Raw genomic sequence first — 72,089 nt, 5'->3', positions numbered from 1 at the left:
CAAACGCGAAACTTTCATAAATGACTATATTCATAGAAGTACTAGGGGTGCCTATGTTCTTGATTCCCCATGTGTCCTATTATTATATCTTCTGTTCATGGGTATCAGAAAAATACGTAAGTTGCTAAAGTTTATCCGAAGGCATATTGATCTTATGACATTCCGAGAAATTTTACTGACTTACTTCATTATGCATTGCATTCATTTATACGTTTACATTGACCCATGACCAGATGGCATTATATACGTGTATATTATATGTATATGGGATATGAGAAAAGGTTATAGCATTATATATGCACCGCCACCTGATCAGTTGGTATACGTTGATGATTTCGCCCACAGTGGCTGAGATGATATGATGGGATGCCCTCAGAGGCTTGATGATGTTATGTACGCATATACCTATGCATGGTATGGTATTTATATGCACATACATGACATTATAAATTTTTCATGATTCACAGAGCTATTCAGAATTACAGGTTGAGTTCTTTACTCCATGTTTTTTTCATGTCTTTTATATACTACTGTCATGCCTTACATACTCGGTACTTTATTTGTACTGACGTCCCTTTTGCCTGAGGACACTGCATTTCATACCCGTAGGTCCCGATAGACAGGTTGAGAGTCCTCCTAGTAGGCTATCAGCTCAGCGGAAGGTGTTAGTGCACTCTACTTGCTCCGGAGTTGCCTATCTGGTCAGTATGATTTGGACATGTATTGATTGATATGGCGGGGCCATATCTCGAACTTTATGACATTTATGTACTTGTAAAGGCTTGTAGACAGATGTCATGTATATGTATACTTGTGGCGCCTTGTCGGCCTATGTTTTGAGTATACAAATGATCATGTTGGCCTTATAGGCCCGTATGTCGCATGCATAAGCTTCTATATCATGTTGGGTCATCCCATGTCGAGTATTCTCTTATGTTTAATTCTAGTTATCTCATGACGGCCTTTCCGGTTCATTTACCCATGATAGTATGATAAGAAGGATACGTTACGTTGGTACTCGATTGAGTTAGGTACCGGGTGCCCGTCGCGGACCTACGGTTTGGGTGGTGACACTTACAGAGCATTACAGTGCTATATTGCAAAATAAAATCCCACAAAAGTGGAGAGATCCAGGGAGTTTTACTATACCTTGCTCTGTAGGGACTATTCATTTTAATAAGTCTTCATTTTAAACACTTATGTGTTTCATAGACTATTCATAGGCTTCCGTAGACAATACACCTATGCGTCTCATAGACCGTTCATAGGATTCACATATACCATACAATACACCCGTGCGTTTCATAGGCCGTTCACAGTGTTTACTTATATAATACACCTGTGCGTTTCACAGACCATTCACAGTGTTTACTTACACAATACACCTAAGCGTTTCATAGACCGTTCACAGAGTTTACTTACACAATACACATGTGCGTTTCATAGACCGTTCACAGTGTTTACTTACACAATACACATGTGCATTTCATAGACCGTTCACAGTGTTTACTTACACAATATACATGTGCGTTTCATAGACTGTTCACAGTGTTTACTTACACAATACACTTGTGCGTTTCATAGACCGTTTACAATATTTACTTACACAATACACTTGTGCGTTTCATAGACCGTTCACAAAGTTTACTTACACAATACACCTGTGCGTTTTATAGACCGTTCACAATGTTTACTTACACAATACACTTATACGTTGTTTCATAGACCGTTCACAGTGTTTACTTACACAATACACATGTGCATTTCATAGACCGTTCACAATATTTACTTACACAATACACCTGTGCATTTCATAGACCGTTCACAGTGTTTACTTACACAATATACTTGTGCGTTTCATAGACCGTTCATAAAATTTCATACACAATACACCTATGTGTTACATAGACTGTTCATAGGATTTCATATACAATACATCTATGTGTTTCATAGACCGTTCATAGGATTTCATACATAATACACCTATGCGTTTCATAGACCGTTCATATAATTCACATATTATACACCTATGCGTTTCATAGCCCGTCCATAAAGTTCATAACACATCATCATGCATATAACCATATATAAACTCAAAGCGACATGATTAACATTACATTAAGGTCATATATTCCCGGATCATTGGAACACTTCATGTTCATGCTCATCATGTTCATAGCACATTACATTAGCACATGCATGGTGAATCAATAAGTCAATTTCAATGGCACATGAGCCCAATTTCTTTTCTTAAGGTTCATCATCATATAGCATAGGACATCTCCGTTTCATCTTGTTATTCACTCACTTGACATATTGAGGTCATTAGCTAAGTTCATGATTCTTGAGGACTTATCATCAAAGTCATTTACATACATTATTTCAGAAGCATACAACTATAGTTGAAACCATTAGGACATACAACACCTCATAATTCTCATTTAGGCAAACAACCACATCTCATATTCGTACTATCACTTCATTAGTACTTTCAATTGTTTACAACATCATTATTTCATTGGATCCTTTTTGCCATACATATTATTCTTCATTCATGGCACGGTGGCCGTATCTCATATTCCATTTTTTCATTTCATTTCATTGGCGCTATTGGCCACCATCATAACTTTCATCATTGGCACGATGTCTAAACTTTATATCCCCAACTCACTACTTTCACTTTCAAGTATCTTTATAGATTATCGACAACAAAGAATCTCTAATCATGACTTTTAGTACACCTATGAGCAATTAAGAGTCTTAGGCATATTGAGACTTCTTACATAATTTAGCATAATAACCTTCACTTGAAACACTACTTGGAGTCATAAATTATTTATATCCAACTCATGCTTTGAACACATTCCCGAAGGATAACATCATATGATAAGATCATCCGGAATAGATTTTGAACATATACCTTTCAACACAAAGTTTATTCGGAATAGTTGATTTATAAAGAATAACTCGGGACTTACAAGAACATCATGGAATTCAATTCTAGTTAAGATGTTTAGCCAACATACCTCGCTTTGAGCTTTCCTTAAATTACTACAACGTTCCGGAAATTCTAGCAATCCCAATCTATTTTGAGACATAAAAAATTGAACCATAATTAAGAAGATATTCATGATTTCAGTTCATTTGAGCATTTTATCAAACACTATGTGTGCAAATTTGGCTACAAGGTTCTTCTACAAGATTTCCTTCATTCTACAATCCAATCTTTACTTATTTGAGCTCAACAATCTTTCCACAAACCTTATTGGTACATGCATGTATAAATAATACTCTTTAACCCAAGAATCATACTCCTAATCACCCATCTTTTACCCCAAACTCGAAATTGAAGACTAGGGGTTTGAATCTTACCTCTTAGATGAAGATCTTGTGAGATTTCCTTGTTGGATTTCAAAGCTTGGGCAAGATCTTGATGAACAAAAAATTTCATCTACTTTATCACTATAGAACACTCTCACTTCTCTCTAAAAAACCTCAGATGATTGCCCCAAAATATGCCCCTAAGCCTATTTATCAAATTGGGGTCGGGTTATGAAAATAGAAAAAATTAATCCTCCGAAATCAGGTCTGCGGTCGCATAATGGATCGCAGAATGGCTATGCGGGTCGCAAAATGCACCGCAAAATCGGTGCCAAAAACTGGGATGTACTGGTCCATTCTGCGACCAGTTTTGCGGTCGCAGAAGCACTTTCGCGATCGCATAATTATTCTGCGATCGAAGAATTGGTCGCAGAATCTCATTTTTCCAGCCTTTGGTAATTTGGTCATAACTTCTTGTAGGAATGTCCAAATGATGAACGGTTTGAAGCATTGGAAACTAGACTCAAAGGGATTTAATTTGATAGGTAGATAATCTCTAAGTATTTATAGTTTGGTATAAGCATGCGTTTGAAATAGGATCTTGTGCGAACTTACTTGAAACTTTATCCCATCATAACATTTTCAACTTGACTTAACCTTGGGCATCTTCTTAGACGATAAACTATTCTTAATGCACATCATACATATATTATCATGATTAATTCATATCATTAATATAATAGTCCTTGTATACACACAAAATAATATAATTAACTCATATCAACTTTCTTAATAGCGCTTAAGTACTTCAAAATTTTCTGGGGTGTTACACGATGTATTTCTTCATTATTCGCCACAAATAATGTTGTTTTAAGTCATGGTACATCTTCGTGACACCAGGTGAATGGAATAACAAACTGTGAGCCTCCTCAAGGTTCAACTCTCACAACACATCAACATTTGGAACACAAATCCAGCCCAAAAGCCACATAACACCATCATCACCAATCGCAACCTTCTTAGCACCACCCTGTTACACCGTATCCTTCGACACCAACAAGTGAGGATCATCAAACTGGAAAGCCTTGATATGCTCTAACAACTAAGACTGTGCTACAACACAAGCAAGAACATGGGTGGACTCCGAAACATCCAATCTCACAAACTGATTGGACAAAGCCTGAACTTCCATGGCTAGTGGCCTCTCTGCTACCGGTAAATATGCCAAACTGCCTATGCTCTCATCCTTCCTACTCAATGCATCACCCACTACATTGGCCTTCCCCGGGTGATATAATATGGTGATATCATAGTCTTTCAACAACTCTAACCATCTCCGCTTTTGCGAATTAAGGCCCTTTTGCTTGAACAAGTGCTGGAGACTCCGATGGTCGGTATAGACCTCACAATGAATGTCATACAGATAGTGCCTCCAAATCTTCAATGCATGAACATTGGCTGCCAACTCTAAGTCATGAACATGGTAATTCTTTTCATGAAACTTCAACTGCCGCGACGCATAGGCAATCACCCTATCATCCTGCATCAGCACCGTGCCAAGCCCAATACGTGATGCATCACAATACACTGTGTAAGATCCCGAACTTATAGGCAACACCAACACTGGGGTTGTAGTCAATGCAGTCTTGAGCTTCTAAAAGATCAACTCACACTTGTTAGACTATCTAAAAAGAGCAACCTTGTGGGTCAACTTGGTTAACGGGGCTGAGATAGATGAAAACCCCTCTATGAACCGGCGATAATAACCCGCCAAACCCAAAAAGCTCCGAATCTCTATAGCTTAAGTAGGTCTAGGCCAGTTTTGAACTGCCTCAATCTTCTTACGATCCACTTTTATGCCCTCGGAAGATACAACATGGCCCAAAAAGGCAACTATGTCCAACCAGAATTCACACTTTAAAAATTTGGCAAAAAATTGACGATTTCTCAGAGTCTGAAGTACAATCCGTAGATGCTGCTCGTGCTCATCTCGACTGCGGGAGTAAACCAAAATATCATCAATGAAGATGATCATAAAAAAATCCAAATAGGTCTTGAACACCTGGTTCATCAAATCCATAAAAGCTGCTGGGGCATTAGTCAAGCCAAATTACATCACTAAGAACTCATAATGACCATACCAAGTCCGAAACGCTATCTTAGGGACATCCGATACCCTAATCTTCAACTGATGGTAGCCAGATATCAAGTCAATCTTGGAAAAAACCTTGGCACCCTGAAGCTGATCAAATAAGTCATTAATCCTCGGCAATGGATACTTGCTCTTGATAGTGACCTTGTTCAACTGCCGATAATCTATACACATCCTCATCATTCCATCCTTTTTCTTCAGAAACAACACCGGTGCACCCCAAGGCGAGAAACTTGGTCGAATGAATCCCTTATCAAGAAAATCCCGCAACTGCTCCTTCAATTCTTTCGACTCAACTGGGGCCATATGGTATGGTGTGGTATAAATGGACTGAGTGCCCAGAATCGGATCAACACAGAAGTCGATATCTCTGTCGGGTGGCATCCCCGACAAATATGTAGGAAACACCTCTGGAAAATTGCGCAAACTAGTACTGAATTCATGGAAAGAACCTCTGCACTAGGATCACGGATATAGGCCAAATATGCCAAACACCCATTCTTGATCATACACCGAGCCTTCACATAAGAGATAACCCTGCTAGTAGAATGGCCAAGAGTCCCTCTCCACTCTAATTGAGGAAACCCTGGCATGGCTAAGGTTATAGCCTTGGCGTGACAATCCAAGATAGCATGATATGGTGACAATCAGTCCATGCCGAAGATAACATCAATGTCCACCATATTAAGAAGTAGAAGGTCTACCACAGTCTCATAGCTTCCGATAGTGACCACACAAGCACGATATACCCGGTCTACCATAATAGAATCTCCGACAGGCGTAGATACGTAAATATAAGCACTCAAAGAATCACGAAATATATTGAGATATGAAGCAAAATAGGATGACACATATGAATAAGTGAAACTCGTATCAAATAGAACTGATGTATCTCTATGAAAAACAAGAATAATACTTGTGATGATAGCATCAGATTACTCTGCCTTAGGTCTAGCTAGGAATGCATAAAAATGGGGCTGAACCCCATCACTCTGACCTTCACATCTCGGACTGCCTCTAATTGGCTGGCCTCCACCTCTAACGGTCTGACCACCACCTCTAGCTGCTTGACCCCCGCCTCTAGGTTGTTGTGGGAGTGGTGGAGCATCGGTGCCGGAATTATGGCACGAGTACCCTACTGTGGTCTACTACTAATCAACCTAGGACAGTACCTCCAAATGTGACATGTGTCGCCGCACTCAAAGCAACCCCGCGGCTGACCTACATGCTGAGTCTGAGATGATCCCTAATGAACCAAACGACCATTGTAGTAACTCTATAGTGGTGGTTCACTGATAGAAGCTAAAGGTGTACTGAATACTGGCCTCTTAGGACGAGACTCATAAGAACCACGACTACCCGAAGCACCGTGTGCTACCTAAAGCACTGACTGAATCGGCCTATGAGGATGGCCTCTACCAAATGAACTTGTACCTCTAGATGAGGCACCACTGAAACCACTGAAATGACGAGGCCTCTTTTGTAGATACCACCTCTCTACCCTGACCACGAATCATATCAATCCATCTAGTAATCTCTACTACCCGGTGAAAAGAAATATCATCCCCAGTCTCCTTGGCCATCTGTAGTCTGATACAAAAAGCATGACCATCAATAAATCCTCTCACAATCTCTCTATTAGTAGGAATCAAGATAGCTGCATGGTGAGATAGGTCTACAAATCTAGTCTCGTACTGGGTAACAGTCATGCTACCCTGCTGAAGGCGCTCAAACTGCATGTGGTACTCCTCTAAGAGTAAAAGGGATGGACTTCTCCAAAAATAGTTGTGAAAACTGATCCCATGCGAGTGGAGGTGAACCTGTTGGTCAGCTTCGCTCATAATCTTGCCATCACATCTTGGCAGAACCGGTCATATGAAACACTGCAAAGTCGACTCCATTGGACTCCACAATACCCATTATACGCAATACCTCGTGGAAATGGTCAAAATAATCATGTGGGTCCTCAGAAGGTGTACCACCAAAATGAATAGGAAAGAGCTTGGTGAACTTATCTAACCTCTTCAATCCCTCAGAAGACACCGCGGGCCTCTCCCCGAGCTGTGTAGTAATAATGGGCTGAACTACTCTAACTAATTGAGCCGTCGGAGTCTGATACAGGGGAGCCATCTACTCTGGAGTATGTGTGGCAGGAATTTGAGCTCCTCCCCTAGCCTGAGAGATTGTTGGTGCCATAGGAAATACTCCAGCCTAGGCCACACTCTCCATAAGGCCCACTAAGCAGACTAGGGCACCCTGAAGTCCGGGAGTAGCAATGAATCCATCCGGGACTTGAGCGGGTCTGACTGGTGGGGTCGGAATAGGGATCCCCTCCTTATGCTCGAGGTGAGGCTCCGCAACGGGCGCTGTTGCATGTGCTCTAGGTTGAGCTCTGGCTCTGCCTCGACTCCAGCCCCCACCCCTGGTAGTGGCTGCAACAGGTGGCTCTAGCTCCTGTCCGGCTGTAGATATTGTGCGTGTCCTCACCATCTATGAGACAACAAGAATATAATGGTTCAAACTTTAGTAAAAGAATAAAGTCACACAATAGAGAAAGAAAAAAATGAATTTTTCTAAATCCCCATAGCCTCTAGAAGATAGGTACAGTCGTCTTCGTACCAATCCTCCAGACTCTACTAAGCTTGCTCATGACTCGTGAGACCTAGGCAACCTAGGGTTCTGATACCAACTTGTCACGACCCGGAATCCCAATGTAGGGGTTGTGATGGGGCCTAACATCTACTTGCTATGCAAGCCAACGTTAGATAACTACTCAACAAATTTTATCAAATTATAACAGAGTAATGATGATTAACAATAGATAAACTTGGAAATGAACCAAAGTGTCTATATAAAAAACACCGTACTAAATCTATTCCTAGAAATCCGGAGTCACAAGTACATGAGCAACTAGAATACTACAAATACGGTCTGAAATAAACTACAACTGTTTAAAACTAGATAAATAGTAAAACATGATAGAAGAAGACTTCAGGGTCTGCGAATGCCAACAGCTCTACTAGAGTCATCGAAAGCAGTTGAATCCGAGCAGTCTTCGCTACGCACCACTGGGACAACACCGGGATCTGCACAAAAAGTGCAGAAGTTTAGCATGAGTACAACCGACTCCATGTACTTTGTAAGTGCCGAGCCTAACCTCAATCAAGTAGTGACGAAGCTATGGCAAGTCGCTTACAATAAGCCTACATGAAATTATAATAATAGAAAAAAAGCAATAAACCCATATAAACGGACCCGAAGGTCATCCACCAGAGGTCCCCAGAATAACATAATCTCAAATCTCATATCACAATACCGAGAATAAACTCTATAGCCACAAACAACTACAACATATCAAATCCTTTGCGGGGTGCAACCCCATCCCAAGTTTCAACACAATATCTTTTTCAGCGTACAACTTATTTCCAATATCATATCATATTATTTTCTATTCCGTTGTGACATGCAACCCGATCCCCCAATATCAATTCAGTTTAGTACGTTACGAGGCGCAACCCAATCCTCCAATACCAATTTATTAACATAAACAACTCAACACCACTATTTATGAAATATAAACACAAAAGAGAATGAAACGTGCGGAACATTAAAGAACTACCAATACAAACGGAGAATATCCAACACCTCGTAATCCCAAGACTTGACGATTCATCAATACAAGAATTGCTAAATGGCTCACGCAATCAGAATAACATAACACAGTGCATCAAGTAATATAAGGACAATAAAAGCATGTAAAAAAAAGTGGCAATGCGAATATACAATTAAGGCATGTAGGAACATGTAACAGGTAAGCAGATATTGAGTGAGGATGAATGAATCAAAATAGGTAACAGTTAAATAACAATTAATAAGTAAAACATAGATATCAAGTAAGAATATGTAGCAATTAAAGTATATAGCAAGAGATAACATGGAATAAATGAATACATGGAAGTAAATAGCCCAATCCCACATGCTTTAATCCCATGACAACGTGTATACACTCGTCACCTCGCATATACGCTGTTTTCCCACATAATTCACATATCAATTAGACCAATAAGTCCTAATTCTCTCAAGTCAAGGTTAGACACAACACTTACTTCTTTCTACAACCAAATCAACACTCAACCACAACCTTTCCTTTATAATTAGCCTCTAAACTAGACAAATCTAGCCAAATATAGTTCAAATAATTTAAAATAAACTTTAGATACTACCCCCAAGTGAAAAAGATTCAATCTTTAATGAATTTTGAAAAAGTCAATAAAAGTAAACCCCGGGCTTGCTTGATCAAAATCCGAGATTCGGACCAAAACCTGATTACCCATTCACTCCTTAGATCGGTTATGTAATTTATTTCGAAATCCAACCTCAATTTGAGGTCTAAATATCAATTTTGCAAAATCTCTAATTTCTACCCAACCCACAATTTCTACCATGAAATTCATAGATTAAAGGTTACAATCAATGGGTGATTATGGAAATACATCAAAACTAGTTAAAAATCACTAACCAATGAAGTGGGGATGAAATCTCTTCAAACTCGCCTCTAGGCCGAGCTCTATCTTTCAAATATGGTAAACAATGACCAAATCCCGACTTTCAGCACTTTAAATATCTAGGCCTCAAGTATTCTTCGCGTTTGCGAAGCACCTGATGCATTCGCGATGAGCACTGGCCAATTGGCCTTCGCGTTTGTGAGGTCTGTATCACATTCGCGAAGGCTTATTCCCTAGTATGCTTCACGTTCGCGACACCAGGGCCGCGTTCGCGATGAACACCACAACGATCCCCCCAGGTCATCCCCAAAGATTCACGTTCGCGAAGAGTGAGTTGCGTTCGCGTAAGGTAAGACCCCAAAGCTTCGCGTTCGCGACCTACCTCTCCATTCACGAAGAGTAACCAACCCACAACCCAAGTTTTTCCTTCCCGATTATGAGAAGATTCGTGATCGCGAACCATATAACACCAGAAGTTAAAAAATCTGCACCTCCTGAGTCCAAAAATATTCCAAAGCCTATCTGAATCTCACCCGAGCCCCTCGAGCTCCAAATCGAACATGCACATAAGTGTAATAACATCATACAAACTCGTTCACATGATCAAAATACCAAAATAATATCCGGAACCACAAATATGACATCAAAACATATGAAATTTGAAAGGAAACTCAAGAGTATCTAGAAAAACTACCAAGAGTATGATGCCTATCAAACCAACTCGGAATTGCACCAAATTTTGCAGACAAGTTTCAAATAGTAAAACGGACCTATTTCAAGTTCCAAAACCAAAATTCAAATCCGATAACCATAATTCAACCTACGGTCAAGCCTAGGGAATTTCCAAACATTCAAATTGCTAATTTTCGACAAAACAAGTCAAATTAACCTAGGGACCTTTAAATTCATTTTCGGGCATATGCCCAAGTCCAAAATCACAATACAAACCTACCATAATCTTCAAAACACCGATCCAGATTCGTTTGAAATGTTGATCGTAGTCAACTCAAGTTGTTATTAAAGCCAAAAATCACATTTTCTTTAAATATTTACGTATAAACTTTCTGAAAAATAACATAGATTATGCACACAAATCAAAAAATATCAAATGAAGCTAATAGATGTCTCGAAACACGGAGATAAGGGCTAGTAGTCAAAACGATCTATTGGATCGTCATAAAATATTATAAGAACAAGGCTCTCTAGTGTGGCGTGCCTTCACCATTAATGGAAAAAAATCTAACTAACCCATTTATTGGAGTGGTGCTCCATTACTCACCATTTAAGTCAAGCCTTCATGGAACTCCTAATTTCTCCATCCCCATTGTGACTTGACATCTTTTTTTTCGTACTCCATCTGTTTGAAAATGATTGACACTATTGCAAATACTATGAAAGATTTCAGACCACAAGCTTCAAAAGTTCTACAGCCACACAAATGCTATGGCTTATTTAAGATCACATATCTCAAAAGTCATCCCTTCTTTATTAAAGTTTGTGCCAAGTCAAATTAGGACAATCTTTTGAAACAGGGGGGAGTATTTTATTACACTACCTTACTTGGATTTAGTTCTATTCGGGGAGCCGTTCTGCTCAAACTCCGTGTCTATTTATTGTGATGTTGTTTAATTATTTACGGATTTTAAAAAACAAATAAATAAATTAAAATTTAATACTATCTAAATTGTATATAAAATAGTTATGTTTTTATAAATCAGGTTATAATGAAAATAGAAAAAATTTAAGTTTATATTATTTCTATATTTTATGCTTTTTGACATAGATTAAAAATTTAATCACGTATAATTAATAGAAGAACACCTAAAAAGTAGCCGCTCAGGACTGTAAGAAGCTTCGTCAGTGAACGCGGGATTCCAAAAACCATCGAACATGAAAATTCACAACAAGTGATGACTCTGATTAGGAACCAATTCCAAACTAGGTCACTCGATTTGGGATCTCATGCACAAATGCAGGTGCATCTAAGAAGCGTATTTTGACTGTGATATAGCAAATTGATCATGTGAGTCCATTTACGAGTGTGGGTACAACCAATTACTCATGCAATTTTGTCTAAGCAGACAGGGAACAAATGGACATACAAGTGTTGTTGAGAAGCAAAATAAGCAAAAAATCAAGTCACCAGCGCTTCAGAGAAAATAGACTCTTCTTGAAGCACCATGGGTAAATTTATTTGCAGGGAACCATTATGTTGAAAATGATATGAACTTGTCTTATATTTCACCTGAAGTAGTTAATAGACAATTTGTGGTTAACGTATATCAGAGGTGGAAATTGAGACTGAAAAATAAAGAAAAACTCTTATTATTTATGTAATCGATGAGACGCTTGGTTATAACTATATGAGCCGATATGTGATACAAATTTGGAATATAGTAGTAGAACCAGAAATATATCTTCATGAAGAGGATTATAACATTATCAAATTTTAAATAATTGGGAATTTACATGGCATCTTATATGGAGGCCCTTATAGTATTATAGTTGCAGAACCAGAAATATATCTCCACGAAAAGGGTTATCACATTATCAAATATCAGATAATTGGGGATTTACAGGACATCTTATATGGAGGCCCTTACAATATTAATAGTAGACCAATTTTCCTTAAGTAATGGACCCCTAATTTTAATTTCAATGTTAAATTCCAACAGAAATTCCCTTATGGATTAAGCCCAAACTCCCATGTAATGCTGGGTTGTAACACGTTGAGCAGGATGGCCAGTACTATATGTACTCCATTGTTTGTGAATGGATGCGCAACCAAGTAAACTAGTGTATCATATGCTGGAATTATTATTGAATGGAGTTAATGTAACAAATAGCTTACCTAGTGAAGTAACTATGAATGACCCCTTTGGTAGACATTTTCAGCAACCCATCGAATTTGAATGGTGTAATGACCCAATCGATTGTTTTGTGTTTTAGCATCTCATTCTATGACTTGAGACCTTGAGTAGATTCATATGATATTTTATGACTTTTATGTATGGTTGGTTCGGGTTTCAAAAGGTTTGGGAGTAATTTGGAACACTTAGTTCCTAATTAAAGGCCTTAAGTTAAGAGAGTTGATCATATATTTTAGATTAACAAGCTTGGATTGGTGATTTGAAGTTTCAGTATGGAAATTTTATGTATATTCGGATTGGGTCTCAGGTGTCCTGGGAAGGATTCAACTCTTTTGGTTAAAAGTTGGCAATTTGAAAAACTTTAGAATTCATAAGTTTGACTTGTTATTGTGTTATTGGATTTTGTTTGAAGTTTTGAGCCCTTGGATAGGTCCATATAGGTTATTCAGATTTATTTGCATGGTTGAGAGGTGACCCAAAGGGCTCAGGAGTAATTCGGGCTAACTTGTGAAATTTAAAACTTGAAGAACGTACAAAAGTTCATATTTTGGTTTGAATCTTGATTTTCAGTTATGATACTTTTAGATACGTTTTGAGCCCGTGGACAAGGTTGTGTATGGTACACGAACATGTTGGAATGATTGGACAAGATCCGAGGGAGCTCGAGTCAGTTTTAGCGTGTTTGGAGCAAGTTTTGAAAGATTTAAAGTGCAGAAACGTAGTTTTCTACACTTGGCCTAAATTCAAAAGAGAACTGACCCAAAATATAAAGAATTTGGTGAATATGACTTAATTAAAGTTGTAGCCTTTGAGTCTAGTATTTAGATTTAAATAGTTTGTTATTTTGACATCGTTACAAAAATTTATGACTGTTTTAGTGAAGAAAGGGCAATACTGTTATTTAAAAAAAATGTGCACTAAAAAATTCCGCACCTGTGTTTATAAACCTATTAAGTACTTCGACTTTATTTTATCATTTTTGGGAGCTAGGGATCTCGGATTGAGGCAATTTTTAAAGCGATTTTATCCTAGAAGGATGGGGTAAGTGATTTTCACTTAAATTTATGATTATAACATGAATCTATCATCGGTTTTACCTTAGGATTTAGAAGAGGAAAAAAGGGATTTTGAGCCAAAACTTTAAAAATGGAATTTTGAGATTCTAAGCTCCGATTTAGACCCAAATTTAGAAACTAATCACATATATGGACTCGTGAGATTATGAGTTTACGGGATTCGAATTTTATTGTGGGATTTGACCATGTGGGCTCAGGTTGACTTTTGATATTTTATTAAAGATTGAAGTTTTATCATTTGGAATTAATTTCTATAGCTTTAATTGACTTCCTTGAGAATTATTTGGACTAGATTGGGCTCTTTAGATGCATTTGGAGCTAGAAAAGATAGATTTTGAAGAATAAAGCTAGCCGATATAAAGTAAGCATCTTGTTTAACCTCGACTTGAGGATATATTCCCTAAAATGGGCTTTTGTGTCATATGCTACATGTTTGGAGATGATGCATATGAGAGTTGATGAGCGTATATACGGATGCCGAGGTTGTGCCATGCTTTGGGTAGATTTTAGATTGTTTATGCCTTGTTTGGTATACGCTTTACTTGATTTACTTGTGTTATGACTCTATGTGCATCTGCACAATTATTTCTATTTTATAGGTATCTCTCTTATGCTTTTGTAACATGATAGGATATTATATTTCACGATCCAAGCCCATGGTATATATTATCCGCTTAGGTCCTAGGCCCGTACGGATTTATAATTTTTGGGCTACGCCACCTCGAGCCCTTAAAGCGCACGTACCATGTGAGCTTAACTCATGCCTTATATAGATCTTCAATTTTCTCTCTTATTCCGATGTGGGATTATCCTAAGGTGACATGTGCACCCCTTCTTCAAAAGCTTGCCAGCTTAGAAGCCTGCCATTCTTCCTTGACCCGCCCTCTGTCATGGGCATCACATTATATGTCATTACTATTCATTGTATGATTAATTGAGCATCTTATTCATGCTAGAATAATATTATAGGCATCATTTACATGCTACTTTAACATTATGGATTTTATGTACTTGTGTTACATGTTAGAACTATTTAGTCATATACTGTCTCTTTATATGCACCATGTTAGCATATAGATATAGTTCTCATCATTCATCTAAGATGGTTTGGGTGTGTGGATTCACTTTTCTCTATTGAGGAATCTATTTGGGCGTATGGATTTTTATTCTTGATTAATGCTTTTGTTGGGAGTATGGATTGATATTCCTATTATTAAAATATTTGTTTGGGCATATAGATTTATGTACAGACTACGTCTGTATATGGATCCATCCCTCGAGAGTGACTGAACACCAATATTTCACCGGCTGTGTGCATGCAATGGACATATGGATTCGTGTCAGACATATGGATTTGTATCGGTTTGGTACCAAGTTTGACTCTTTATTATGCATAGACATTCTAAATTAATGTATACACTCAAATATATCATCTACAAATGCGTATTTATGTATTTTATACATGTATGAGACTTGATAGTAAGTTGTTGGATACTTGAAGACTATCTATAATGACTCGGCTGGTCCTTTTTAATATTTGAGTCATGTTCCCCTATTTGATGCTTCCCGTTGTTTCTTTTAATATTTTATAACTTGCGAGGATAGTTGGTTTGGTTTTGGGAAGGTTTGAGAGTAAATTAGAGCACTTAGTTCTATTTTGGAAGTTTAAGTTATAAGAATTGATCAAAGTTTGACTTTTGAATAAATAATTCGGATTGGTGATTTGATGGTTCCAATAGGTTCGTATGTTAATTTTGGACTTGGACGTACATTCGAATTTGGCTTTGGAGGTTCTTAGAGGATTTTGACTCTATTTGTTGTAAGTTGGCAATTTGAAGAATTGGAGAGTTTATAGGTTTGACCAATAGTTGACTTTGATGTTATCAGAATGCAACTGGTGTTCCGATACTTTGGATAGGTTCATTTGGTTGAATGAAACTTGTGCGCAAGTTTGGTTGAGATCTGAGGTGTTTAGGCATGAATCGAACACTTGGCTGGAGGTTCGGAAGTTCTTGAACTTAAAAGAAGTTCAACTTGTGATTTGATCTTTGATTCTTATATGCAATATTTCGCATGTGTTTGGAGGCCTTAGATAGTTCCGGGTAGTGTTTATAGACTTGTTGATATGATTTGATGGGCTTCCGATGGTTCGGGTGAGTTTCGGACCATCCGAAGCATGTTTGGAGATTACTAATTTTCTGGTATCTGGTGTTCATCGCGCTCGGGAGGGAAGTCGCATGTTTGCGATGAAGGAATTGGGAATGGGGGCTTTTGTGCTTCACGTTTCCAGAGCGGGAGCCGCGTTCGCGAATAAGGAGGTCGAGATTATGGCCTTCGTGTTCACATGTTGAAGGTCGCGTTCGGGAAGAAGTCCGGGTGAAGAGCCTTCGCGTTCACATAGGGCCTTGTCGTGTTCGCGAAGAGGAGAGGCAAATGGCGTTCGCATTTGCGAGACTCCTATTGTGTTCGCGAAGGAGGATTTGGGCCAGAGGTAGATTTGTGCTTCGTGAACGCGAGGCTTGGGTCGCGTTCGCAAAGGATAATGCTGAGCAGACTATATAAGTTGTGATTTTGGGGGTTTTTGCCCATTCTCTTATATTTTGAACGAAGACTTGGAAAGGGACAACTTTCATGGAGGTTTTTATACAAGGCAAGAGGGTAAGTGATTTCTACTAAGTTCTGATTATATTTCAAGAATTTACATGGATTTCTAACCCCTAAAACATGGATTTAAAGTGTAGAAATTGGGATTTTCGGTATGAACTTAAGAGAGTGCTTTTGGGGGCTTTGAACATAAATGTGGAACTCAATTTGGAATCCACTTATATATTTAGACTCGTGAGGTTATGGGTAGTCGGGATCTACCACTAGACTCGAGTTTTTACCATGTGGGTTGCGGGTTGACCTTTGTTGACCTTTTGGGAACTTATTAAAGAATGAAGCTTTATAGTTTGATATCGATTTTTATAGCATTATTTGACTTATTTGAGTGATATTTGACTAGATTCGAGTCGTTTGGAGTTGGATTTAAAAAGAAAAAAAAATTTGGAAGGTTGAAGGTGTTACCAGGTAGAGGTAAGTCTCTTATCAATCCTTGTAAGAGGGAATTCTCCTGATCGGTAATTTATTTTCTACTTGTTTCTTGATTTAGGAGCCACGTATATTCGAGGTGACGAGCATATATGTGTAGCTATGTTATGACCACATCCAGTAGAGTTTGGCTTATGATTATGCCTTGTTTGGACTATGTGAATTAATTATCCACGTTTCGTTGATTTCATGACTACGTAATTACTCATAATTATGATTTAGAAGCATGCTTAAGGTTATGGCTTGTTAAATTAAGGATTATTGTGCCATGTTGCGCTTTCTTATTAAGTTGTAGTCATATACTTGTCTTATTTGACTCTTGACTTAGTGGTTAAATGGATTAATTTACTCATGTTAAATGTTACGATTAGACTTTGAATGTTGAAATATTTTATTGAACTGTTGTGCTAAATTGAATAACATGAATATCCTCCATAACCATCTTTTAGCCATGTGATCTTTTATCTATTATTATGTTCCGGTGCCTCTTAGTTATATTATTTCATATACATATGCATGAGTTGAAGAGTTGAATATTGAGTAATATTGAGGATTTTGGCACTAAGGACACTATGAGTGGATATTTATTACTGGTAATTGATCATCGATTATGAAATGATCAACGCTTGGATATAGATCCGTCCCTCTGGAGTCAAGTAATTACCCATATTACTTTGGGTCCCGTGAGCGTAGCCACTCAAATTTTGTGCTTGGTTTGAAAATATGGCATGTGTGAGGCATATAGATTTGTGTTGTGAGGTATTGAGAAGGAATTCTGAGCATGCATAATTATGCATTTTAGACCCATGTTGTGGCTTTTATATAAAAGTTAGTTGATATACATCATATCAATGTGTGAGGGAGGATTGAGGTATTTGATATCTTGTTCAATATTTTTTATTTGCAAAGCATGCCTAAATTTCACATGTACCGTGTCTCTAGCCTTTGTATCTATTTGATGATACCATGCTTTACTCTGTATCTTATTTATGCTTTTACCTGATTATTGGTCTGTTAGTAAGGGTCGATGTTGATCTCTCATTGCTACTTATTCGAGGCTAGACTTGATACTTACTGAGTACCGTAAATTTGTACTCATATTATATTTCTGCACATTTTTGTGCAGGTTCTGAGGTAGGTACTAGTGGTACCTATCCAACTTAGTAGGAGTATCTTGCTGGAGACTTCATGGTGAGCTTCCTTACTTGATTGGATCCGCAACACATGGAGCCCCTTCCCTACTTAGCCATCTCTGTCTATTTATTTCCTTTTCAGACATATGTTATTGCCAGTTGAGACTACTGACGAGCGCAAAACACAACACAAAATTAATGCTCGCTAGCCAAAGATAGTATAGTTAAATTATCATCTCCACAAGGATTGGATTTAAATAATGCTCTAGTAATTTCTTGTTTAAATGTTATTCAGGATGATCAAATCTTGATTTTGAATGATTATGAACTATGATTAACTACTAAAGTAAAGCAATTCACAATTGAGTGCAAAGAACTAGAGATTAGCAGAGTTGGGCTTTTATCAATGTGAGAAATAAAGGTTTTGACAGGATAGGTGCAAGATAGCTATTTGGGATCCAACTCTAGTTTAATTCACTCTAATGTTCTAATGATTCTCATGAATTAACCCGATGATTAGTTCAAACATGTAGTCAAGACTCCTCTCTCGATTAAATCTTAACTCTACGAGGTGAACTAATATAAGCACTGTGAAGATATGCAAGCATGCATTAATGAATTAGTCTTCAGGAAAACGTCTCTCGAATATTCTCCTAACTTGATTTAATCACTGAATTAAACCAAATCAAATAATGCAAATATAATCACCAAAATATTCCTCTTTCAATTAAATAAACCGATGAATAAAGCTGCAATCAATTCAAATTCAAGCAAAGAACTAGAGTTAAAATCCATAAATATCAATCCAATGTTACAATCCAAACCCCCGTATTGAGTTGATGAAAAGATGATGAAATCTTGTGACTTGTAGTCTCCAACGCTCTCCCAAAGCTTCCAAGGTCAAAAGTCCCCTAAAAACGTGTTTCTAGTGTATTTATACCAAGTAGGAACGAACTTGGACAAAACTACCCTCTTTGAGCCGAAGTGGAAAAACCTACAAACATTTTACACTTCACGCGTCGCACTATGCTACACAGGGTGCGTAGCATTAGTGCAATTTTCTCGGTAGTAAACTCTCTGAATTTAGCTTGTCTGACAAAATTTTGTACTGATGCTACACACTATGCCACGCATTATGCGTAGCATTAGTGTATTTTTCTGTCAGACCCAATAACTACAAGTCTCTGAACTTCTCAAATTTTTGATGCACATTTGCACTGATTCGTCGCACTGTGCTACACATGGTGCGAAGCATTCGTATGCAACGCCGGTCCGTGATCCCCGGACGCGATCCCAGATTAATTCTTTTGCTTTTACTCAGACTTCAAAGCTCCAATTATTCGATTTAGCTCCAGAACATTTTCTTAACTCATAATCATCTCCTACAAAGTATAAAACACGTAATAAGTGGAAATCACCATCATTTAAGCTCAAACACACCCAACGTGTAGTAATTAGAGTGCAGAATGCGGCTAAAACACATGTTTCTTGCCTACCATCAACACCCCACACTTAAACCATTGCTCGTCCTCGAGCAATCAAACTACACTTCACATAGAAACGACCTTATTATCTGACAACTTCCCTACCACATCATGTCAAGAATATTTAAAGCAGACTAAGCATCCAATCATAACATCCTAGCCTCAAGACTCGACTCAAAATCACCACGTATTTTTCAAAAACTTCCTCACTTACTGTATGATGGTAGGCTATAATCTCGTATTTTAGTCGCTTATTGCACTCCAATTTACTACACTTTACTCGTTTTGAGCTTTAGTTGATAGTATTTTGCACTTATTGTGTGTGTTATGCCTTGTAGGAGTGATTCTGAGCTATGTAGATGTTATGGAATGAATTTGAGTGATTTGGAGCTTTGAAGTATGAGTAAAAGCCCAAGGGATTAGGCCGAGATCGTGTTCGGGGGTCTAGGACCAAGTCTGGACGTCAAAACGCAAGAAAAATCTGTACTCTAAGAAAAGTGCACTAGTGCGGCGCGTGGCGCGCTGCGGCTGTGCAAAATTCGTGCTGCCTGTTAGAACTAACTCTCTGAATTTTCCCACTAATGCCCCACATGGCGCGTCGCCCCCATGCGGAGCGCTTGTGCAATTTTTACAGAGTAATTTTCCTATTTCGGCTAGGAGAAGTTGATTTTGTCTAGGCCCGACCCTACTTAATATAAATACATGAAAAACGTTATTTTCGGGACTTTTGTCACACTTTAGGCCTAAGGAAGCTAAGGAGGAGTTGGAGGAGCAAAAGTACAAGGATTTCATCATTCCTTCCTCACTCAAGACCCGAGTTTGGATTGAATTTATGTTTTCCTATACTTTAATTTTATTTGTGATGAATTGCTCCATATCTATGGAGTAGTTCCCTTTAGGGTTTGGTGTATTGATGATTGTTTGTGGATTATAACTCTAGTTTTATGTATTGAAGCTTTTTTGGATGATTTAAATATTGCATCTATATTCACTTGTTCATGTAATCGAGAGAGGCATAACTTGTGATATTCTTGCATTATATCGTTGGTTGAGTTCATTAATTCTTCTTAGTAATCGAAAGAGGCTAGTTGAATCATTCATTAAACCTAGTTAGGAAGATAATCGAGAGAGGCTCTCCTAAAGATCAATCCGCTACGCATTCTTGCATATCTTCACGTGCTTAAATTGGTTCATCTTGTGGTTAAAACTTAATCGAGAGAGGAGTTTTTGCTGAACGTTTGAACTAATAACTGAGTGAATTCGAGAGACTCACTTGAACATTAGAAGTGAATTATCTAGAGTTAGATTCTGAATAATTATCTTGCACCTATCCTATCAAAACCCTATATTTTTCCACTGATAACTTTCTTTGCTTATTCCTTGTTTCGATTGTCATTAGTCAATAGCTTTAGATTCTTTGTTAATTTTAGTTATTCAACATATAAATCTCAATTGTTGATTCTCCTGGATAGCAATCAAGCTAGAAACTACGAAAATACCTTTTAAATCCAATCCCTGTGGATACGATATTATACTATACTATACTATATTTGACTAGCGATCATAATTTAAGTGTGTGTTTCGAGCTCATCAAATTTTGGCACCGTTGCCGGGGTTTGGCAATCAACAATGTTTGAAATATTTTGTAGTGTTAATTCAGGAATTTTTATTTTTTTATTTTTCTTTTTCTTTTCTCTTTTTACGTTTGGTTGTGTTTTGACTGTGCGTAGGTTACATGTTAAGATTGGTGCATGACTCGAACTTCTGTGAAGGAAGTGCTACCATATGAGCCAAAAATTAAAAAACAGCTGCGACATCTGAGGAAGGAAAGAAATCTCACCGATACAACAGAAAAGGTTGGGAAATCCTCAACCAAAGAACTTATGGCTGGAAACGGTGAAGATAATGTAGATTTGGCTGCGAGAGAAGCAGCCCAACGACGAGAACAAGCTGCACGAGATGCTGAGGCAATAGCTATTAGGGATGCACATATTATCTATGAAGAAGATAGGGGTAGGAGAATTGCTCAAAATCAACCCTTGGGTGCAGATCAGTTCGGAAATATAGCTCCCATGCCTGGGAGACCACTTGGAGATTATGCTAGACCGGTCTACAATCAAGGCTTATCATGTGTTAGACCACCTCAAAATGCAGCAAACAATTTTGAATTGAAGCAAGGGTTGCTTCAAACTCTATAGAATTGTTGTGTTTTCAGAGGAAAGCCAAACGAAGATCCAAACACGCATCTAATGAACTTCGAGGAGATTATGAACACCTTTAAATACAATGGGGTGTCACAAGATGCTGTGTACTTAAGGGCATTCCCCTTTTCTCTCAAAGATGATGCAAAGCAGTGGCTTCAAAGCTTTCCCACAGGATCAATTAGAGCTTGGGAAGAGTTGACCAGAAAATTCCTTGATAAATATTTCTCCTCAGCTAAAACGGGCAAGTATAGAAGAGAAATTCATAACTTCTGCTAGAAAGTGAATGAAACTATTTTTGAAGCATGGGAGAGGTTTAAGGAGATTATTAGAAAGTGTCAACACAGTGGAATTGATCTCTGGATGCAACTCCACGACTTTTGGGATGGATTGACATCTGCCTCACGTAGAACATTGAGCAATGTAGCTGGAGGCCCCTTGATGAAGAAGACTCCAAAGGAGATAGTTACAATTCTTGACGGGTTATCTGAAGATGCAAATCAGTGGCCCTCTGAGAGTGCTGAAAGAAGAAGATCAACTCTTGTTCACCAAGTTGATGCTAACATATATGTGCAGGTACAGCTTGATGCTATGGCCAAAGAGATAAGGAAGCTCACCTTAGCTGCGATACAAAGTGAGCCTCACGCAACTTGTGATTGGTGTGGAAGAGGACATCCTACTCATGAGTGTCAAGCCTCAACTGAGGAAGTAAATGTTGTTGGGAAAATACAATTTCAATACAATGGGTCAGAGGCACCTCGGTTTTTCATGGAGTTCATCTGGAGGTACTGTGAATGCTTGCCAACAAAATAACTCTAGACCGCAGGGACAAAGAGCTCCGGCATACCAAAATCAGCAGAGGCAGCAATTTCAGCCTCAACAGCCTATTCAGCCTGGTCTAGAGGATTTAATGAAGGCCTTCATTATCAAGACAGATGAGAGGCTGGACGCTTATGGAGCAGCTATCAAATAATTAGGCACTGGTCTTCAAAACCTGGAGAGACAAGTGAGACAGATTGCAACAATATTATCCTAGAGGATTGTAGGTACTTTCCTCGCTGATACAGAACAAAATCCCAAAGAAACGATGAATGTTGTGACCTTGAAAAGCGGGCAAGTATTGAAAGATCCCACCCCGATCCAAGATGATGTAATACTTAAACAAGAAAGTGGGAAGCAACTGAAAAATGATGTTGATAAAAAGAAGAAGGGCCCGATGAAAACTGAGAAGAAAAAGAAGGAAGAAACTTCGAGAAAGGAGGAACCTGAAGAGAGCAAGCATATGCCTGCTTTAACTTTCCCTCAAAAGCTATGTTGAGAAAAGTTGGACAAGCAGTTTGGGAGATTTTTGGATGTGCTGAAATAGGTTCATGTAAATTTGCCATTCACATAAGTTCTCTCTCAAATGCCTACCTATGCCAAATTCTTGAAGGCGATCCTGACAAAGAAGAGGAAAATAGAGGAGACCTCAGTGGTGAAGCTCACAGAGCATTGCAGTGCGATATTGGAAAACAAACTCCCATAAAAGTGTGGAGATCCAGGGAGTTTTACTATACCTTGGTCTTTAGGCTCTATTAATTTTGATAAGTCTTTATGTGATTCTGGTGCCTCAATTAATTTAATGCCTCTATCTATTTACAGGAAACTAGAGAAAAAAATCAGAGAGATACTGTCGGCACCAATATCTTTGCAGCTGGCAGGCCAAACGACTTTAATACTTGAGGGGATAATGGAAGATATGTTAGTTCGGGTGGATAAGTTCGTATTTCCTGTAAAGTTTATAGTGGTGATTATGGAGGAGAAAAAGGAGGTCCCTCTCATCCTAGGAAGACCATTCTTAGCGACTGGTAAAGCTATAATAGATATACACGAGAGGAAACTCACGCTTAGAGTGAGTGACGAGACGATGACGTTTGATATGAATGTAGAAAAGGGGGCATAAAAGGACAAACCAACTGCTAGTGTTGAGTGGAAAGTGAAAGGCTAGGAAGAGAAGGCTGTAGTGAGTGAGAAAGATAAGTGTGGGGTGTACCCCAAAAAGGCTGAGAAGAAGCTTTTGGCATGGATGTGCACATTAGGCCGAAGGCGAGGAATGGATCCCTACTTCAACTCAGACCCAGACTAGATGTTCAAGAAATTTTCCTTTTCCTTATGCTTTTTAATTGTATGTCACTGGGACATGCCACAACTTAAAGTGTGGGGTGGGGGATAATTAAATATTGTATGTATATGTGTTAGTTTTGTTAGTTGTAGTAGTTGGAAAATTGAAAAAACCATAAAAATGACAAAAAGATTTTCTTTTGTTAGGTAGTGTATTAATTCCCCCTTGGTTTTTCTTTATGCCGTGGTTCTTTTTCAAGGGTTTTGTTTGAACCGAGTGTAGTTAGTTTTTATTTTTATTAGGAGTAAAAAACCTTGTGCTATCATTTGAATTGAAAGCAATATCTCTTAACTTTATTATATCTTGTATAAGTAACTTAAATTATTTGATCTTAACTTTGCTAAACTGCTTTGACTATAGTGTCTTGATAGTCCAATCCTGAGTGAGTTATGTGCCATGTGTGTGCGAGATTTTATGTTATTCTGTGCATTGCATTTGATGTATAGAACTTGCCCCGTATGTTTGCCAAGCGAAATAATAGTTTTATTCATTCTTGGAAGTGATATAGGCATCTCATTGTTGAGCCAGTTATATGGCATTACCCACCTAATTGTTATGTATCTTAGTTGACCCCGTTGAGCCTGTAATCCTGTTTCTTTGGCAACCAAATTACAAGCCTTACCCAATTGTTTGAATTGACCATCTATTTGAATATTTTACCTCTCGTGAGCACTTAAATTTGTTATGAACTTTGTAAAAGTTAAAGTGTGGGGTGATTGGGTTGGCTTTTGAGTGGAACTAATGAAATAAGGAGAAAAGTGCACTATTTTAAAAAAGTAAGAGCCATTTGAATTGGAAAAGAAAAGAAAATAAAAAAGTGTATGATTCTAATAAATATTCCTTGATAGTGGTAACTTGAAGTAATTGTTCTTAAAGAAGTAGGGGGTTAATGTATATTGATGTGAAGGCAGAGTTATGGTTGGACATAAGTGTGGGGTTTTGAATAGTTAATTGTATGTATTAAAGTACTTAGGGAGGTGTAGTCACTCTTATATCCAAATGTATTGTCACGACCCAAACCGATGGTCCGCGACGGACGCCCGGTACCTTACTCAACCAAGTACCAACGTAATGTATCTTTCTTATTACATCATCATATACACGTGACATACGGGCCTAATAGGCCAACATCATCATTTATAAACTCAAAATATAGGTCAACAAGGCCGTACAATCTTTCACGTACACGACATATGTCTACAAACCTCTAAGAGTATATAATTATCATAAAGGTCGGGACAGAGCCCCGCCATATCAAACCATACACATCTAAATCATACTGACCAAACAAGCAACTCCGGAGCAAATGGAGTGCACCAATATCTTCTGCTGAGCTGATCGCCTACTTGGAGAACTCTCAACCTGTCTATCGAGACCCGCGGGCATGGAGTGCAGCGTCCCCAGGAAAAAGGAACGTCAGTACAAATAATGTATCGAGTATGTAAGGAATGAAAATCAGTAAATAATAGACATGAGAGAAACATGGTGTAAAAGACTCGACATGTACGTGTGCATAGCTCTGTGAGTCATTTTATTTTTTATAATGTCATGCATATGCGAATAAATATCATATCATGCATAGGTATATGCATTCATAGCATCATCAAGCCTCTGAGGGCATCCCATCATATCATTTCAGCCACTGTGGGCAAATCGTCAACGTATACCAGTTGATCAGGTGGTGGTGCGTATATAACGCCATAACCTTTTCCCATATTCCATATACATATAATATACATATATATGCGTATATAACGCCATCTGGTCATGGGTCAATGTATACGTATAAATGCATGAAATGCATAAGAAATACGTTAATAATATTTTCTCAGAATGTCATAAAAATAGTATGCCTTAAGAAATACGTTAATAAGATTTTATCGAAATGTCATAAAAATAATATGCATGTCGGATAAATTTTATCAAATACGTATTTTTCTGAGACCCATGAACAGAAGATATAATGATAATTCACATGGGGAATCAAGAATATAGACACCCCTAATATTTCTATGAATAGAGTCATTTATGGAAATTGCGCATTTGCTCATTTCGTTCGTGTCGTATAGATCATGCCAAAGGAAAGAAGGGATAGCCTTAACATACCTGGAGTAGGAAAAAATCCGTATGATATTCTTGGAAAAGGTTGCACCGTACTCCTTTAGAATCGCAAAATCTCACGTTGCTACGGTGCTAAGAAATCTCGTTGGAATTATTCTTGTTGGATTTGAGATTAACTTGAAATAATCAAAGGGATCATGTGTATGCTTACGGAATTCCAAACTTTATTGGAATTGTTTGGATTTGAGATTAACTTGAAATAATCAAAGGGATCATGGGTGTGCTTACGGAATTCCAAAATTTATTGGAATTGTTTGGATTTGAGATTAACTTGAAATAATCAAAGGGATCATGGGTATGCTTACGGAATTCCAAACTTTATTGGAATTGTTTGGATTTGAGATTGACTTGAAGTTCCAAGGCCAAACTTTAGATATCCTACGGAAGTGTCATACACATGACACTTAAATGGCCACCTTGCCTTCCAAGTTACGAGTCACTTAATGTATTTCAAAGGGCTGCCACCTTTTGTTTTGCTTTAGTCTTTATCCAAAGACTTCAATCAATCCACCACCAATTATTAATTAACTAGGTAATGTCCCATTAGCTAATAAATAACCAATTACCCACATAATTAAGAATTATTTTTGCCTACTTAAAATACTAGTCACTTTTTACATACCTTATACTCCTTACTATTATGGTCATGTGGTACCTTGTATGGCACTAGTCCATAAATACCGAGTATTTTAGCTCGGGCCGTATTTTATCCCAACATGTCAAACTTGGACGAAAATTCATTTTCTTTGACTTGCTTCCCCTCTCACCTTCACGAATTTACTCATCACTTGTTTGAAATAGAATAATGCTTATAATCTCAAAATAATCTCATTCCCGAACTTACGTCGATTAACTTACGATAAAACTTTAACATACGAAAATGCGGGATGTAACATGTATCATACCCACCCCGCAGCCTACATTATAACCAATTAAAGTCCTACTTGATTCTTGACTGAATGAGCTCAATTAGTAGAGTAGTACATTATGGGCAAGCCTATGGTACGTCTTTTGTGGTATATGAATGTTACTTCTGAGAGTGAGTGAATTCTTTCTATCTTGAGTTCCTGATTGTTCTTAAATTTCTTTATGTGTGGAACTACTCTCTATTGTTGTGTGAGGGCGCTTGATTCATGAAGAAAAGGTAATGTCGCTGACCTCTATGTTAGAGTAAGTGAGCGGGTTGTGAATAATGCGTGGTGCTTGTGAGTCAAATCTTGAGGTGGGGATGTTACGGTATTGTGCTTAATCTGTTTTAATTATTCTTGATATAATAAGTTATGAGAGTTGTTGAAAAACAGTCGTATCTTTATAAAGTGTAGTTGGATTACTCGAGGACGAGCAATGTTTTAAGTGTTGGGTGTTGATGGTATGCTATAATCTCGTATTTTAGTCGTTTATTGCACTCCAATTTACTGCACTTCATTTGTTTTGAGCTTTAATTGATAGTGTTTTGCACTTATTGTGTGTTTTATGCCTTGTAGGAATGATTCCGAGCTATGTAGATGTTATGAAATGAATTTGAGTGATTTGGAGCTTTGAAGTATGAGTAAAAGCCCAAGGGATTAGGCCGAGATCGTGTTCGGGGGTCTAGGACCAAGTCTGGACGTCAAAACGCAAGAAAAATCTGTACTCTAAGAAAAGTGCACTAGTGCGGCGCGTGGCGCGCCGCGGCTGTGAAAAATTCGTGCTGCCTGTTAGAACTAACTCTCTGAATTTTCCCACTAATGCCCCACATGGCGCGTCGCTCCCATGCGGAGCGCCTGTGCAATTTTTACAGAGTAATTTTCCTATTTCGGCTAGGAGAAAGTGATTTCATCTAGGCCCGACCCTACTTGGTATAAATACATGAAAAAATATTATTTCCGAGACTTTTGACATACTTTAGACCTAAGGAAGCTAAGGAGGAGTTGGAGGAGCAAAAGTACAAGGATTTCATTATTCCTTCCTCACTCAAGACCCGAGTTTGGATTGAATTTATGTTTTCCTATACTTTAATTTTATTTGTGATGAATTTCTCCATATCTATGAAGTAGTTCCTTTTAGGGTTTGATGAATTTGGTGTATTGATGATTGTTTGTGGATTATAACTCTAATTTTATATATTGAAGCATTTTTGGATGATTTAACTGTTGCATCTATATTCACTTGTTCATGTAATCGAGTGTGGCATAACTTGGGATATTCTTGCATTATATTGTTGGTTAAGTTCATTAATTCTTCTTAGTAATCGAAATAGGCTAGTTGAATCATTGATTAAACCTAGTTAGGAGGATAATCGAGAGAGGTTTTCCTAAATACCAATCCACTATGCATTCTTGTATATCTTCACGTGCTTAATGGAGAGAGGAGTTTTTGCTGAACGTTTGAACTAATAATTAAGTAAATCCGAGAGACTCACTTGAACATTACAAGTGAATTATCTAGAGTTAGATCCAGAACAATTATCTTGCACATATCCTATCAATACCCTATATTCTCCCACTAATAACCGTGAGCACCTAATTTTTGACCATAATCGGATTTTTCACTACTTTTTAGTATGTAAATATTCTTTGAGTTTTATCTACATATTTTAGCTTTTGTTTTACCTTTTATAAATGTTTCTTAGGAAATTAAAACTCACAAAAGATTCACATTTTTAAATTACTAGCTTTGTTTTAATTTGCAAAAGAAAAGAAATTCACAAAAATATATTTTTCTTCTAATTTTGGTAAGACTAGCAATTTTATAACTTTTTCCTTAATAGTTTCTATTTTCTTTCTAGCTTTTAGTTTTAGTGTAGTATCGTTAATTTTGATTATATTTAATAAAAAAAAAGAAAAAAGAATCAATGCAAAAATGTCACCTAGCAAGATTCTTCCGTATCTTTGGTAACAAGCTCACATGCTTTCATTCAAAACTCACATGCAGATATACACTCTTATTTTTTTGGCCATCAATTAATACCTATACCTACACCTATATATCTTCCATTCAATCACACAATTAAAACAGCACACACAAAACACACAAAAAAAGGAGAACAACCGGAGTGGAGAAGAAACGGAAAACAGAGGAAGTGGATAAAAAAGATGTTCTGGGAGGAGCAAAAAAACAGAAAAAGAGAAAGGAACGGGAAAGGCGAAGAAAAGAAAAACTTTCAACAAAGCTTGAACCAACACCATCTCCTTCATTTCCCTTCCGTCATTGAACACAAAAAATACAGCCACTATTACTCCATTTTCTTCCACCCAAAGACCACCATAGATCACCATTTTCCTCCGCCTAAAATCACTATTTTCTTTCCTCCATTTTCAGCTATGTAAGGCCACCTTTAACCACTGAAAACCAGCACAACTAACCCCCAAAATCAGCACCTAAAATACACCCTTTAACACCCAAAACACAGCAGTAAAGCAGTAAGTCCTCATCAAAACCTCATCTTCTTCACGTCGTTTTCATCACGAAAACATCCCTTTAATCCAGCCAAAACACCAGCTGAAACACCCATCAAAACTACCAAAACCCAGCTGCCTTCTTCTACCCAAAACGACCCCAAAATCCCAGTCAAAGACCAGCTCTGAAACACCCCAAGCAGCCCCCAAAAAATGCGGCAAAACGAGATGAGTTCGAGCTCTAAAGTTGAGTCGTCGAGGTCGAGTTCAAGCTCCCTCCGTTGATTTTGGTCGAGTGTCGTTCCCTATTAAATGTCCAAATTTAGTCCAGCTTTGTTGTTTGAAGCAATTTAATATGAAGGTCCATTTTCTTCACCTTATGCTCTGAAGTTCCATTTCTTAATTACTGCTGTTGTTTCTCTTTAATTAGATATTTTCTTTTTTGTGATTTGTTAAAATATTGTTTCTCTGGTTATTCTCTTTTAATTGCTTTGTTTGCTCTTTTGATTTGTTTATTTTATTTGAAACTAGATTAATGAATGCTTGAAACTATGAATTTGTCCACTTACAAGCTAATGTGAGCATGATATTCTGATAGCTTAATAATTTCCCTTTCTAATCTGTTTGATTGTTGTCTTTTCCGATCAATTGTGTGATATGGCTAAATTGCATTATTTTGATATTTGAGAGAGAATTAGAATTGAGATTTTCCTTTGGTTTGGGGAATAGGATGGGCCATTTTCTTTAAGACAATTTGTTGGGTCTTAGGTGATGTAGAAGAGATTTGGGTCAAAAGCAGTAATTAGACTATTATTTGTTAACTTACTTGGGCCGGGTGTTCACTGGACTTGAGAGGTCAGATTTGAGGTCTTGAATAAATTTGGGCCAAATAAGATGAATTCTTCAAGGCCCACGAGAAATAATTGAATAAGCTAGCCCACCTTTCCTTAACTAGTTTACTTCATTTCTTCCAAAATAATATCTTGTCCATAATTCTTGGCCTCACAATAATCTTAAGTAAATTATGAATACGATTAGTATGCTTTAGGCACGCTATTAGTTAAATCAATCATCGTGATTATTTATACGTTCGCGTGACATGACCATAATTCCCAAACTAAAATCGAAGTATACGTTCACGCAACTTTGAGCGAAACGATCTTTATAATAATAAAGTGTTATTAATTGTGTACACGTATGCGTGGCATGATTTTTAGCGCACTAAATAAAACGGATTCACACACACGTGGTTCGTTTCAAGATAATTCCATAACGCCATAATCAAGTAATTTAAAAGCGGTGAAAGATAAAATGCACATAGGTTCTAAAACACGTAATTAAATAATTAATTAAGCCAGGTATGATTAAAGCGACCGTGCTAAAATTATGAAATTCGGGAGTGCCTCACATCTTCTCCCGGGTTAACATAATTCCTTACCCGATCTTCTGATTTTCGCGGACTTAAACAGAGTCAATTTCCTCGATTTGGGATTTTAAAATAAATTGGTGACTTGGGACACCATATTAATTATCCCAAGTGGCGATTGTAATTAAATAAATAATCCCATTTCGAATAATCTTGTTTCGATTGTCATTAGTCAATAGCTTTAGATTCTTAGTTAATTTTAGTTATTCATCATATAAATCTCAATTATTGATTCTCCTCGATAACAATCAAGTTAGAAACTACGAAAATACCGTTTAAATCCAATCCATGTGGATACAATATTATACTATACTATATTTAACTAGCGAGCATAATTTAAGTGTGTATTCGTCAAACATCCTATCATAACATCCTAGCCTCAAGGCTCGACTCAAAAGCACCACGTATTTGTCAAAAACTTGCTCACTTACTGTAACACAGAGGCCAAAGACATTACCTTTCCTTCGCAAATTATGTGAGCCTCACACTAAAGATAGAGAGTAGTTCCACACACACTAAAATTCAAGAACAAATAGCAATTCAAGATAGAGAGAATTCACTCACTCTCAGAAATAAAATTCATGCGCTACAGAAAACGTACCATAGGCTTGCCCGTAGTGTAATATTCTACTAATTCGAGCTCATTCAGTCAAAGATCAAGCATGGCTTAATTTGGTTGTAATGTAAGCTGCGGGATAAGTAGGATACATATAGATAATAGTGACTACACCTCCCTAAGTACTTTAATACATACAATTTTAAAATTAAAATCCCACACTTATTTTGAACCAAATCCCAACCTTCATACATAATAGCATCAACTCCCAATTCTTTAAGCACAAACAAGATGAGAACTACTACTAGCAAGGAATCCATTTTTTTTCTTTTCTAAGTTCTGATTTTTTTTTTCTTTTCAAGGAAACTCACTTTTTTTTCCTTTCAATTCCCTACAAGTGGCTCTCACAATTATTTCCAACAATGCACCTTTCTCCTTTTTCAATAGTTCCACTCAAAAACCCGACCATACCTCACTTAGCTTTTACAAGCTCATAACAAAATCAAGCGTTCAAGAGAGGTAGAAGGTTCAAATAGATAGTCAATTCAAACAAGGATCATGCTTGTTGTGTGGTTGCCAAATAAGTAGGATTATAGGCTCAAAGGGGATAACTAGGATACACAACAATTAGGTGGGTAAAATATATAATTAGCTCAACAAAGAAATGCCTATATCACTTCCTAGACTGAACAAGATTACTATTTCTCTTTGCAAATACACGGGGGCAAGTTCTAGACATCAACCGACATGCACAGAATATCAACAAAATCTCACACACACATTGACACATAACTCACTTAGAATCGAATCCATCCTAACTCTCTAGTCAAAGCAGTTAGGCAAAGTCAAAATCAAACAATTTAAGGCACTTATACATGAGTCAAGAACTGAGCCTAGAAATCACAACTAAGGCACTCACTACTCTCAAGGTACAACAACGTCAAGAAAAGTCATCTCCATTTAATATCATAGCACAAGACTTCACTATTCCTAATAAAAGAAAAACTAACTACTCCAGTTCAAACAAAACCCTTGGAAGAGAACCGCGGCACAAAGAAAAATCAAGGGGGAATTGTTACACTACCTAAGAAAACAAAACAAAAATAAATGGCTAAAATATTTTCTTCGACTTTAATCCCTCAAGAAGACGGCTGAGGAATTCCATCGTCGGGAAAAATTAATTTTTTTTTTCCGAACGAAATAAAAAACATATATGTACATATTTACATCATCCCCCACCCCACACTTTAAATTGTGGCCATGCCGCTGTGACACACAAATGAAAAGTAAGAGGTAAAGAAAACTTCCATGATTCATCTAGTCGGGGTTTGAATCGAAGTCGGGATCTCCTTTGCACACCCGACCGAGTACACACATCCATACTGAGAGTTTTTTTTCCGCCTTCTTTGGGTACACCCGACACTTATCAGTTTCACTCTTTCCAATTTGCTCTTTCATGGCGCCCCTTTCTCCTTCCATTTTGAAGATTAGCCTTTCATCCCCCACTTTGAGCATGAGCTGCCTTTCCTGAATATCTAGAATTTTACCCATAGCCAAGAAGGGTATTCCTAAAATCAGCGGGACCTCCCTATTCTCCTCCATGTTCACCACAATGAAGTCCATCGGGAACACAAATTTGTCTGCCTAAACCAACACATCTTCCACTATTCCTTCAGGTCTGATTGTGGTCTGATCCTCAAGCTGCAAGGAGACAGGTATCGACCTGATTTCTCCAATCTCTCCCTCCAATTTCTTGAAAATATATAAATGCATAAGATTAATAGAAGCACCTGAATCACACAAAGAATTTTTAAATTTAGTACTTCCTAAAGAGCAAAGTATAGTAAAACTCTTAGATCTCCAAATTTTTGAGGGAGTTTATTTTGCATGATGGCACTACAGTGCTCTGTGAGATTGACCACCAATGTCTTTTCCACTTTTCGATTCTTGGGCAATATCTCCTTCAAAAATTTAGCATACGCTGGCATTTGGGAAAGCACCTCTGTGAAAGGTATATTCACATGCACCTGTTTGAGCACTTCTAGAAAGCGCCCGAATTATTTGTTCAACCTTTCTCTTCTTTGCTTCTAGGGGAAAGGTGTAGAGCATGATTGTCCACCTGTCATTCTCTTCTGTCTCATTATTTGTTGCATTATCATCCTTCTTCTTTTTCTGAGATCTAATCTTCCCCTTCTTTTTCAGACCATCATCTACCATTCCTGTACCTTTTTGCACGTTATCATTTTTCTGCTCTTCCACAATCTCCACCTGTCTTTCAATCGGCTCATCGTTTTGATTTGCTATGGAATCCTCCAACTCATGCCCACTCCTTAAAGACACTGCATTTATTGTCTCTTTTTGATTTCTTTCAGTGTCAGCAGGGAGTGTCCCTGGAACCCTCTCAGACAATAGACTAGCTAGTTGCCCAACCTGTCTTTCCAGGTTTCGAAAGGCTGTGCCCAATTCTTTGATAGTTGGACATGTTCTAGTATAGCCGAGCTATGGGTTTCAAGCCTCTCATATGTCTTAATAATAAAGGCATCATTAGATCTTCCATGGTAGACTGATTAGACTTTGGAGGCTGATATTGCTACCTCTACTGATTTTGAAAACCTGGAGCTCCTTGTCCCTGGGATTTGGAGTTATTCTTGTGCCATGAGTTCAGGCCACCACTTGGTGAACTCCAAGAAAAGCTTGGGTGCCTCTGTCCCATAGAGTTAAAATTATTACCACTCTGGTAGTTGTCTCTGTCAAAGCTTCCCACAACATTTACCACTTCATCTGCAGCTAAGGCCTGACACTCATGCGTTGGATGTCCCATTCCAGAGAAATCACAAACTGGTGATGGTTGGCTCTGGACCTTGGCTAAGGTCAACTTTCTCATCTCTTTGGCCATGGCGTCTAGTTGGGCTTGCACTACTGTGTTAGAATCTACTTGATGAACCCCAACTGATTTTCTTCTATCATTACTCTCTGCAGGCCACTGGTTAGCATCTTCAGAGAGCTCATCACGAATTATAACAATCTCCTCAGGGGTCTTCTTCATTAAAGGACCTCCAACTGCAGTGTTCAGAGTTCGTCGTGAGGGAGGTTTCAGTCCCTCCTAAAAGTCTTGGAGTTGCATCCACAATTCAATCCCATTATGTTTCGGTGTCCGTCTGGAAGAAGTTGTGAATTTCCCTTCTGAATTTCACTGTTTTAGCAGTTGAGAAGTATTTGTCAAGAAACTTTTTAATCATATCTTCCCATGTCCGGATCGACCCCATTGGTAAACTACGAAGCCAGTGCTTCGAGTTATCCTTCAGTGAAAAGGGGAATGCCCTTAAATATACTGCATCTTTTGACACTCTATTGTACTGGAAGGTGTTCATGATTTCCTCAAAATCTGACAAGTGAGTGTTAGGGTCTTCATTCACCTTCCATATGAAGACAGTTGTTCTGAATAGTTTGAAGTAAGCCTTGCTTCAACTCGAAATTATTCGCTGCTAGTGGTGGAGGTCTGACACTGGACAGTCTCTAATTGTAGACTGGTCTGGCATAATCACACAGTGCTCTACCAGGCCTAGGTACCGCATTCTCGAACTGGTCTTCAACCAATGGTCGATTTAGATTGAATCTTCGACCCCCATCACCGTCGACGGTCTCATCAGCAGCTCTACGGGATGCCTCAGCTGTTATCCATGCAACTTCTTATCTCTGTTGTGCTGCCTCTCTTTCAGCTAAATCTACTTTGTCCTCACCATTTTTATCCATGTGTTCTTGGTTAAAGGTTGCCCCAAAATTTTTTCGGTGAGTTCTTTCTCTTTCCTCAACTGTCGTAGACTCTTTTCCACCTCTAGATTGTATGGAATCAATTCCTTTGAAGAAGATCAAGTCATACACCAAAGGAGTCAATCTATTGGCTGCACATGGAAGAGGAAACCCGTGAAGAATAAAATAAAATAAAATAAAAATTTCTGAATTAGCAACAAAAAACTAATTTGAACACTATCGGTTGCCAATCCCTGATAACGGCGCCAAAATTTGACGAGTGCAAAACACAACCCAAAATTAATGCTCCCTAGCCAAAGATAGTATAGTTAAATTATCTTCTTCACATGGATTGGATTTAAATAATGCTCTAGTAATTTTTGGTTTAACTACTATTCAGGATGATCAAAACTTGATTTGGAATGATTATGAACTACGATTAACTACTAAAGTAAAGCAAATGACAATTGGCTGCAAAGAACTAGAGATTAGCAGAGTTGAGTTTTTACCAATGTGAGAAATAAGGGTTTTGACAGGATAGGTGCAAGATAGCTATTTGGGATCCAACTCTAGTTTAATTCACTCTAATGTTCTAATGATTTTCACGAATTCAGTTGATGATTAGTTTAAACGTGTAGTCAAGAGTCCTCTCTCGATTAAATATTAACTCTACGAGGTGAACTAATATAAGCACTATGAAGATATGCGAGCATGCGTTAATGGATTAGTCTTCAGGAAAACGTCTCTCGAATATTCTCCTAACTTGATTTAATCAACAATTCAACAAGCTCTTTCGATTATTTAAGAGAATCACTGAATTAAACTTTACCAAATAATGCAAAGATAATCACCAAAATATTCCTCTTCGATTAAATAAATCGGTGAATAAAGTTGCAATCAATTCAAAGCTCCATAAGCGAATTCAAGCAAAGAACTAGAGTTAAAATCCACAAATATCAAATAAAATACCATATCCGTCAAACACTAAGGGAAACTACTCCATAATCATGGAGGAAGTCATCACAAATATAACTAAAGAATAAGAAAACATCAATTTAACGCTATAATGCAAACTCCCGTATTAAATTGATGGAAAGATGATGAAATCTTGTGTCTTGTAGGCTCCAATGCTCTCCCAAAGCTTCCAAGGTCAAAAGGCCCCTAAAAATGTGTATCTAGTGTATTTATACCAAGTAGGAATGAACCCGGACAAAACTACCCTCTTTGACCCGAAGTGGGAAAACCTACAAACTTTTTACACTTCATGCGTCGCACTATGCTACGTAGGGTGTGTAGCATTAGTGCAATTTGCTCGGTTGTAAACTTTCTGAACTTAGCTTGTCTGACAAAGTTTTGTACTGATGCTACGCACTATGCGTAGCATTAGTGTATTTTTCTGTCACACCCAAAAACTACAAGTCTCTGAACTTCTCAAATTTTTGACGCATATTTGCACTGATGCGTTGCACTGTGCTACGCATGGGGCGAAGCATTAGTACAAATGTCATAACCCTTGCACTTTCTTCCAATTTTTGTATGCAATGCCGGTCCACGAGCCCCGGACTTGGTCCCGGTTTAATTCCTTGGCTTTTACTCAGACTTCAAAGCTTCAATTATTCGATTTAGCTTCAGAACTTCTTCTTAACTCGGAATCATCTCCTACAAAGCATAAAACACGTAATAAGTACAAATCACCATCATTTATGCTCAAACACGCTCAAAGTGCAGTAATTAGAGTGCAGAATGCGGCTAAAACACATGTTCATTGCCTACAATCAACTATTTACTCTTGTTAGATGCTTGTAACATTGTTACACCCGATTTTGGGCATTGATTAACAGTTGTAGTTGTGTTCATACGCTATCATGGACATATGTATATTATGATACTATTTTGAGACTGGTTGCGCTTTCATATCTATATCATAAATCTGATAATGACTTAATAATTAGATTCTATTATTGTTGGTAAGTGTTGACTTGCCTAGTAAGCGAGCTGGGCACCATCACGACCTTAGATAGGATTTTAGGTCATGACAAGTTGGTATTACAACTCTAGGTTCCAAGGGTTTCACAAGTCACGAGCAAGCCTAGTAGAGTATTGTAGATCGGTATAGAGATGTCAGTATCTATTGCGAGAGTCTATAGGGATTTAGGAACTTTTGTTTTCTTGATTCCTTATCATGCGTTGAATATTGTCTAAGTCTAAATCTTTCTATTCTACTCTCTCATAGATGGTGAGAACGCATGTTTCAGTAACAACAGGTGAGCGAGACGTAGTACCAGCGGTTATAGGGAAAGACAGGCTCGAGGTAAGGCCAAGTCTCCCACCCGGGGTTGCACAGTCACAGCTAGATGTGGAGTATCCCTTGGGGCCCGTGAGTGCACTAGAGCAGTGTCGGTTGACTCAACAATGGTTCCAAGAGGCTATGGCCAAAATGGTCAGTTTCATTGATGCCTTGACTCTGGATGGAGTGGTTCCAGTTCCCCCTACCAATATCTCAGGCTGGAGGGGGAGCTGAGAGCCCTGCCACTCATACTCAGGAGTAACCAACAACAATGTTTAAGGCATATTGCCAGTTGGGGCTAGGTTGTGCCTGCTATGTCTGTTGAGGAGTAAAAGAGAATAGATAGGTTTCAGAGGCTACATCCTCCTCACTTCGAGGGTGGTTCTTCAGAGGTTGCTTAAGACTTTCTAGATAGATGTCACAAGCTAGTTTATAATTTGGGTTTGATAAAGTCCAATGGAGTGGACTTCACTACATTTCAACTGAGAGGTGATGCGAGGAGATGGTGGCAGACTTATGCGCTGGGCAAGCCAGCGGGTGAATCTCCTCTTACATGGACTTAGTTTTCGCATTTATTTTCTGAGAGGTACATCCCACTCACCAGGAGGGATGGATTGAGAGAACAATTTGAGCATCTTCAACAGGATATATGTTAGTGACCGAGTATGAGGCGAGGTTCACATAGTTTTCTCGCCATGAAGCTTTCTTGATCCCTATCATGGTAAAGAGGGCGAGGCTATTTATTGAGGGTTCGACTTATTGCATTAGTCTTGCTATGGAACGAGAGTTAGAGGTTGGGACTACATTCCATCATGTCGAGGAGATAGCCCAGAGGAGCAAGCGTATTTGTATTCCGGGGAGAGAGGCCATGATAAGGGATAGGAGGCCTCGCCATTGTGGTAGTTTCAATGGTACCTCATCTGGAAGGGGGGGGGGTCGGTTTGCTAGAGGCCATTATGGCAGGTTAGCTTATTCTACTCAGCATGTAGCACGTGGTGTAGTATCTCGACCATCATTTAGCACTCCAGTTCCATCATCTTTTAGTGCTTTTCCAGTGAATTCGTACTAGGCTTTGTCTAGTTAGGGTTCTCCTAGTGGGTACTCCGATCATCAGGGGAAGTTTCAAGTTCATCAACCTCATTCAGCCGTGGGTTGTTATGAGTGTGGAGACATCAACCATGTGAGGAAGTATTGCCCCGGGTGTGGTAAAGGCACAACTCCGCAAAGTTCTCAGTTAGTGGTTCCCGTACCAGTTGCATCACCCTTTGCATAGTCAACTAGAGGGAGAGGATATGCAATGAGAGGTCACTCTAAAGAAGGGGGTTAGGTCATTCGAGGTCCTACCAGTCGCGGACAGGCTCATTGCTATGCTTTTCCTGGTAGACCCGAGGTAGTAACCTCAGTTGCTGTGACCACATGGGTAGTTTCAGTCTGTAATAGAGATGCTTATGTGTTGCTCAATATGGGGCCTACTTATTCATATGTGTCATCATATTTTTCTTCTTATTCAGATATGCCTTGCGAATCTCCTGATATTCCTATTCATGTATCTACACCTATCGGGGATTCCATTGTGATAGATCATGTATATCGATCCTGTGTGGTCATCGATGGGGGTTATGAGACTAAGGTTGACCTTTTTTTGCTGAAAATGATAGATTTTAATGTGATTTTGGATATGGATTGACTATCTCCGTATCATTTCATTCTTGATTATCACCCTAAGACTATGACATTGGCAATGCCGGAATTACCAAGGTTGGAATGGAGGGATTCTCTTGGTCATACAACTAGTAGGGCTATTTTATTTTTGAAAGATCCGGGGAAGATTGAGAAAGGGTGTTTGGCGTACCCGGATTTTGTTAAGGATACTAGTACTGAGACTCCTACTATTAATTCATTCCAGTAGTGAGGGAACTTCCAGATGTGTTTCCTGCAGATCTACCAATCATGTCACCCGATAGGAATATTGATTTTGGCATTGATTTGATGACGGACACTCAGCCCACATCAATTCCACCGATCGCATGGCTCCAGTTGAGTTAGAGAAATTGACGGAGCAATTGCAGGAGTTGATGGATATGGGATTCATTAGACTGTGTTTCTTCTTGGGGTGCGCCAGTGTTGTTTGTGAAGAAGAAGGATGGTTCTATGTGTATGTACATTGATTACAAGCAGTTGAACAAGGTTACTATAAAGAACAAGTACCCATTACCTCGTATTGATAACTTGTTTGATCAGCTTCAGGGCGCCAGTGTATTCTCTAAGATTGAATTGAGATTAGGTTATCACTAGTTGAAGATTAGGGCTTCGAATATCTCTAATACGACTTTCAGGACTAGTTATGGACATTATGAGTTCTTGGTGTTGTCCTTTGGTTTGACTAATGCTCTAGTAGCTTTTATGCACTTGATGAACAGTGTGTCTCAACAATATTTGGATTGTTTTGTCATTGTATTCATTGATGATATCTTGGTATATTCCCGTATTAGGGAGGATCATAAGCATCATTTGGGGATCGTGCTTTAGATTCTGAGGGAGAAGAAGTTATACGCTATGTTTTCCAAGTGCGAGTTTTTGTTGGATTTGGTTGCATTCTTCGGCCTCGTGGTGACCATCAAGGTGGGTCCGAAGAAGATTGAGGGGGTTCGGGGGTGGCCTAGTCCTTAGACAACTATGTAGATTAAGAGTTTTTTGGGTTTGGTTGGCTAATATCGCCATTTTATGGAGGAATTTTCATCTATTATAGCCCTATTTACCAAGTTGACTTAGAAAGGTGTTCCTTGTAGATGGTTTAATGAGGGTGAGGGGAGCTTTTAGAAGCTCAAGACTTCTTTGACTACAACTCCAATGTTAGTGTTGCCCACAAGTCCAGGGTCTTACAAAATATATTGTGATGCTTCGCTCGTTGTTCTTGGTGCGTTGTTGATGCTGGATGGTAAGGTGATTTCCTATGCACCACGGCAGTTGAAGCTCCATGAGAAGAATTATCCAATTCACGATTTGGAGTTTGGAGCTATTATGCATGCACTTAAGATTTTGAGGCATTACTTGTATGATGTGTCATGTGAGTTTTACACTGATCATCGAATCCTTCAAAATTTGTTCAAGAAGAAGGATTCGAATTTGAGGAGGTGGTTGGAGTTGTTGAAGGATTATGACATCACTATATTGTATCATCCGGGTAAGGCAAATATGATAACGGATGCTTTGAGTAGCATGATGGAGAGTATATGGAGTTTGCTATTTATTCTAGTTTTGGAGAGGCCTTTTGCTATGCATATTTAGGCTTTGGCCAATGGATTTGTTAGATTGGCTATTTTCGAGCCTAATATAGTTCTTTTTGTGTTATTGCACAATCGTCCTTGTTTGAGCACATTAAGGCTCGTTAGTATGATAATCCCTATTTTTTTGTCCCTAAGGGCACGGTGTTGCGAGGTGATGCTAAGGAGGTGGTCATTGGTGATGATGGTGTATTGCGACTCCATAGTCGGATTTGTGTTCCTAATGTGGATAATTTGAGGGAGTTGATTCTTGAAAAGGCTCACAGTTCGAGCTATTCTATTCATCTAGGTAATATGAAGAAGTATCATGATTTAAAGCAACATTATTGGTGGTGAAGGATAAAGAAAGACATTATTGGACATGTTTCACGGTGTTTGAATTGTCAGCAATCGAGTATGAGCATCAGAGACCAAGTGGTTTGCTTCAGAGGTTAGATGTATCAGAGTAGAAGTGGGAGTGCATTACTATGGATTTTGTGATAGGATTGCCACAGACATTGAGGAAGTTTGATGCTATTTGGGTCATTATGGATAGGTTGACCAAGTCTACATATTTCATTCCGGTCATGTCTTCTTACACTTACGAGAAGTTGGCTCAGACTACATTAGAGAGATTGTACATTTACATGGTGTGCCTGTTTCTATCATTTTAGATCGGGGTACTTGTTCACATCGTATTTTTGGAGAGCTGTTCAGTGAGAGTTTGGCATACAGGTGGAGCTTAGCACTATATTTTACCCACATACTTATGGTCAGTCATAGCGGATTATTCGGATCCTTGAGGAAATGTTAAGAGCCTGCATTATTTGGAGGCCATTGGAATCATTTTCTACCATTCACGGAGTTTTCTTACAACAACAGCTACTAGTCCAGTATCCAGATGGCTCCGTATAAGGCATTTTTTAAGAGACGGTGTCGTTATCTAGTTGATTAGTTTGAGCCTAGGGAGGCTAGGTTGTTGGGTATTGATTTGGTTCGTCATGCTTTGAAGAAGGTGAAGTTGATTCAGGAGCGGCTTCATACAACACAATCCAGGCGGAAGAGTTATGCTAATAGAAAGATTCGTTATATAGAATTCATAGAGGGAGAGAAGGTACTTCTGAGGGTTTCTTCTAATAAAAGCGTGATGATATTCGGGAAGAAGTTCAAGTTGAGCTCTAGGTATATTGGTCAATTTTAGATTTTAGAGAGAGTTGGTGAGGTGGCTTACAAGCTTGCTTTGCCACCCAGCTTGTTGGGAGTTCATCTGATAGTCCATATTTTCATACTTCAGAAGTATCATAAAGACATGTCACGTGTGTTAGATTTTAGTTCAGTGTAGTTGGATGAGAACCTAGCTTATGAAGAAGAGCCAGAGGCCATCATGGATAGGCAGGTTCAGAAGCTGCGGTAGAAAGAGATTACATTAGTGAAAGTTCAATGGAGAGGTAAACTGGTCGAGGTAGCAACTTGGGAGACCGAGCATGATATGTGGAGCATATATCCTCATATATTTTGGATCACACATATGATTCTAAACCCATTTGATCACAAGCGTTTGTTTAAGAGTGGTCGAATATAGCGACCTTACCGACCATTTAGAGTATTGGAGCCCCGTTCCCCTATTTTGATGCTTTCCATAGTTTCATTTAATGTTTTATGATTTGTGGGGATGGTTGGTTTGGTTTGGTTTCAGGAAGGTGTGAAAGTGAATTGGAACACTTTGTTCTATTTTGGAAGCTTAAGTTATAAGAATTGACCAAGGATTGGCTTTTGAATAAATGACCTCGAATTGGTGATATGATGATTCTAATAAGTTCATATGGTAATTTTGGACTTGGGCATATGTTCGGACTTGGTTTAGGAGATTCCTAGAAGATTTTTGACTCTATTTATCGTAAGTTGGTAATTTGACGAAATGGAGAATTCATAGGTTTGATCGATAATTTACTTTGATTTTATCTTAATACGTTTGGTGTTCCGGGACTTTTGAATAGGTTCATTTGGTTGAATGAAACTTGTGTACAAATTTTGGTTGAGATTCGAGGTATTTAGGCATCAATCAGATACTTGGTTGGAAGTTTAGATGTTCTTGAACTTAAAAGAAGTTCAACTTGTGGTTTGATCTTTGATTCTTGGATGTAGTGTTTTAATGTGTTTGCAGGCCTTGTGTCACGACCCAAAATTCCAACCGAAGGGTCGTGATGGCGCTTAACCTTACTTGCTAGGCAAGCCAACACATAACAGTAAATAAAGAAGCAATACTAAACATTTAGCAACATTTTATCATAGATAAAGAGTAAAAGTTCCTATAACAACATAATAAATCTAAAACCATCATCTGACATAACAATCTCCCAAGACTGGTGTCATTGAGTACATGAGACCTAATGAGTACTAAATATAATGTTTGAAAAGAATACAATGTTGTCTAATACAATTAAATAGTAATAGAGACAATGGATAGGTGATTTCAAGGCCTACGAACGAGTATGAAACACTACCTCGAATCTCCTGACTGGTAACGACTCAGCACCTCTCAAGACTCTGCTGGTATCAATGCCTGAATCTGCTCAAGAAGTGTAGAAGTATAGTATGAGTATAACCGACCCAAGGTACTCAGTAAGTGTTGAGCTAACCTCGACGAGGTAGTGACGAGGCTAAGACAAAACACCTACTTTATAAACCTATGTGGTTAATAAGCAATAGAACAAATAAGAACATAACAAGATAAATTATCAGAGAAACAATAAGAGTAAGTATGAGAAATAGTAAAAGGAGTAATTAAAGGGAATAACCATCATGCTTCCCAATATCACAACCAAACCTGTGTCCACAACTCAAATCCAAAAGAATAACATATAGTCGAGTCAACAAATCGACAAAAACAAAGAAATGAGTAGAAATATCATAAAAAATAGAACGGAAATACTCCATGTGCATATATCACTCATCCTCAAAGGCACGGAAATACTCGTCATGTAATATCTCTCAACCTCACAACATTGAAAGACTTGTCGTACAATATATCTCAACCTCATAGCAAGTAAATACTCATCGTGCATAATCACTCATCCTCACAGCAAGGAAACTCCCTTCTTTCATAATCACTCATCCTCACCAAGCATATGTAAATAAATACCAAGCAAGGTGAGAAGCATAAATAATATTAAGGAGAGTGATTAAACATAATATGCCGTGTAAGAAATAATCATGGCCGTTGCAGCAATAGATGAACCAACATTTCAAGAACTATAATGTCCAAATATCTCAACAAATCTTAAATATAGTTAGTAGCATGTATATGAATAAACAAGTAACTTCACGAACTAACTAAAGCATATGAGAAATAATACATGAAGCAAACAAGGCATAAATAACGTTAGATCTACCCGCATGCTTTAACCATGTCAAATACATATACACTCGTTACCATGCATATACGTCGCCCCTAACACATATAGCACGTAGAAAATAGACCACAAATGGAATCTAATTCGCTCAAATTAAGGTTAACCAATACACTTACCTCCTTCCAAAACAAGTCAACCCTCAAATATCGCTATCCCTTTAGCACAAGCCTCCAAACAACTCGAATCTAGCCAAATATTACTCAAATAAGTCAAAAACGCTTTAGAAACTATCCTACTATAAAAAAGTTCAACCTTTATCATATTGAAAAGGTCAACAAAATGTTAACCCGGGCCCACTTGGTCGAAGTCCGAAATCAAGATCAAATCTTGATTACCCATTCTTCCCGAGTCCAAATATGTCGTTTGTATCAAATCAGACCTCAAATCGAGGTCTAAATCCCCATAATTAGTTCTCTTAAATATTTTCCCAAAACCCCAATTCATACACATCAAATTTCTAGATTTAAGGGTGAAAATCTACGAGAAATCATGGAATTAAGTCAAAACTAAGTCAAAATTACTAACCTTAGAAGTTGGGGTGGTAATCCTCTCAAAAAATCTCCTCCATCCGTAGCCTAGGTCTCAAGAATGAAAGTGGCTAAATCATGATGTTTTGCACTTTTACCCTGGTTTCAGGTGTTCTTCGCGTTTCGATGCACCTCCCGCTTTCGCGAAGGCTAATGGTGAACTGACCATCGTGTTTGTGCAAGTTGCTTTGCTTTCACGAAGGCCATTCCCCCCTTGCCTCTGCATTCACGACCCCACTATCACGTTCGTGATGAAGAAAATCCACCCAGCCCCAAAATTCTACGCGTTCGCGTAAGAGCGATCACATTCACGAGGGCAAACTCCCCCGAGCCTTCGCGTTCGTGGTCAGCCCTCCATGTTCGCGGAGTGTAAATTTCCCCCAATCCTAAATCTCCCTATGCGAACACGAGATAGCTCCGCGTTCGCGATGCGCAATGATCCAATAGCATAACAACTACGGCAATTTGTGCAAAAATGGCAGGAAACCACCCCAAAACTCACTCGAGCCCCAGTCCAAACACCACAACAAGTATATAAATGTAATGACCCAACAAGTCATTTCGAGTATAAGAACCCCATTCCTCTATTTAATATTTTTAGTATGTGTGTTGATATTTTATGACTTGCGGGGATGGGTGATTTGGTTTTCATGGGGTTCGAGAGTAATTTGTAACACTTGGTTTTATTTTAGAAGTTTTAAGTTGGAAGAGTTGAATAAGGTTTGATTTTTGACTAAAAGACCATGGAATTGGGATGTTGAGGATTCTGATAGGTTCGTATGGTGATTATGGACTTAAGTGTATATTCAGATTTTGATTTGGAGGTTCCTACAAGATTTTGACTCTATTTGTCAAAAGTTGACAATTTGAAGAATTGAAGAGTTTATAAGTTTGACCGATAATTGACTTTGATGATACCAGACTCTTATTGTTGTACCTCAACTTTCGATATGTTCGTGTTGTCGTATGAAACTTTTATGCAAAGATTGGTTGAGATCCAAAGTGGTTAGGCTTGAATCAAATGCTTGGTTGGATGATTAGACGTGCTTGAATTTAAGATAAATTCAACTTGTGATTTAATCTTTGATTCTTAGATTTAATGATTCTGTATATGTGGTTGGGGAGGCCTTGGATAGGTCTGGGTAGTCTTTACAGACTTGATGGTATGATTGGACGGGGTCCCACGTGACTTAGGTGAGTTTCAGACCACCCAAAGCATTTTTAGAGTTGCAGATTTTTCTAGTGTCTAATGTGCTTCGCGATCGCGGAGAAGGTCTTGCGATAGCAGAGGGTTATTTTGGAGCTGGGAAGTTATTCATTGCGTATGCGATGGGGCAGTCGCATTAGCGATGGGGGAGTTGGGAACTGGGGGAAGGCCTTCGCATTCACAAGAGGGTGGTCGCATTCGTGGAGCAGTTTGGGTAGGAAGGCATCACATTTACGAGGCTATTGTCGCATTCTCGAAGGTATAGCAAGCGAGGCTTCCCGATCATGGGGGTGCTTCCACGATCACGAAGGAGGAATTTTTGGAGAGGCTGGTTTGAGCTTTGCAAATGCGATGCTTAGGCAGCATTCACGATGAGTACCCCAGGGCAATATTTATATGAGGATTTTAGGATTTTAGCCCATTCTCTCATATGTTGAACCCTAGACTTGAAGAGGAGCGATTTGTTTAAGGAGCTTTACAAGACTAAAGGGTAAGTGATATTTACTCATTTGTCATTATATTTCAAGAATCTACATGGATTATTAACACCCAAAATATGAAAATTTGGGGTTTTTGCCTACAACTTAAGAGAGTAAATATTGAGGTTTTGAGCTATGATTCGGACTTGGTTTCAAAAACCAAACATATATTTGAACTCGTGGGGTTATGGGTGATCAGGTTCTACCCCTTAACTTAGGTTTTGACCATGTGGCCCCTGGTTGACTTTTGTTGACTTTTTTGAAATTGATTAAAAATTAAAACTCTATTATTTGGAATTGATTCCTATGACGTTATTTGACTCTATTAAGTTATTTTTTTGCTAGATTCGAGCTAGGTGGAGGTGATTGCTATAGGAAAGGAGATTTTGGAGGGTTGATTAGGCTTACTAAGGTAAGTATCTTGCCTAACATTATTGTGAGGGACTAATCATTGGGAGATGACCTTGTTTGCTCAATTGTAATTTGTGGGAAGCAACGTATATGTGAGGTGATGAACGTACATACAGGACATGTGCTATATATGATTCTTGCTCAATTGTAATCATTAGGGTTTTATTATACCTTGTTTTGTTGTGTGCCTTCTATGATTCATGTTCAAATTAATTGTATGCCTACGTGAGCTATTCCTTTCATTATAGTATCCATCTTTAGGATTACAACTTTGTAATTGGCCAAGATTAGCTATTTGTGAAATTGTTGTTATACTTGATTTAGCCATAGTCATACTTTAGATCTTGAGCACACATCTGCACTTTTATTTATCATATTTTTATGCATCTTATTGATTATTTTTGAGCATATGCCTCTTTAAAGATTAACTATTATTTTAGATTGTTATGATTATGGCATATTTGGACATGTTGAGCGGATTGATTTGGCTATGACACGAGGTTTTTGTCGTGCGGTCATTGTGATATTTTTACTCTTCTTGCTTGGGGTTTCTCATATGTAGTTGAGGTGACATAGTCACTACTATGGCATGAGGTCATTGCCGTGCAGCGTGTGGATATGGATCCGCCCCCTAAAGTCTCCGCCTCTCATGTTTCGCTATTGATGGCATACACGCAGTTTGTGAGAAATTGACAGGTTTCTAGTTGATTGTGATATGGGATCCGATGTGATGAGTTTTGAGCATAAAGGTGGACGCTTTGACCATTTAAGTGAATCCTTTATGCGTTTTCATGCGTTTTCATGCATTTTCTATGCTTTCTAATCCCTTATACCTTTTCATGCCTTTTCTATGCTTTCTATGTTGAATGCTAACATGCTACTTGATGCATCTATTATGTGATTTTGACTTGTTAGTCTAGATAGAATTATCCATGTTGAGTCGATATTTCTTGCTATGATCTTTGACGATATTGTATCTCTTTTCACAGTGTTGTGAATAATTATGAACTATACAGATTTATTTCATTAGTAGGTATCACATGACTTGAAACTCATCACTACTTCATCGAGGTTAGTCTTGATACTTACTGAGTATAAGTTTCCCGTACTCATACTACACTTTTGCATATTTTTGTGCAAATCCAAGCATTGGCAGTAGTGAACTTTAGGAGGGAGCCTAGTAGCAATCAGTGGAGACCCGAGATAGTGCTGCATGATCATTCGTAGAACCTTGGAGTCCTCTTCCCATGCTTTCATACTGTTATCTATATTCAAACAGTATTGTATAGTGAGAGATTTCATTATACTTTGTTTTAGAGCTCAAGACTCCGTACTATCAGGTTTTGAGTAGTTGGTGTTGTAGTATCTTTATACATCCCGTTGTTGAAAGATTTATTCCGCAATTTATGTTATTTCTACTATATTATATCTTGTTTTGTTTGTTTTGATCTATGTTACATTTTGGCTTACTTAGCATTGGGCATTCGGTACCATCATGACTGTTGGTGGAATTTTGGGTCGTGACAAAGTTTGTATCAGAGCTCTAGGATCATGGGTTCTACGAGCCTTGAGTATTTCTAGTAGAATCATGTGGATCGGTATGGAGACGTTTGTGCTTATCTTCGAGAGGCTACATGACAAATAGGAAACTTCACTTTATTCCTTCTCTATCGTGTGACTTTATTTCATCCTAAAGTTTGAATCTTTGCTATTTTATTTTCTCATAGATGGTGAGAACATATTCTTTCACAGCAGCTCAGTAGGAGACAATACCCTAGGCAAGAGCCGGGAGAGGTAGGGGTCGGGGCAAGGTTAGAGGGCAAGCCAAAGCACGTATGGTTGCACCTGTGAGAGATGAAGCACCTGTAATTCGTTGTGCTCGTGCTAGATCAGTTTCTGAGGAGCCAACTTTGTAGCTCCAGTAGCGTAGCAGGCTCCAATTAATGTTGTTCCACTGGGTCCGGCTCAGGTTCCCAAGGGCTTTAATGCTACACTTAAGCTTCATGACACTATGGTCTTGGATGACTCGGTCGGTCGTTTTGAATGTTGTAGCTCTGTTCCCCCTATTTACTACTTATACTATGCTAAATTGTGTTATGTGACTTGACGGGATAGTCGGTTTGGTTCCGGAGATATTTCGGATTGAGTTGAGATACTTAGTCTCATGGTTGAAAGCTTAAGTTGAAAAGGTTGACCGGATGTTGACTTATGTGTAAATGGCTCCGAAATGGAGTTTTGACAGTTTCGATAACTCAGTTGGATGATTTTGGACTTAGGAGTAAGTCCGGATACTGATTTGGAGGTTCGTATTTGATTTACGCTTGAAATAGCGAAAGTTGGAAAATTAAAAAGTTTTGAAAATTGAGAAGTTTGACTGAGAGTTGACTTCGTGGTTACGAGGCTTGGATTTTGGTTCTGGGAGTTGGAGTAGGTCCATTGTGTCATTTATGATTTGTGTGCAAAATTTTAGCTCAATCGGACTTGATTTGATAGGTTTCGGCATCGATTATAGAAGTTGGAATTCCTAGTTTTCATTAGGCTTGAATTGAGGTGCGATTCGTGTTTTTGATGTGATTTGAGGGCTCGTCTAAGTTCGTATCGTGCTTTAGGACTTGTTGGTGTGTTTGATTGAGGTCTCGAGGGCCTCGGGTTGGTTTCGGATGGTTAACGGATCAAATTTTGGACTCGAGAAAATGCTGAAGAGTTCTGGACTGGTGTAATCGCACTTGCGGAGGTCATGGTCGCAGGTGCGAGGCCGCATATGCATGGTGGACATCACATAAGTGGCCTGGAAGGAAGTGGGAAGTGGTCGCAGGTGCGAGGTTATTTTCCGCACTTGCGTGGTCGCTAATGCGGCGTATTGGGCGCAAAAGCGCGAGTTGGGTCAGCTGGGGGACTTGCGCAGGTGCGATGGTATATCCGCACCTGTGAGAGCGCATATGCGAAAAAGGTCGCACAGGTGCGGGAGCATGAGTCTCCGGGAGAACCGCAAAAGCGGAGGATTTGTCGCTTCTGCGACACCGCAGATGTGGGTAAGTTTGTCGCAAGTGCGAAAAGCCCTGGACAGAATATAAACGTTGGGTTCCGAGGTTTTTATTATTTCTTGACTTTGCAAACTCGGATTAAGGCAATTTTTGAGAGGGAATTTGAAGGGTTTCTTGAGGTAAGTCACTTGTGATCATTTTTATTCAATAATATTATTTCCCCATTGAATTTCCCACCTAGTTTATGTGTTTTTAGGTGGAATTTTGGGGTTTTAAGGCTAGGGATTTGGAGAGTTTAATTTGGGGATTTGAGCGGTGATTTGGTATCGGAATTTTATAAATTTGGTATGGTTGGACTCGTGGTTGAATGGGCTTCCGGATTTTGAAACTTTTATCGAATTCCGAGACGTGGTCCGGGGGTCGACTTTTGAGTTGACTTTTTGACTTATGATTAAGAACTTAGTATTTTCTTACGAAATGGATTCCTTTAGCTCGTGTTGATTGTATCAAATTGTTTGTGGCTAGATTCGAGACATTTGGAGGTCGATTCGCTAGGCAAGGGCTTATTGGAGTAGTGATTTGCACGGTTTGAGGTAAGTAACACTTCTAAACTTAGTTCTGAGGGTATTAAACATCGAATTACGTGTTATGTGATTGGTGTTGAGGTGACGCACCTGCTAGGTGACGGGCGTGTGGGCGTGCACCGTAGGAATTGTGACTTGGTCAATTCCATGGAACTGTATAGTTGAAAAATCTTGTCGTTATCCGTATATTCTCCCTGTGTTAGAGAAATTGAGCTGCAAGTCATGTTAGAAATCATGCTTAGGCTACATACTGGTACTGTTGGGACCCACATAAGTCGTGTTGCATGTTGAATTATTTGTTTAAATTACAATTATGCACTCAGTCACAGCTATTATTTGCATATCATATCTTAGTTTGTTGCCATTTATTGATACATCATATCATCATTGTTTGGGCTGATTATCATGATTTTTGTGAGCCCGAGAGACTGGAGAGATTGATGACTGAGTGAGGTCGAGGGCCTGATTGTGAGGATATTTATGGGATCGGGCTGCACACGACAACATGTTTTATTGATTAATGCCATGATTGGCTTATTGTAGCGCTTGGGCTGGATTTGCCCCTCCGGAGTGTGCACACCTATAGTGAGCGCAGGTACTTACTAAGTGCGAGTGTGAGTGCCGAGCGATATGGAGGATTGAGTGACTGTGAGGATGGAGTGACTGTGAGGAACGAGTGACTGTGAGGATAGAGTGAATATGAGGTCTGAATGATTGATACTGTGAGAGTATGCATATGGTTTCATCACTGTTTTGTACTACAGTTGGCATACATAGCTGACATGTAGATATCGAGATGTACCATATCTTGTTTCAATTAAACTTGACATATCTTACAAATTTGAGCTTTAACTGTTAAACATGGAAGCATGCCAACATTTCTGTACTGAAATTCTATAATTGAACGGTACTTATGAAGCTCGTTACTGCTTTCAGCCCAATAGTTAGACTTGTTACTTACTGAGTTGGTTGTACTCACGCTACACCCTACACTCTATGTGCAGATCCAGGTGTTTCCTGACATGGTGGTTGCGGATTCTCAGAATTTACAGTCACTCGGAGATTTTTCGAGGTAGCTGCCCTGGCGTACGCAGACCTTCACTCTCCTCCCCTATCCCTCAGTTTTACTTATTCAGTTTCTTGTATCTTAGAATGTGTATCAGACTTTGTTTTCGTATAGATGCTCATGTACTCAGTGACACACTGGTTTTGGAAAACTTCTGTATCAAGTCGTGACAGTTTTATCCAGTTTTATGAGATTTTTACTTATTTAAACTTGTTTTAGTATATTTTAAATTTGAAAGTGTTGGTATGTCTGAGTTGTCGGCTTGCCTAGTATTATGATAGGCGCCATCACGACAGGTTGAGTTTTGGGTCGTGACAAGTTGGTATCAGAGCTTAGGTTGCATAGGTCTCACGAGTCATGAGTAGGTTTAGTAGAGTCTTGCAGATCGGTACGGAGACGTCTGTACTTATCTTTGAGAGGCTGCCGAATCCTTAGGAAATCTTCACTTTCTTGCATTCTTCTCGTGTGAATTTGTTAATTCCAGGAACTAAACTTCTATTATTCTATTCTCTCATAGATGTTGAGGACACGTGCTACCGGACCAGACGGACAACCACCAGTACCACCGGCTAAAGCCACGAGAGGCTGGGGCCGCGGTAGGGGCCGAGGTGCAGCTCGTACAGCAGTTAGAGCAACACCTGCAGATCCACCAGTTACTCCTGCTCAGGAGCAGGTTCCAGATGTGGTTGAGTTAGTGGGGCCAGCTCAGGCACCAGCTGTGCCCATAGTGATTCCAGGCCTTCAGGAGGCTTTGGCTCAAATATTGACTGTCTGTACTAGCCTTGCTCAGGCAGTTTCTGTTCAAACTGCCCCAGCCACTTCTTAGGCCGGGGGAGGTACACAGACTACCGCCCCCATACTCCAGAGTAGGGGATATAGGGACTTTAGACATCAGGGGTATTACAAGCCCAGTCGGTTGCAGTTGCTCAGGCCCAGGTGGGTCCCATTATAACTGATGAGGAGCAAAAGCGGCTAGAGAGATTTGGGATGCTCAGGCCTCCATCATTCAGTGGGGCTGAGTTAGAGGATGCCCAAGACTTCTTGGATAGATGCCAGTAGATTCTTCGCACGACGGGTATTCTGGAGGCTAGTGGATTCTCCTTTACTACTTTTCAGCTATCAAGGGCTGCCTTCAGATGGTGGGAGGCCTATGAAAGGAGCAGGCCAGTCAGTGCTGCACCACTTTCATGGCATGAGTTCTCCGTTCTCTACTTGAAGAATTTTATGCCACAGACCCGTAGGGAGGAGCTGCGTAGACAGTTTGAGCAGCTACGTCAGGATGGCATGTCTGTGACCCAGTATGAGATGAGATTTTCAGAGTTGGCTCGTTACACGGTTTAGTTAGTTCCCACTGAGAGGGAGAAGATTAGGAGGTTCATTGATGGCCTCCACTATTAGTTGTGTTTTGTTATGACTCGGGAGAGTGTATCGGGTGCTAGGTTCGACGAGGTGGTTGATATTGCTCGGAGCTAGAGATGGTCCGTAGTCAGGAGCGTAAGGAGAGGGAGGCCAAGAGGCCTCGTGGTTTAGGTGGTTTTAGTGTTGTTCCTTTTGGGAGGAGGCAGTCCTACCACAGTAGGGTCGTCCTTATAGGCCCGCTCAGATGGCTCGTCCAGTCCATCGTGGTGCATCAGCTAGCCATGGCTCGTACAATGCTCGTCCGGGTCAGTCATCTCTCAGTGCTCTTCCAGCTTAGAGTTCATCCCGTGCTCCATCGGTTTAGGGTTCATCTATGCCAGGTCCTTCTAGCAGTTACTTTGGTACTCGAGGCCCGATTCAGTCCCCACTACCACCAGCGGGGAATTACTTCGAGTGCGGGGAGTTTGGGCATATGTGGAGACAGTGTCCTCGTCGTCCAGGAGGTCCAGTTCAGTAGAGGTGTCATGTTATGACTTCCGCACCAGTTACTTTACCATCTGCCTAGCCAGCTCGGGGTGGGACCCAGACAGCTAAAGGTCGCCCTAGAGGGGGAGGCCGATCAGGTGGTGGTCAGGGCCGATTCAATTCTATTCCTTTCGGGCCAGATGTTGTTACTTCAGATGCAGTGATCATAGGTATTGTCTTAGTATGCCATAGAGAAGCTTCCATATTATTTGACCCTAGTTCTACTTATTCCTATGTATCATCCTATTTTACTTGTTATTTGGATATGCCCCGTGAGTCCTTAGTTTCACCTGTTCATGTATCTATGCCGGTAGACGATACTATTATTGTGGACCGTGTATATCGATCATGTGTAGTGACTATTGGGGGATTGTAGACTACAATTGATCTCTTATTTCTTAGTATGGTCAATTTCGACGTGATATTAAGTATGGATTGGTTGTCTCCATGTCATGTTATTCTGGATTGTCACACTAAAATCGTGACGTTGGCGATGCCGGGGTTGCCAAAGATCGAGTGGAGAGGTTTTCTAGATTATGTTCCCAGCAGGGTGATTTCTTACTTAAAGGCCCAACAGATAGTTCAGAAGGGTTGTCTGCCATATTTGGCCTTTTTGAGCGATGTTGGTGTTGATACCCCTACTATTAATTCTGTTCTGATGGGGCGAGACTTTTCGGATATGTTTCTTGCAGACATGCCGGGCATGCCACCCGACAGGGATATTGATTTGGTGCCGGGCACTCAGCCCATTTTTATTCCTCCGTATCGTATGGCACCAATTGAGTAGAAGGAATTGAAAGAGCAGCTTCAGGAACTTCTTAATAAGGGGTTTATTAGGCCTAGTGTGTCACCTTGAGGTGCACAAGTTCTGTTTGTTAAGAAGAAGCATGGTACTATGTGGATGTGCTCGACTATAGGTAGTTGAACAAAGTTACAATCAAGAAAACGTATCCTTTTCCGCGCATTGATGATCTATTTGACCAACTTCAGGGAGCGAGGGTATTCTCTAAGATTGATTTGAGGTCTGGGTATCACCAGTTGAACATTCGGGACTCGGATATTCTAAAGACGGCATTCAGGATCCGTTATGATCCTTATGAGTTCCTTGTGATGTATTTTGGGCTGACCAACGCCCAACATCATTCATGCATCTGATGAACAATGTATTTCAGTCATATCTCGACTCGTTTATCATAGTATTTATTGATGATATCCTGGTGTATTCACGTAGCCAGGAGAAGCATGCCCAGTATTTGAGGATTATATTACAGTGGCTACGGGAGGATAAACTTTATGCCAAGTTCTCCAAGTGTGAGTTTTAGCTTAGTTCGGTGGCATTCTTGGGGCACGTGGTGTCCAGTGAGGGATTAAGGTGGATCCAAAGAAGATAAAAGCGGTTTAGAGTTGGCCCAGACCGTCCTCAGCTACTGAGATTCAGAGATTTCTCGGCTTGGCTGGTTATTATCGTCGCTTCGTGGAGGGTTTCTCGTCTATTGCTGTGCGTTTGACCAAATTGACCTAGAAGGGTGCTCCTTTCAGGTGGTCAGATGAGTGTGAGGAGAGTTTTCAGAAGCTCAAGACTGCCTTGACCACAGTTCTAGATCTAGTTCTGCCATCTGCTTCTGGCTCTTATACAATATATTATGATGCTTCTTGGATTTGTATTGGGTGTGTCTTGATGCAGAAGGGTAGAGTGATTGCTTATGCTTCGCACCAGTTGAAGCCCCATGAGAAGAACTACCTTGTTCATGATTTGGAGTTGGCAGTCATCGTTCATGCATTGAAGATTTGGAGGCATTATCTCTATGGTGTGTCTTGTGAGGTATTTACGGATCATCGAAGTCTCCAGCACTTCTTCAAACAGAATGATCTAAATTTGAAGCAGTGGAGATGGTTAGAGCTGCTAAAGGACCATGATATTATCATCCCGGGAAGGCCAATGTAGTGGCCGATGCCTTGAGTAGAGAGGCGGTGGGCATGGGTAGCCTTGCATTTATTCCTGTTGGTGAGAGACCGCTTGCAAATGATGTTCAGGCCTTTGCCAACCAGTTCGTGAGATTAGATGTTTCGGAGTCCAGCCGGGTTCTAGCTTGTTTGGTTTCTCGGTCTTCCTTATATGATCCATCAGAGAGCGCAAGTGTGATGATCCCCATTTGCTTGTCCTTAAGGACACAGTTCAGCACGGTAATGCCAAGGATGCTACTATTGGGGATGATGGGGGTGTTGAGGATGCAATGTCGGATTTGTTTGCCTAATGTAGATAGGTTACGTGAGTTGATTCTTGAGGAGGCCCACAGTTTGCGGTATTTCATTCATTTGGGTGCCGCGAAGATTTACCAGGACTTGAGGCATCACTATTGGTGGAGGAGGATGAAAATGGATATAATGGGGTTTGTAGCTCGGTGCCTAAACTGTCAGCAAGTGAATTATGAGCATCAGAGACTGGGCAGATTGCTTCAGAGGCTTGAGATTCCGGAGTGAAAATGAGAGCGTATCACCATGGATTTTGTAGTTGGGCTCCCATGAACTTCGAGGAAGTTTGATGCTTTTTGGGTGATTGTGGATCGGTTGACCAAGTCCGCGTATTTCATTCCAGTTGGGACTACTTATTCTTCGGAGCGGTTGGCTGGAATCTACATCTGTGAGATTGTTCGCCTTCACGGTATGCCAGTGTCCATTATTTCAGATCGGGGCACGTAGTTTATAGCGCAGTTTTGGAGAGCAGTGCAGCGAGAGTTGGGCACATAGGTTGAGTTCAGTTCATCATTCCACCCTCAGATGCACAGACAATCCGGGTGCACTATCTAGATGTTGGAGGATATTCTACGAGCTTGTGTCATAGATTTCGGGGGTTCATGGGATCATTTTCTGCCGCTCGTAGAGTTTGCCTACAACAACAGCTACCAATCGAGCATTCAGATAGCTCCGTATGAGGCTTTGTTTGGGAGACGGTGTCAGTCTTCGATGGGGTGGTTTGAGCCGGGGGAGGCTAGGCTATTGGGTACTGACTTGGTTCAGGATGCTTTGGACAAGGTTAAATTGATTAAGGATCGGCTTTGCACAGCGCAGTCTAGACAGAAGAGTTACGCTGATCGAAAGGTTCATGATGTTGCTTACATGGTTGGGGAGAAGGTACTACTCAAGGTTTCACCCATGAACGGTGTTATGAGGTTCGATAAGAACGGAAAGTTGAGCCCTCGGTATATTGGGCCGTTTGAGGTGCTTTAGAGGATTGGAGAGGTGAATTACAAGCTTGCCTTGCCGCTTAGTCTGTCGAGTGTTCATCCAGTGTTTCATGTTTCTATGCTCCGGAAGTATGTCGGTGATCCGTTTCATGTTTTGGATTTTAGCACGGTTCAATGAGATGGTGATTTGACTTATGATGTGGAGCCGTTGTCCATTTTGGATCGGCAGGTTCAAAAGTTGAGATCAAGGAACATAACTTTCGTGAAGGTGCAGTGGAGAGGTCAACCAGTTGAGGCGGCTACTTGGGAGACCGAGCGGGAGATGCAAAGCAGATATCCACGGCTATTTGAGACTCCGGGTATGTTTCTAGACCTGTTTGAGGACGAACGTTTGTTTAAGAGGAGGGATGTAATGACCCGGCCAGTCATTTTGAGTGTTGTAGCCCCGTTTCCCTCATTTACTGCTTATACTATGCTAAATTAGGTTATGTGACTTGCTGGGATAATCGGTTTGGTTTTGGAGATGTTTCGAAATGAGTTGAGACACTTAGTCTCAAGGTTGGAAGCTTAAGTTGAAAAGGTTTATCAGATGTTGACTTATGCGTAAATGGATCCGGAATGGAGTTTTGATGGTTCCAATAGCTCAGTTGGGTGATTGTGGACATAGGAGTATGTCCGGATAGTGATTTGGAGGTCCATAGTTGATTTAGGCCTAGAAAGAAGTGGGCAGTGGTCGCAGGTGTAAGGTTATTTTCCGCACCTGCGTGGTCGGAGATGCGGCGTATTGGGCGCAGAAGCGGAGTTGGGTCAGTTGATGCACTTTCCGCACCTGCAAGAGCGTAGATGCGAAGAAGTTCGCGCAGGTGCGGGAGCAGGGGTCACCGGGAGAACCGCAGAAGCAGAGGATTTGTCGCTTCTGCGGCACCGCAGATGCGGGTAAGTTGGTCGCAGGTGCGAAAAGCCCTGGACAGAATATAAACGCCGGGTTCTGAGGTTTTTATCATTTCTTGACTTTGTAAACTCGGATTAAGGCAATTTTTGAGTGGGATTTCGAGGGGTTTCTTGAGGTAAGTCACTTGTGATCATTTTTATTCAATAATATTGTTTCCCCAATGAATTTCCCACCTAGTTTGTGTGTTTTTGAGGTGGAATTTTGGAGGTTTGAGGCTAGGGATTTGGATAGTTTAATTTGGGGATTTAAGTGGTGATTTGGTATCGGAATTTGATAAATTTGGTATGGTTGGACTCGTGGTTGAATGGGCTTCCGGATATTTTAACTTTTATCAGATTCCGAGAGGTGGCCCAGGGGTCGACTTTTGAGTTGACTTTTTGACTTATGATTAAGAACTTAGTATTTTCTTACAAAATGGATTCCTTTAGCTCATGTTGATTATATCAAATTGTTTGTGGCTAGATTCGAGGCATTCGGAGGCCGACTCACAAGGTAAGGGCTTATTGGAGTAGAGATTTGCACGGTTTGAGGTAAGTAACACTTCTAAACTTGGTTCTGAGGGTATGAAACCCCGAATTACGTGTTATGTGTTGGTGTTGAGGTGACAATTATGCTAGGTGATGGGCGTGTAGGCGTGCACCGTAGGCATTGTGACTTGGTAAATTCCATGGAATTGTATAGTTGAATAATCTTGTCGTTTTCCGTATATTCTCCATGTGTTAGAGAAATTGAGCTGTAAGTCATGTTAGAAATCATGCTTAGGCTACATACTGGTACTGTTGGGACCCACAAAGGTCGTGTTGCATGTTGAATTATTTGCTTAAATTGCAATTATGCACTCAGTCACAGCTATTATTTGTATATCATATCTCAGTCTTTATTGCCATTTATTGATACATCATATCATCATTGTTTGTGCTGATTATCATGATTCTTGTGAGCCCGAGAGACTGGCGAGATTGATGACTGAGTGAGGCCGAGGGCTTGATTGTGAGGATATTTATGGGATCAAGCTGCACGTCGCATCATATTTTATTGATTCATGCTATGATTGGATTATTATAGCGCTTGGGCTGGATTTGCCCCTCCGGAGTTTGCACACCCACAGTGAGCGCAGGTACCTACTGAGTGCGAGTGCGAGTGCCGAGCGATTGGGAAGATTGAGTGACTGTGAGAATGGAGTGACTGTGAGGAAGGAGTGACTGTGAGGATGAAGTGAATGGGAGGACTGCGTGATTGATACTCTGAGAGTATGCATATGATTTCATCATTGTTTTGTACTTCAGTTGGCATACATAACTGACATGTACATATCGAGATGTACCATATCTTGTTTCAATTGAACTTGACATATCTTATATGTTTGAGCTTTAACTATTAAACTGAGAAGCATGCCTACATTTCTGTACTGAAATTCTGTAATTGAAATGTACATGTGAAGCTCGTAACTACTTTCAGCCCAATGGTTAGACTTGTTACTTACTCAGTTAGATGTACTCATGTTACACCCTGCACTTTGTGTGCAAATCCAGGTATTTTCGAACACAGTGGTTGCTGATTCTCCGAGTTTACAATCATTCGGAGATTTTTGAGGTAGCTGCCCGGGTGTCCGTAGACCTTCACTCTCCTCCCTTATCCCTCAGTTTTCCTTATTCAGTTTCTACTTTCTTAGACAGTATATCAGACTTTGTTTTCGTATAGATGCTCATGTACTCAGTGACACCCTAGTTTTGGAAAACTTCTGTATCGAGTCGTTATGGTTTTATCCAGCTTTATGAGATTTTTACTTATTTAAACTTGTTTTAGTATATTTTAAATTTGAAAGTGTTGGTATGTCTGAGTTGTCGGCTTGCCTAGTATCATGATAGGCGCCATCAAGACAGGTTGAGTTTCGGGTCGTGACAGGTCCAAATCCTAATTTACTTTGATAGCTTATCATATGCTAGTAGGATCCATATAATTCTATCTACTTCTCAGACTAGAAGGGGAGCACAAACCCTGGCTATTCACACTCTGGAGCAGGCCACTGCTATGTTTTAGACTCCAGGAGTTCTGGTTATTCCACCATTGGGGTGGATCAATATATTTCTACATCCAGACCTGAGATTAGACCTGATATGACCATGGAGGACTAGAAGATGATGGATCAATTCCAGAAGTTAGATCCGCCATGTTATTCTGGTGATACTATAGTTGATGCTCAGGAGTTCTTGGATAGGTGTCTTGAGATTCTACGCAATTTAAGACTTGTGGAGTCTAATGGAGTTGGTTTCACCACATTTCAGTTGAGAGGGCTAGCCAAGAGGTGGTGGAAGACTTATGGGCAAGCATACTAGTAGGGTCACTTCCTCTCACATGAGCTCAGTTATTGACTCTCTTCTTGGAGAAGTTTATACCGCCCACCATGAGAGATGAGTTGTGCAGCTAGTTTGAGCACTTACCGCATGCGGGTATGACTGTTACCTAGTATGAGATGAAGTTCACATGGTTGTCACACTATGCAGCTTTCCTGATTCCTACTGAGAATGAGAAGGTACAGAGGTTTGTTGAGGGACTCAACTACATTCTTAGGTTTGGGATGGCACGAGAGGTTGAGACTGAGACTACCTTTCACCAGGATGTAGATATTTCTAAGATATTGGAGCATATGCTTAGGCAGGAGATGGTGGACAAAGAGGCAAAGAGCCTCGTAGTACTAGAGGATTTTTTGGTGCCTATTCTAAAGGCAAGGTTCACTATGGTAGAGTTTATTCTAGTAGGACAATTCAGTAAGCACTTTAGGCTTCAAGTGCGCTTAATCTAGCCATGGGTTTCAGAGTACTCATCCATGCAGTCGTCATTCAGTGCACATCCCGCATGTGGTTCCTATAGTGCATCCCCAGTTCATGGCACTAACAGTGGTTCTTCAAGTCATCCTAGGGAGGCTTAGTCTCAGTAGACACATTCGTAGAGAGCTTGATTTGAGTATGGGGATTCGAACCACATGAGGAGGGATTGTCCTAGGCTTCGGATGGGTGTACCTTAGCAGGGTACTCAGACCTTGATTCCCGCACTAGTTTCTACACCACCTTCACAACTAGCTAGAGGTGGAGGTCAGACGGGTAGAGGTCATCCTAAAAGTAGAGGCCATGCTCATTGTTATGCTTTCCCTCGTAGGCATGAGTCAATTGCATCTGATGCAATCATTACCGGTATTGTTTCAGACTGTCATAGAGACACTTTAGTAATATTTGATTTGGGTTATTCTTATTCGTATGTGTCATCATATTTTGCATCATATTTGGTTATGCCTTGTTATTCTTTGGATATTCCTATCTGTGTCTACACCCGCTCGAGATTTTATTATGGTAGATCGTGTCTATCGTTATTGTTTGGTTACTATCAATGAGCATGATACTATAGTTGACCTCATATTGTTGGACATGGTGAATTTTGAGGCGATTCTTCGCATGGATTGGTTATCCCTGTATCATTCAATCTTAGCAGGTGAAGCTAACACTGTAACTTAGGCTATGCTAGGATTACCTAGATTAGAGTGGAGAGGGTCCTTTGATCTTTCCACTGACAGGGTGGTTTCATTTCTGAAGTCTCAACATATAGTTGAGAAGGGATGTCTAGAATATTTGGATTTTGTTTGGGATTCTAGCATAGAGGTTCCTCCTATGGATTCGACGATGGTGGTGAGATAGTTTATCGGAGGTGTTTTCGATGAATTTCATGCTATTACCACTGGATCAGGATATTGAATTTGGTATTGACTTGGTTTCGGGAACTCAACCCATATCTATTCCACCATATTTCATGGCTCTAAGGGAATTGAAGGAATTAAATGAGCAGTTGCAAGATTTGTTGGATAATGGAATCAATAGATCGAGCGTTTCTCCTTGGGGCGTGACAGTGTTGTTTGTAAAGAAGAAAAATAGTTATGTGAGGATGTGTATTGGTTACAGGCAGTTGAAAAAAGCTACTATCAAGAATAAGTATCCTTTGCCTTGTAGTGATGATTTGTTTGATCATCTTCTGGGTGCTAAGGTGTTCTCCAAGATTGACTTGATATTAAGTTACCAGCAGATGAATATTAGGGCTCCAAATTTTCCTTAGATGGCTTTTAGGACTCATTTTGGTCAATATGATTTCTTGGTGATGTCCTTTGGTTTGACTAATGCTCCAACGACATTCATGGATTTGATGAACATAATGCTTAAGACTTATTTGGATTTGTTTGTAATTGTCTTCATTGATGACATCTTGGTTTAATCACGTAGTAGGGAGGAGCATAAGAAGCACTTGAGAGTGTTACTTCAGTCTTTGAAAGATAGGAATCTTAGTAGGAGGGGAGCATGAGCAGCACTTGAGAGTGGTACTTCAGACTTTGAAAGATAGGAATCTTTAGGCTAACTTTTTCAAATGTGAGTTCTTTTTTGATTCAGCTGCATTCCTTTGTCATGTTGGTCTTGTGGCAATATTAAGGTTGATTCCAAAAAGATTGAGGCGGTTCAAAGTTGGCCTAGATCGACTACAACTATAGAGATCCAGAGTTTCTTGGGTTTGGCAGGCTACTATCGTCACTTTGTGGATGGATTTTCATCCATTGTAACCCGTTGACTCAGAAGGGCACTCAATTCATATATTCTGATGAGTGCAAGGAGAGCTTTCGGAATCTCAAGACTACATTGACTATAGTCCCAGTGTTGGTCTTTCCCACACGTTCAGGGTCATACACAGTGTATTGTAATGCTTCATGCATTAGTCTTGGTGCAGTATTGATGCAGGAGGTTAGCGTGATTAGTTATGCATCATGACAATTGAAGCCTTATGTGAAGAATTATCCAGTCCATGATTTGGAGTTAGCATCAATTGTGCATGCATTAAAGATTTGGAGGCATTACTTGTATGGTGTGTCATGTGAGCTTTACATCATCACAGTCTTCAGCACACTTTCAAGCGAAAGGATTTGAATTTTAGGCAATGAAGGTGGCTTGAGTTACTCAAGGACTATGATATCACTATCTTATATCATTTGGGTACGACACATGTGGTTGTGGATTCCTTGAGCAGCCAGTCAGAGAGCATGAGGAGTTTGGCATTTATCCAACTGAGGGGAGGCTGTTAGCTATGGATGTTCAAGCCTTAGACAATAGATTTGTGAGATTGGATATTTGTGATCCTGTCAGAGTTCTTGCTTGTTTTATTGCACAGTTGTCCTTGTTTGAGCGTATCAAAGCTCCCAGTATGATGATCCATATTTATTGGTACTTAAGGGCACAATGCAGCGAGGTGGTGCTAAGAAGGTGGTTATTGAGGATGATGGTGTTATGCGACTTTAGGGCCATATTTGTGTCCCTAATATTGATGGCTGGAGACAGTTGATTCTTGAGGTGCCTCACAGTTTGTGGTATTCTATTTACCCAGGTTTAACGAAGATGTAATGTGATTTAAAGCAGGATTTTGGGTGGATGAAGATGAAGAAGGACTGTTGGGCATGTGTCACGGTGTTTTCATTGTCAACATATCAAGTATGAGCATTAGAAACCAGGTGGTTTGCTTAAGAAGATTGAGATACCGGAGTGGAAGTGGCAGCGCATTACTATGGCATTTGTGGTAGGTTTGCCACAGACTTTGAGGAAGTTTGATGCTATTTGGGCCATTGTTGATATGTTGACCAAGTCAGTGCATTCCAGTTATTACTTCTCACACTTCAAAAAATTTGGCTCAGATCTATATTAGAGAGATTGTTCTCTTGCATGGTGTACCCATCTCAATCATTTCAAACAGTGGCACTTAGTTCACTTCGTACTTTTAGAGAGCTGTTTAGCAAGATTTGGGTATGCAGGTAAAGCTCACCACTGCATTCCACCCATAAATGGATAGCCTGTCCGAGGGGACTATTTAGATCCTCGAGGATATGTTGAGAGTCTGTGTTATTGATATCGAAGGCTATTGGGATCAATTTCTACCATTGGCGGAGTTTGCTTACAACAACAGATACCATTACAGTATACAGATTGCTCCCTATGAGGCCTTGTATTGTAGGCAATGTCGATCTCCTATTGGTTGGTTCGAACCGGGTAGGGCTAGGTTATTGGGTACTGATTTGGTTTGTGACACTTTAGATAAGGTGAAGTTGATTCAGGAGAGGCTTTGCACAACACAGTCCAGACAGAAGAGTTATACAGATAGGAAGGTCCGCAAAGTGGCTCTTATGGAGGGTGAGAAGGTTCTTCTTAGAGTTTCGTTTATGAAGGGCATGATGAGGTTTAGGAAGAAAGGCAAGTTGAGACCGAGGTTTATTGGTCCATTTGAGGTGTTGAGAGAGTTGGCAAGGTTGCTTATAGGCTTGCTTTGCCTCTTAATCTTTCGGGAATTCATCTGGTTTTCCATGTTTCTATGCCTCGGAAGTATCATGAAGATAAGTAACATGTTTTCACTTCACCAAGGTGCAATTGTATGAGAATCTGGCTTATGAAGAGGAATCGATGGCCATTTTAGATAGAGATGTTTGGAAGTTGAGTTCTAAAGAGATCGTGTCGGAGAAGGTATTTTAGAGAGTCCAACTGAGCATGGGGCTACTTGGTAGACCGAGTTAGATATGCAGAGAATATATCCGCATATTTTCAGCAGTTCAGGTATGTTTCTAAACCCCTTCGAGAATGAATGTTTGTTTAAAAGGTGGAGAATGTAATGACCCAACCGGTTGTTTTGATTATTAGAACCCCCTTACCCAATATTATTCTTACCATTTGTGTACTTGATGCTTTATGACTTGCGGGGATGGGTGGTTTGGTTTTTATGGGGTTCGCGAGTGATTTTGGAACACTTAGTTTCATTTTAGAAGCCTTAAGTTTGAAAAGTTGATCAATGTTTGACTTTTGAGTAAATGACCTCAAAATTAGGATTTGAGGATTCCAATAGGTTCATATGATGATTTTGGACTTAGACGTATGTTCAGATTTTGATTTGGAGGTTCCTAAAAGATTTCGATTCTATTTGTCAAAAGTTGGCAATTTGAAGAATTGGACACTTCATATGTTTGGTTGATAGTTGACTTTGATGATATGGGACTCCGTTTGTTGTTCTAGGACTTGGGAAAGGTTTGTGTTATTGTATGAAACTTGTATGTAATGATTGGTTGAGATCTGAAGTGGTTAGGCATGAATCAGCCGCTTGGTTGGAGGATTAGAAGTTCTTAAACTTAAAAGAAGTTCAATTTGTGGTTTGATCTTTGGTTCTTAGACGTAATGATTCCGTATGTGTTTGGAGGCCTTGGATAGGTCCAAGTAGTATTTATGGACTTGATGGTTTGATTGGATGGTTCCCATGTCGTTCGAGTGATTTTAAACCACCCAGAGTATGTTTAGAGTTGCAGATTTTGCTGGTGTCTATTATGCTTCACAATTGCGGAGAAGGTTTCACAATGGCAGAGGGTTATTTTTGTCACGACCCAAACCGATGGGCCGCGACGGGCAGCCGGTACCTTACTCAACCGAGTAACAACGTGATGTATCTTTCTTATTATATCATCATAGGTAAGTGGGCCACAAGGGGCGTCATGAGATAATCGGAGTAAACATGAGGGAACACCCGACATAGAATGACCCAGCCTAATATAGAAACTCATATTTGTGACATACGGGCCTATAATGCCAATGTGATCCAATATATACTTAACATATAGGCCGACAAGGCCATACAAGTATCCGTATACATGACATCTATCTACAAGCCTCTAAGAGTACATACTAATCATAAAGCTCGGGACAGGGCCCTGCCATACCAAACAATACACATCTATATCATACTGACCAAACAAGCAACTCCGGAGCAAATAGAGCGCACCAACATCTTCCGCTGAGCTAATAGCCTACTTGGAGGACTCTTGACCTGTCTATCGGGACCTGCGGGCTTGAAACGCAGCGTCCCCATGCAAAAGGGACGTCAATACAAATAATGTACCGAGTATGTAAATAATAGACAATAGACAAGAGAGAGACATGGAGTAAAACACTCGACATGTATATCGGAAAAATATCTCTGTGAATCATTTAATATTATAATGTCATACATATGCGTATAAATATCATACCATGCATGGGTATATGCGTTCATAACATCATCAAGCCTCTGAGGGCATCCCATCATATCATCTCGGCCACTGTGGGCAAATCATCAATGAGTATACCAGCTGATCAGGTGGTAGTGCGTATATAACTCCGTAACCTTTTCCCATATCCTATATATATATAATATACGCGTATATAACGCTATCTGGTCATGGGTCAATGTATATGTATAAATGCATGAAATGCATACGAAATACGTTAACAAGATTTCTCGGAATGTCATAAAAATAATATGCCTGTCGGATAAACTTTATCAAATACGTATTTTTCTGAGACCCATGAACAGAAGAAATAATAATAATTCACATGGAGAATCAAGAATATAGACACCCCTAGTATTTCTATGAATAGAGTCATTTATGGAAGTTGCGTAGTTTGCTCATTTCATTTGTATCATTTGGACCATACCAAAAGAAAGAAGGGATAGCCTTAACATACTTGGAGTAGGAAAAAATCCGTATGCTATTCTTGAGAAAGATTGCACCGTACTCCCCTAGAGTTGCAAAATCCTGTTGTTATTACACAGTGCAATTTCTTATGAATTTCTCTGCAAATCTAAGACTGTCGTCACTATAGTAGCATGAGGTCTCATATGAACTTCAAAAATTACCTTACTTATATTCCATGTTTTTCCTTTCTGTATATTCCTTGCCAAAAAAATGAATTTGATCATAATCTTGTTGCGACTTTTGCTGAAGCTTTCATCTATATCTTTGTAATTTTCAAGATTGGAATTATGCATTTTTACTTTGTGAACTAAGAAAGGCCTTCTTAATTAGATCTTTACACTCAAAATGAGATATGGATGTAGTAGTGCCAGCACCTCCTTAGGCATAAGATTGTTGGCAATTTGTTGCCACACTTACATACCCCCACGTGTATAGTTGCCCCTTTATAATTATCCAACAAGTTTTACTTAAATATTTATCCACAAATCCAATAATTAATTAATTAACCACATAATTAAGAATTATCTCAATTTACTTAAAATACTACTCACTTTTAATATACTTTATACACCTTACTATCATGACCATGTGGTACCTTGTATGGAACTAGTCCATAAATACCGGGTATTTTAGCTCGGGCAGTATTTTATCCCAAATTATCAAACTTCGACGAAATTCATTTTCTTCGATTTGCTTGCCCTCTCACCTTCACGAATTTACTCATCACTTGTTTGAAATAGCATAATGCTTATAGTCTCAAAATAATCCCATTTCCGAACTTACATCGATTAACTTACGACAAAACTTTAACACATAAAATGCGGGACGTAATATCTCATTTTCGAGCTTCCATCAATTTTCTTATGGCGTATTTTTACTTACGAACACATGGGGTGTAACATCATTCCCCCCTTTGGAACATTCGTCCTCGAATGTTGACTGATACACTTATCATTCTCATAACCCATAGCTCTTGCGAATACTTTAATACTCTCCTTGCCATTTAGGTAACTGTTCTGTGAATAAATCCAAAGGCCAAGGTATTCCCTCCCCCCAGGCCTCTTTCGCACACCATGGCTTGTGGTTGGAGTCCTTCCAATCTCGTAATTGTTGCTACCTTATATCATGTAGCCTGTACGATACTGACCTTGTAAGTGCGCCTATGCGACATCTCTCTCTTTTTTTCTCCAGCTTTTAGCCAATCTTTAGGCCTCACTTTGTAAACATATACAGAGCTTGATAAAATGTCTCTCTGGGCATCTATAGGTATACTGAAGTTCTTCGATCGGTACTCTGTTGAACTTACGAATATTGCTATACCTTATTTCATAGATCCGTTTATCCATCTAGGGCTTATGTTGCATCGAGGATTATTTGAAGTGATTTTCCTGATCCACTTGGGGGCGATATTGTACTTCAATAATCATATTTTATAGCATCCCATTGTGATTCACTTTAAGTGGGTATTTTAATTCTGTACAATTGTGAAATCTTCTTCAAATTACTCAATCGAAGGCCCGAACGTCATCCTTTATCTATCACAGTTACACCCTCATTCTACTACCAAGGCAACATTCCACCTCTGCTACTAGTCTTAGACTCCTTTGAGTTCATTCAGGCTATGCTGAGCTTTCTATATCTTAGAGAAATCATTAGCTCTCTTATTTTCACAGGCTTAATCCCGAGGACTTATCCTTTTTTGTCATCTTCTCACTTGCCTTTTCTTATCCTCACTCTTGTCTTCCTAAAATCTTGTTGCTCTACCATACTTTAGCTTGCGACCTACACATATCTATTTATACTACTTGAAACCTTCCTTTAACTTGCTTGCCCCATAGATTTCCTTATGTTATTCTGGAACATCAAGCGAGATATCACATCGTCTCTAACTCTTCTTTGCTCTCCTGACTAGGCCTCTCAATACCTAGAAATCATAGGTTGGAGAATATACCATTTATGACGCCGCTATCATTCCTGGATACTGAATTTCCGTGTTTCTAGCCTTCTATCCGAAGTATGGACTATTCACAACCTTCTGCATTTGAGTATCTCGTACGTTGTTCACCTTTACCTTACTTACCTTAAAATATCACATCATATCTTCTATCTCTTTCATAACCTCCCTTCCACATAGGTATGATTCACATCCACAACATGAAGCTTTATTATAATACTACAATCCGGTGGGAGCTTCATACTGACTTCTTATGAGGTTGTTACTTTTCTAACTAGCTTTATTGTAGAGCCTTTATATAGACTATGGTTGTTGTACTATCTCTCTTGTACCTTTGATATTAAGGGTGATCCTGCAATGTTTTCGATCACGATTTGTAAAATTTCCTAGGTCCAATAATCAGACTCCTGATTTACTTAGTTGATGTAACTCTTTAGTTTCCTCTTCCCTCTGATCAACCTTTGTGTAGGCTTAAGCTATCTTCCGATCTGCGGCTCATGGTATTAGTTATTACTTTAGCCCTTCATGGGCACTATGGAATATCCCGGATACATTCTTTTAACAATTCAATCCTTTGTCTATGACCTGGACTAAATTCTTTCTTTTAACTTATACCGGAGTCTTCTACGGTTGTATGATTGTCAACATATATGTATACTCCGAAATCACAAGTGTGTTCATAATGTAACTAACTCCGGATCATTGGTTGAATAATTCCTTTCGTTCCTTCTCAACTTTCTTAAAACGTAAGCTATTAACTTTTCTGATCTTTCTGCCCCCTCATTGCGTGCATACTTATCTTATATTCATTCCCACACATGCCGGAATTTTCGTGCAACTCATATGATCTCAAATATTGCTTTTTATCTTATTTCCCGTTCATTAGCCATGGTAGGTGCCACTTTCCTATAGAGTGTATACAATGTTTTAGTGAGACTGTTTTTACATGGCCATTTTTCCTTCCAGTTACCATGTTTAGGTTGAAGCTTTCTTCCTTATTTCCTCAACTAGTATTTCATTGTAGTACTTAGGGAGGATCCTCTGACTCTTGTAAAGCTGCGAGCTTATTACATCATATCCTCGATGGAATTTTTGATGTCCTTCCTCGCTTATAATTATCTGTAGTTACTTACCTCCATGACCTTGTGCTTGTAGGGTTTTTGCTGAACTTGATATTTTGATTGTCTTCCCAGCGGCATTCTCTTTTATTTTCGTAATACTCATACGGTACCTTTAACTACCCCAACTCCTATCTAAATATTTCTCAAGGATCATGATGTCATATCCGCGAGGCTGAATTCACTATATTGGGTTTTACTATGTTTATCTTGCACGATCTGCTGATTCGTCTATAACCACCTGTCTAGCCATAACTAAGCTCTTCCGAAATTAACTACCAACTACTCATTGGACAATTCTCATATCAATATTCCACGTAATCTTTCCTGGGTTATTTCCTTTGTCTTAACCTACCTTTCGCATTGGCTCCTTATTTATCAATAACATCCCGGGCAAGAACCCTTTCTTCCTTTCCTTGATGTCGTGTTTGCATAATATTCTAGAATCATAGCATATTTGTAGGATTTGAATAAGTGCAATCTCATCCCTTTCTCATTTTTATTGCATTCTTTCGTTACCATTCCTTAATTACTAGAACCACTTAATTCTGACTTAAAGCCACATCACTCCATATTCCCCCCTTTAGGGGAGTACTAAGAGTTGGAGCCACGACGATCTACCTATAGATGTTTTACCTTTTCCTCTTTGGCATCTTTTCACATCATTGATGACCCTTACTCGCCTTGCGGTAGTCCTTCTATACCAAGGATAACAAAATTCCTTACTCACGAGGGTGACACTTAGTATAACTGGCACACATAGTCCCTTAAGCTTAACTTTGCTCACATTGCTTGCTTTAGGGAAGCGTCTTCCTGAATGACTTTTAAAGGTTATTCTTCTGTCGTCCATTCTATTATCGCCGGAACGCAATATGAAATTCTCATGATGCCGACTATTATCAAATCACTCAGTCCCCAATTCATGTTTAGTTTACCTTGTTCACTAGCCCATACTGATTTCTTATTACTTTGGGGTCTAACTTTTCCTTCTGGTAATCACGTTAGAGTCGCGAACTTATTTCTCGAAATGCGGATATGACTTTATGGCCTTTACTCTCTTATTGTCTCAAAGCCTATCACTTCTCGTCTTTTCCTTCACTTGACTCAAAGCCTGTCACTTCTCGTCTTTTCCTTCACTTGACTACAGATTCTATAATACTGTCATTTTTTTTATCTACCGTTGTTATCCATGTATCACATCTTACTCATAATGCTTCATTAACTCTCTTCTTATTTCCTGTTAACATTTCTATCACTTTATTCTGAAAATTTCAACAAGATATTCTTTTGCTTTTAGCTCCCCTTTGCTCCATCCACTAGCTCTTCGGGTTGCCTAACATTATCTCTCTACTAGGGACGGGATCCATACTAAGATAGTATTTATCCTTTCCAGGCTTCCAGTGCCTATCTTTGTAGTACTCGTATCTAGTTGTACTATTTTGGAGTGCACCATCTAGGTATCTTACAAGGAGATCCATTACCACGTTTGCACTATCCTTCAAAAATGTCAACTAACACTAACAATCCATCCACCATTTTGGGTTACCCTAACCCCAACCGGATCCTGATATCCCGTCCTTCTCTTAAGCCATATCTGTTAGCTCCCATAGGGCATAGTTGAGATAGGTGTAGCTAATTGTATATATCTCTATTACAGTTGAAAGTAACTCGGATTGCTTATTTTTCTCTGCTTGAATTGTAAATACTGTTAATCTTCATTAACTGGGTAACTCGTACCCTTCTTCATCTTGCTTCTTTAACTTATTGAAACTTGTACCTTCTGATTCTCTCATTGCTTTTTACCATATGGGTGGCTGGATATTCTTGCCTTAAGGATCCTTATCAAGAAGCTTACACATTTTAGTATACACATGGTCTGCTGAAGACCTCACATTTACTCATCATAAGCATGATGCAAAAATCGAGTCCCTCTGACTCAACTCTTCCATAGCCGCATTCAATCCCTTACCAACCTTCTTTCTAGATGTAGTCATTGTCATATTATGAACAAGATAGAGTTTAGGAAATTGAGTTCTTACAACTAAGTTCTACCACACGATCTAGAGTAAGAAGAAAGGGTGACAGTCCTAAATGTCCTGTAGCCTCCTGCTTATAATTGTGGTGCACAACACACCTATAAACAAGACTCTACTAGACACGGCTTGTAGACTCCCTAGGACAGAACGGCTCTGATACCACTTTTGTCACCACCCAAATCGATGGGCCGCGACGGGCACCCGGTACCTTACTCAACCGAGTACCAACGTGACGTATCTTTCTTATTACATCATCATTGGTAAGTGGGTCACAAGGGGCGTCATGAGATAATCAGAGTAAACATGAGAGAATACCCGACATAGAACGACCCAACCTGATATAGAAACTCATATTTGTGACATACGGGCTTATAAGGCCAATGTGATCCATTATATACTTAACATATAGGTCGACAAGGCCATACAAGTATCCGTATACATGACATCTGTCTACAAGCCTCTAAGAGTACATACTTATCATAAAGGTTGGGATAGGACCCTGCCATACCAAACAATACACGTCTATATCATACTGACCAAACAAGCAACTCCGGAGCAAATGGAGTGCACCAACATCTTCCGCTGAGTTAATAGCCTACTTGGAGGACTCTTGACCCGTCTATCATGACCTGCGGGCATAAAACGCAGCGTCCCCATGCAAAAGGGACTTCAGTACAAATAATATACCGAGTATGTAAGGAATGAAAATTAGTAAATAATAGACAATAGACATGAGAGAGACATGGAGTAAAAGACTCGACATGTATATCTGAATATCTCTGTGAATCATTTAATATATAATATCATGCATATGCGTATAAATGTCATACCATGCATGGGTATATGCATTCATAACATCATCAAGCCTCTGAGGGCATCCCATCATATCATCTCGGCCACTTTGGGCAAATCATCAACGTATACCAGCTGATCCGGTGTTGGTGCGT

The 72,089-nt window shown here is 39.5% G+C and overlaps 1 long non-coding RNA gene and 1 other non-coding gene across 2 annotated transcripts; one reads left to right on the top strand and one right to left on the bottom strand.

Annotated features, from left to right (window-relative positions):
- Positions 1 to 22,079: 22,079 nt before the first annotated feature.
- On the bottom strand, positions 22,080 to 22,185 carry LOC117277342 (small nucleolar RNA R71). The gene has a single exon (XR_004507608.1). It is a non-coding gene; the product is annotated as a small nucleolar RNA R71 (small nucleolar RNA).
- Positions 22,186 to 29,081: 6,896 nt separating this feature from the next.
- On the top strand, positions 29,082 to 51,653 carry LOC138891537 (uncharacterized). Its single transcript, XR_011407856.1, has 2 exons — positions 29,082 to 29,852; positions 51,383 to 51,653. It is a non-coding gene; the product is annotated as an uncharacterized lncRNA (long non-coding RNA).
- The last annotated feature ends 20,436 nt before the right edge of the window (positions 51,654 to 72,089 follow it).

The sequence above is a fragment of the Nicotiana tomentosiformis genome, chromosome 5, assembly GCF_000390325.3.
Source record: "Nicotiana tomentosiformis chromosome 5, ASM39032v3, whole genome shotgun sequence".
Classification (NCBI taxonomy): domain Eukaryota; kingdom Viridiplantae; phylum Streptophyta; class Magnoliopsida; order Solanales; family Solanaceae; genus Nicotiana; species Nicotiana tomentosiformis.
The sequence above is the reverse complement of the archived record's forward strand: the minus strand, read 5'-3'. Positions and strand labels throughout refer to the sequence as shown.